Source organism: Amphiprion ocellaris, chromosome 1 (genome assembly GCF_022539595.1).
Source record: "Amphiprion ocellaris isolate individual 3 ecotype Okinawa chromosome 1, ASM2253959v1, whole genome shotgun sequence".
NCBI lineage: Eukaryota > Metazoa > Chordata > Actinopteri > Pomacentridae > Amphiprion > Amphiprion ocellaris.
This window is the reverse complement of record NC_072766.1, coordinates 43,243,175-43,315,263: the sequence shown is the minus strand read 5'-3', so window position 1 is coordinate 43,315,263 and position 72,089 is coordinate 43,243,175. Positions and strand designations below refer to the sequence as shown.

Genomic DNA, 72,089 nt, shown 5'->3' with positions numbered 1-72,089 from the left:
ATTAATCTTTAATTCCACCTTAAACTACACCTTAAATTAATCTTTAATTCCACCTTAAACTACATCTGAAATTAATCTTTAATTCCACCTTAAACTACACCTGAAATTAATCCTTTAATTCCACCTTAAACTACACCTGAAATTAATCTTTATTTCCACCTTAAACTACTGGGTCTTTAGACGGAGTTCTGTTTCTGATCTGGACCAGAAGGAGCTGATGGTTCTGGAACTTTAAACTGTGTTTGACTTGATTTCAGGTGTTTTACTGGTTAGTTTATGTCACTACAGGCTGGTTAGAGCTAGTTTAGGTTAGTTCCAGAAACACCGGTCCAAGTACAGAAAGTTACCGGGCCGGTGGGGCAGGGAACCCGGCGGTGACCCACCTTCAGAGGCGCCTCCAGCAGCTTGTGGATCCCGGCGACCTGCTCGCTGAGCGGCTGGTTCTCCTCCAGACTGACCGGAGGAGGTCTGCGGGGTTCGGGGAAGTTGGTGCAGATGAAGGGATCCGAGTCCTCCAGGTACTGGACCCGGCACACGATGGATGCCATGGCCGAGACACCGCGACCTGACGGCGGCTACAGGAGGCAGAGAAGTCGGTGCGGTCCGTCCGGAGGAGCCGTGAAATGCAGCTGCTGCATGCAGACCTGCACTACCGGCCCCGCCCTTCAAAATAACAGCCAGAGCTGCAGCATTTCACAATAAAGCAACAGGTCCGGGCCCGGGTCCGGGTCCAGGTCCTGGTCCGGGTCCAGGTCCAGGTCCTGGTCCTGGTCTAGGTCCAGGTCCGGGTCCGGGTCCAGGTCCGGGTCCGGGTCCGGGTCCAGGTCTCTGATCTGCCATGAGTCCATCAGAGGAAGAAGAACCTCAGAACAAAGACACCAACATGGACCTCCAGAGGAGACCAGAAACTAACAAGAAACCAACAGGTTCTAAGGGTGCTTTCACACCTACGTCTTTTAGTCCGCAACACCTGCAAGTACGGTTCGTTTGGGCTGATGTGAAAGCATACCAGATTTTTTTGGTTCGGACTAACGAACCGCACCGAGACCACTTCCGGGAGGTGGTCTCGGTCCGCTTCTGTGTGAACTCCAGTTCGGTTCGCTCCTGGTGAGAACACAAACCTGTCTCCATTCGGACCGGCTTGATGGCGCAGCAGACTTTTTGGTCTACGGGAGCTTCCGTAGCAACCTGCACAGGGAATTTTGGGAGGCGCAAAAAAACTCGCGCTAGCTAAACCACATTCTCCACACGAGTTTGATCGAGACTCTGCGTTTACGATGAACAGGGGACAAACTTAAACGCCTTGTTTTGTAAACAGCGCCGCCAAACGACTGGGGGGAGATATAACATTAATTGGAGTAGGTTCAACTGCGAAAACACTGGTGTGAATGCGAACCGAACCAGTTGAAAATAGCAACATTGTAACAACTTTTGGGTCCAAACGAACCACTCTAGCGGACTAACAGGTGTGAAAGCACCCTAAAGTTCTGACTGTTTCAGCTCATTTATTAGTCCTCAGGTCATTTTGCATCTTTATTATTATTATTATTATTATTATTATTATTATTATTATTATTATTATTATTTGATCATTTATGAACTGGTAGAAATATTCTGTTGCAAGATCACACATTTAAATGTTTCCTTATGTAAGTAAAAGTACACAAGTATTATGAAAATATATTCAAAAGTACCAGAGTAAAAATATTTCCCCTAGACATCAACAAAGGTTTATCCTCATTTATCCATGATCATAATATAAATAACTTTTTTTATATCTGAAAATTAGTACCAGCAGATGTACATAATATAATATAATATAATATAATATAATATAATATAATATAATATAATATAATATAATATAATATAATATAATATAATATAACACCTTTATTTTGAAGGAGTGTGATGACCGATATCCTGATTGGTGGGTGAGCTGGTGGTGTCACGTGAGTCCAGTGTGGACGTGTGACATCATGACCTGATGTTCGGAAACAAAGTGCTGCTCTCAGCTCAGATTACAGCCAACAACAACAACAAACTTCCTGTTGTCATGGTAACAGTCAGCTGTGCAGCCCGCTGTGGAGCAGCGCCACCTGGTGGCAGAAATACGGAAGTACAGAGATCCAATCACAGCCAGTCAGTCACAGCTTTTAGCTCCGATTGGATCCTCACACCTCTGGAGAACAAAATGATGATAGAAATCAATCAGTCTGATGATGTCACTGATCGATCAGTCTGATGATGTCACTGATCAATAACATCCATAATGAACACAGTTGTGTAACAGCCAGATGTTTGTGTTCACTGTGTGTCTTTGTCGTCTCGTTCCAGCTGGTTGTTGGTTGTGTTCATGTCTGCAGTTAGAAGCAGCTGCTGATCAGTCAGTGATCAGTCAGTGATCAGTCAGTGATCAATCAGTGATCAATCAGTGATCAGTCCTGATCAGTCAGTGATCAGTCAGTGATCAATCAGTGATCACTCCTGATCAATTGGTCATCAATCAGTGATCAATCAGTGATCAGTCAGTGATCAATCAGTGATCAGTCAGTGATCAATCAGTGATCAGTGATCAATCAGTGATCAGTCAGTGATCAATCAGTGATCAGTCAGTGATCAATCAGTGATCAATCAGTGATCAGTCAATGATCAGTCCTGATCAATCAGTGATCAGTCATTGATCAATCAGTGATCAGTCCTGATCAATCAGTGATCAGTCAGTGATCAATCAGTGATCAATCAGTGATCAGTCAATGATCAGTCCTGATCAATCAGTGATGTCAGTGATCAGTCCTGATCAATCAGTGATCAATCAGTGATCAGTCAGTGATCAGTTTTGATCAATCAGTGATCAATCAGTGATCAGTCAGTGATCAGTCCTAATCAATCAGTGATCAATCAGTGATCAGTCAGTGATCAGTCAGTGATCAGTCAGTGATCAGTCCTGATCAATCAGTGATCAGTCAGTGATCAGTCAGTGATCAGTCCTAATCAATCAGTGATCAGTCAGTGATCAGTCAGTGATCAGTCCTGATCAATCAATGATCAATCAGTAATCAGTCAGTGATCAGTCCTAATCAATCAGTGATCAGTCAGCGATCAGTCAGTGACCAATCAGTGATCAATCAGTGATCAGTCCTGATCAGTCAGTGATCAATCAGTGATCAGTCAGTGATCAGTCAGGGATCAATCAGTGATCAGTCGGTGATCAGTCAGTGATCAATCAGTGATCAGTCAGTGATCAATCAGTGATCAATCAGTGATCAGTCAGTGATCAATCAGTGATCAGTCAATGATCAGTCCTGATCAATCAGTGATCAGTCAGTGATCAGTCCTGATCAATCAATGATCAATCAGTAATCAGTCAGTGATCAGTCCTAATCAATCAGTGATCAGTCAGCGATCAGTCAGTGACCAATCAGTGATCAATCAGTGATCAGTCCTGATCAGTCAGTGATCAATCAGTGATCAGTCAGTGATCAGTCAGGGATCAATCAGTGATCAGTCGGTGATCAGTCAGTGATCAATCAGTGATCAGTCAGTGATCAATCAGTGATCAATCAGTGATCAGTCAGTGATCAATCAGTGATCAGTCAATGATCAGTCCTGATCAATCAGTGATCAGTCAGTGATCAGTCCTGATCAATCAGTGATCAATCAGTGATCAGTCAGTGATCAGTCAGTGATCAGTTCTGATCAATCAGTGATCAATCAGTGAGCAGTCAGTGATCAGTCCTAATCAATCAGTGATCAATCAGTGATCAATCAGTGATCAGTCAGTGATCAGTCCTGATCAGTCAGTGATCAGTCAGTGATCAGTCAGTGATCAGTCAGTGATCAGTCCTGATCAATCAGTGATCAGTCAGTGATCAGTCAGTGATCAGTCCTAATCAATCAGTGATCAGTCAGTGATCAGTCAGTGATCAGTCCTGATCAATCAATGATCAATCAGTAATCAGTCAGTGATCAGTCCTAATCAATCAGTGATCAGTCAGCGATCAGTCAGTGACCAATCAGTGATCAATCAGTGATCAGTCCTGATCAGTCAGTGATCAATCAGTGATCAGTCAGTGATCAGTCAGGGATCAATCAGTGATCAGTCGGTGATCAGTCAGTGATCAATCAGTGATCAGTCAGTGATCAATCAGTGATCAATCAGTGATCAGTCAGTGATCAATCAGTGATCAATCAGTGATCAGTCAGTGATCAATCAGTGATCAGCAGATCAGTGGTTTAATGATCAGATATAAAATAAATATAAACTACATTGGAAACTTGACAGCAGCAGATCACAGATCTCTGCAACAAGCTGAGGAGATCATCTCCAGGTCATCTACCAGGAACGCTGAGGACCACCTCCACCGTGAAGGACCTCCCACCTGTTTCCTTTTTGTCTCGTTCGTGTAGTTTTACTATTTTTTGTCATTGTGTTTCTTTTTTTTGCCATTTCTGTCTTGTTTGTGTCATTTGTGTAATTTCTTGTCTTGTTTTTGTTCATTTTTTTTGTCGCTTTGTAAGTTTTTACTGAAATCTGAATCTTACTGAATCTTTTTTGTTTTGTTTTGTGTCATTTGTCTCTTTTTGTCATTTTATTTTTCGATTTTGTTGTTTTGTGCCTTATATTTGTAATATTTTGTTTTGTTTTTGTTGTTTCATTTCTTTTTTTGTTATTTTTGTCTCGTTTGATGTCATTTATGTGTGTTTTTGTCCATTTTTTTTCTTTTTTGTTTCGTTTCTTGTCGCTTTGTTTCTATATTATGCTGTGGTTTTACTGGTTTTACTGGCTGCTCTGGATGTGGAACCTGGACTAAGATGAGTTGGACTCTCCTGGTCTAATAACTGATAACTGCAGTCACATTAATCTCCCTATTATCATCCCAGTAGTCAGTCTGACTGGGTCTGATGTCTGCTGGTGTTTTTAGTTTTTTCTCCTTTAATTTAACTCATATTTATTATTAATTTTATCATATCAACACTTTCATCTCTGCTCTGTGACTGGATGTGAGAAACATCATTACTGTGTTCTATACATCACTGAAGGACAGGAAAGATGGAGATGAAAATGTCATTGATCTGATCGATCTGATTGATTGATCTGATCTGATTGATCGATCTGACTGATCTGATCGATCTGACTGATCTGCTCGTGTGTTTAGTTCCACTAAATTAAATAAATGTGTGTGCAGTTAGTGTGATCCAGCAGGGGTCAGTGTTTCTCTACATTTAGATGATTGACTGAGGTTGCATAAGAAGAGTGATGAAACGGACTGAAACACACACACACACACACACACACACACACACACACACACACACCCACCCACACACACACACACCCACACACACACACACACACACACACACCCGCACGCACGCACGCACACACACACGGAAGGAAGGAAGAGAGGAAGGAAGGAAGGAAAGAAGGAAGGAAGGAAGGTGGAGCTCCGACACACAACCTTCTCCAGGTTCTGCTGAGAACCAGAGGAACCAGAACCAAGCAGCAGATCTGAGCTCTGTTCTGTGGTTCCAGTAGAACTGGAGGTAAAACCATAAAACAGACACTGGATCTGGTTCAGAAAACTGGAGGTTCTGGTTCTGATGGAACAGACTTAAATCAATAAATAAATGCATGAAAATAAATCATTAAAAGGTTTATTAAAATAACGTCTCTAGTCTCCTGAAGAAGTCTGGAATGGTTGGAGCGAAAACTGTCAAAGTTCTTCCATCTCTGCAGCTCCGTCATGTCTTTCAGTGGTTTTTAACTTTCAGCTCTTTGGTCACCCATTGGGCTGCTGTAAAGGACAATAGAAATAAACTCTGATTAACCCTCCTGTTGTCCTCATTTACAGGGACCAAAAAACATTGTTTCCTTGTCTGAAAAAAATCCAAAAATTCAGCAAAAAATTCCCCAAATTTCTGAAAAGTTGCAAAACCTTCAGGAAGAAAATTCCAATAATTCCTTAAAAGTTTCCCTTAAAAGTTTTATTTTTAAAAAATCCCCCAAATTTGGCAAGAAAATTCTTGTAAATATTTTCAAAAAATGAGTAAAAATCTTCCAAAAAATCCTAAAAATAAATAAAAGGGTTTCCAGATATATCAGTAAAACTTCTAATATTTTCTTTAAGAACATTCACATAAAAATCAACCAAAATCCAGCAAAATTTTGGATTTTGGTTGATTTTTTTGTGAATGTTCTTAAAGAAACATTTTTAACATTTCTTTTTTTCCACCAAAGTTTTCCCCAAAATTTTGAAAATGTGGACATCAGAAGTTTCACTGTGAAAATATTTTTTTTTCTCCACATTTTCAAACTTTAAAACGGGTTAATTTTGACCCACAGGACGACACAAGGGTTAAACGATCCTCAGACAGGAACAGGTTTCATGTTTCAGTCTGCAGGAGCTCCGTTTATTCTAGATCAGCTGGTGTTTATTGATCAGGACAATGTTGTTAAATGATCATAAAGGTTCTGACTGTGACCTTTGCTCTACTTATGACCTGATCCTCTACAGACTCACCTGGGCAGCCGTCCAGGTGAGTCAGAGTTCAAACCCATTAAAGACACAAAACATTAACAGACTAAAGCTGCAGAGTCCTGTTATTAGTGAGACGCTGCATCAAAAACCACCAAACTGTAAAATAACCCACAATATTAGAACAAAAACACGTCAAAAACCTGAATATTAACATCAAAACCTCAACATTTGGATATTTATGAACCAAAATGACAAATATTTGGTTAATTAGTTTCAAAAACCTCCATAATAGCAAAATAAATTGTGATATTAATGCACAAAAATGCAGAAAAACATCAACTATCTGACAAATAATGCATCACAAACCTGGATATTAACACAAGAAAACATCCAAATCCTGCATATTAATGAACCAAAATGATAAAATGTGGTTAATAACCCCCCAAAGTTTCAAAACCCTCCATAGTAATGGAAATAATTGTGAAAAATCTGGGTATTATTGCATAAAAGAGTAAAAAATCTGAATGTTAATGTATAAAAAAACAAATATCTGACAAATAACGCATCACAAATCTGGATATTAACACAACAAAATGTCTAAAACCTGCATATTAATGAACCAAAATATTAAAACCATTTATTTTAACGCATCAAAACATAAAAAATACAGATTTTATTGCACCAAAATATTTTAAAATATTGATTTTAATGAACAAAAGCTGGACAATAATGCATCAAAGAGCCACATGTTGAAGTAATTATTCTATCTTCTCATAAAACTGGTCTGAGAGTTTAAACACAACTTACTTCCTTCCTCTCTTCCTCTCTTCCTTCCTTCCTTCCTTCCTTCCTTCCTCTCTTCCTTCCTTCCTTCCTATCTTCTTTCCATCCTTCCTTCATTCTTCCTTCCTTCCTTCCTTCCTTCCTTCCTTCCATCCTATCTTCCTCTCTTCCTTTCTTCCTTCCTTCTCTCTTCTTTCCTTGTTTCCTCTCTTCCATCCTTCCTTCTTATCTTCCTTCTTATCTTCCTTCCTCTCTTGTTTCCTTCCTCTCTTGCTTCCTTCCTATCTTCTTTCCTTCCTTCTTTTCTACCTTCCTTCCTTCCATCATCCATTCTTCCTTCCTTCCTTCCTTCCATGATCCATCCTTCCTTCCTTCCATCATCCATCCTTCCTTCCTTCCATCCATCCTTCCTTCCTTCCGTCCTTCCTTGCTGGTCCTCGTCGTCATGGTAACGTCAGTCTGAGTGATGGTGGTGCTCCTCAGGGTTCATGTTGAAATGAAAGATAAAGTGAGATCTGCTCCTCCTGAAGGACTGAGATGTTCTCTGTGGCCTGCAGGAGGCGATGTTCTTTCACCAACAGAATGTTCATGACATCATCATCCTGAAGAACCGCATCGGTTCCTCTCTGACTCCATCTGAAAACACTTTCTGCTGCTTTCTGTTTGATTCTTTGCATTTAGAGCTTCAGTTTCTCCTGAACTAACCGTCTGTGGAAGCATTCATTTAGTCCGTCACCACTGAGGAGGTTCTGGAGGTCTTTCAGGAGCTTTCAGCGGTCAGTGATTGGTTATTTAGTCATCTTTAGGTGGTTCTAGCTGTCATTTTTGAGTTCCTGTAGTATGTCAGGAGGTTCTGGAGGTCTCTTAGCAGATTATGTTGGTAACTGAGTTATTTTTTTGACAGTCTATAGGTGTTCTAGTCTTCGTTTACAATGTTCCTGTAGTCACTGAGGTTCTGGAGGTCTTTTAGGATGCTACCGTGATCACTACTTGGGTTGTTGATGGTTCTAGATGGTTCCACTGTTTCTTTAGGTGGTTGCAGGGTCTTTGAGGAATCTGTAGAGGTCTTTAGGATGTTCTTCGAGACACTGGAGATGTTCTAGAGGTTCTAGTGAAGATGGAGACAGCTGTGGAGATCGTTGAGGGCATTGCAGGGAGATGAGGAGATTGTGGGGGGGCTTTAGGTCACTGGGGATGTTCTGAAAGTCCTTCTGGAGGTTCTACTGAGCAGTGAGCCAGTCTGAGGGAGAAGAAGACATTGGTGTCATTTAGAATGTTCTCGTGTAACTGAGGAAGCTGTGGAACTTCTATTGGTCCTTTGGGAGGTTCCTTAGATGATTGATGAAGCTGTGGAGAGCTTTATGTTGGTTGGTTCTGGAGGTTCTGTAACACGTTTCTTTTCGGTGGCTGTAGCGTTCCTTTAGGAGGCTCCTTTGGTCAGTGAAGAGGTTCTGGAGGTCTTCTACAGATTTGGTCCTCTGAGAAGACTACAGAGGTCTTATGGGTGGTTCTCGTGCTGCTGTCATTGAGGAGGTTCTGTGGTTCTGTGGTGGTTCCACTGGGATCTAAGGATCTCTAGATGACAGAGTGAAGGTCAGAGGTCACAGCATCTCCTGGTGGATGGATGGATGTTTGCAGAAGCTTCTCTAACCTCCTCCGTGGAGCTGAGGCAGCAGTTTCAGCTGAACCTCCCAGTGACTCTTCATCTGTTTCACAACCAGCAGCTGGTTTCTAGAGAGAAGACGAAAATACACAGCGAGCGATCAGATAACCGAAGCAGCAAGCCGAGAGGCCACTTATGCAAGACGGAGCTGAGGGAGGAGAGTGATGGACGGCCTGAAGCATGGACCAACCCCCCCACAGGAGGCCCAGAGGGGGCAGCATGGAGGTGGAGATGATCACTTACAGCCTCCAGCATCACAATCCTTCATTCTGGTTGGAGATGAGCTCAGCGTCACCATCCAGACACTTCATTAGATCTGATCTGTTATTAACAGAATTAAAACTAGTTCACTGCTTCTTCTCATCCAGAGTCCAGATCAGATCAGTGAACCGACGTTTTAACCCTCTATTATTCTACATTTAGCTTTTTTAGGTACAGATGTGCTGTAATTTAATTCCAGTTGTTTTATTTATTATCTCTGGTTATTATGGTCTACATCCTCCAGGTGATGTTGGTTAGTATGAACCTTACAGTTTACAAAGAATGACTTTTTAAGGTTTCTCTGGTGAAAAATCAGAAACCAGAAAAACATCCAGGGAACTAATGATTGTTTCTAGGACTCTAAACAGATCACACTAGGATACATCCCTTAATACTAATGATCACTAGGATACATCCCATAATACTGATGATCACTAGGATACATCCCATAATACTGATGATAGAGACAGACGAACAGACTGAGACACCTGGATGGATTTAAACTGATCTGGTGTCAGTTTTTTACCAGAACTCGGATGTGTTTAGTTGATTTTTTGGTGCTGAATTTGAGTTTTTGTTATAGTTTCACCCATTTTGTAGTAATTTTGGACCTTCAATGGGAAATTTGGTCATTTTTGTGGTGATCTTCCATTTTTATGCTGGCATATTTGAACATTTCAGGGTAATTGTGCTCTTTTTGGGCTCAATTTTGCAAGTGTTTTGTGCTGAAGTTGAGTTTTTTAGCAATTTCACCTGTTTAGTGGTCATTTTGGTCCTTTTTGTGGTGATTTTAGGGTGTTTTTGCCAGCATTTTTTAATTTTTCAAGGTGGTTCTGGCTCTTTTTGGTGATTTTCGGGTGATTTTGTGTTTTATTGTGGTAACTTTGGCCATTTTTGTGGTAATTTTCCAGCTTTTTTAGTTATTTTAGTGTCAGTTCCTCCTAAATGTCATGGTTCTGTCTGCTGGACTGATGAAGTTCTGAGGCTCAGAAATGATGGAAAAAGTCCATTAAAAAGTGATAAATCTGGACCCACCTCTATGGACTTCAAGGACCTGGAATGTTCTGAGTGAGACTAAACTTCAAGACTAGAAGCAGGAAAGGAGAACAACCGACAACTGTAGAAAGTTCTAGAGTAGACCTACCGACAACTGTAGAAAGTTCTACAGTAGACCTACCGCCAGCTGTAGAAAGTTCTAGAGTAGACCTACGGACAACTGGAGAAAGTTCTAGAGTAGACCTACCGACAACTGTAGAAAGTTCTACAGTAGACCTACCGCCAGCTGTAGAAAGTTCTAGAGTAGACCTACTGACAACTGGAGAAAGTTCTAGAGTAGACCTACCGACAACTGGAGAAAGTTCTAGAGTAGACCTACCGCCAGCTGTAGAAAGTTCTAGAGTAGACCTACTGACAACTGGAGAAAGTTCTAGAGTAGACCTACCGACAACTGGAGAAAGTTCTAGAGTAGACCTACCGACAACTGGAGAAAGTTCTAGAGTAGCTCTACTAACAACTGTCCAATTGTCAGTAGGTCTACTCTAGAACTTTCTCCAGGGGATGTTCTCCTCTATGGACTTGAAGGACCTGAAACTCTGGAAATATTCCCAGTATGAGGGTAGAACTCTGATCATTGATAAAGTTACTGGAGATGAAGAACCAGATGTTCTGAAGAGGTTCTGGGGGAGGAATTGATGGTTTTTTTATTGAGTGATCCAGTCAGTATTGACCCTGAAACTGTCCTAATGTGGATGAGTCTTTAAGTGACGATGCAGTTTTGACCTGTGTGTTGTACTTTCCATTCCCTCTGACAGCTCTGTCTGAATGAATGCTGCTGCTCTGGAGGTACTTTTCCGCCGTGACACTGCAGAACGTTCACACCTCCAGCAGTAATCGGATTTTTCCCACCTCGAGCCAAACAAAGAGGGAAAACAGGACGTCTGAGCGTGAAGCTGCAGGAATTCGCTGGCTGCAGGTCTGAAACAACACGGAGCTGTAAATCTGTCTGTCAACGCCAGGTTGTTGACAAAGCACCAGTACAGACTAGAAAGCCTCCCACAGGTGAGGTGATCATCCTGCAGGTGTGCTCTGTTGTTTTAGAGAGCGGCAGTAAATATCTGACACTAATAAATCATTACTGGTTCATTAGGAGCAGCCTGGCACTGACTCATCCTGAAGAACGTCTGCATGACTTCTACTGCTGGATGTCTCTAAGTCTCAGTCATTCAGGATCCAACCACAATGATAGATGATAAAATGATAAAAACTTCAATAAAATAAACACAGCAGAAACAGAACAGAGGAGCAGGTTGTAGGAGATCCATCCAGCGTGGAGGAACATCTACAGATGATGAGCAGAGTAGAGAGGAAACATGGAGACAGAAAGACATCTACAGGATGAAGAGATAAAACCACCACGAAGGGACAGCAAATGACACAAAACAAAAACAAGACACAAAACGACAAAAACAAGACACTAAACTACAAGAAAAAGACACAAAATGACAAAAACGAGACACAAAGTGACAAAAATGACACAAAATGATAAAAACGAGACACAAAACATAGAGATGGTAGGACCTTCAGGAGGAACCAACTTCTTGGAAACACTTGGTTTCTCCTGAAGCTCTATTTTTGCCATTTTGTGTTTTGCTTTGTTGTTTTGTGTAGTGTTTTTGTCTTTTTTTAGTTGCTTTGTAACTTTTTGTCTCTTTTTTGTTTTGTTTCGTGTCATTTGTCTCGTTTTTTATCTCTCTTTTGTAATATTTTGTCTTGTTTTTGTCATTTTTTGTCTTTTTTTGTGGTTTTGATCCTCCAGTAAATCCTCTCTGGTTCAGTTCCAGGTGACTAAATGTTGTGTTCCTTTGTCAACACTCTGTGATCTGGAAGTTGTAATGTGGAAATGATGAACTGAGGCTGAATGTTGATGAAACTGAATTTATTTTTCTTCATAAATTTCAGGTTGTTCATGATGTTTAGTAAAAAGATAATTCCTGAAATGTGAACATTTTTGCACTAAAACAAAGGAACCATTAGGAGTTGTGGTTATTTATAGGTTATTATGCTGTGGATTTACTGGTTTTACTGGTGGAGATCAGACTGGACTGAATGAGGAACCTGGACTAAGGTGATTCTCCTGGTTTAAAGGTTTGATCCAGACTGAAATCAGAGCTCAGAGAGAACAGCATTATGATTTTATTTCTTTCTGTCATTGTTTTCTTCTCCAATCAGGTCTTTATGTTGAGTTTAAAATGTTATTAATCAGATAGTTACTGAGCAGACGGTTCATTAAAGCCTCCACCTCATCCAGTCTGGAGCTACAGCTGCAGAATCACTGGGATGGATCTCAGCAACGGAAAATGAAAGAATTTTATCTGTAATTTTAAAACTACTTACTGTGATTTTTAAAGGTTTTCCCTGTTTAATTAAATGTTTTTAGGTAATTTAGTACAAATGTGAAGTTGTTTTGGATTGTTGTTCATTTTCAAACATCAGTATTTTTTAAATATTTGATTGTGAAATTATATTTTTACTGAATGTAAATTAGGTAAAAATCTAATTATTTACAGATATTTGTTGTCATCTTCAGTTTTTAAATGCTGCCAGTGCTGCCTCATGTTTCTATTAAACTGGATAATTAATTTATTTACATGTTTTTATTTACTTATTGATTTATGTTGGTCTTTTGGGACATATTAATCTCCTGTAATAATCTGCTGTACAGGTCGTGAAGCATCAGTGCGGTTGCCACGGTTACCTGAACTATGTCTGGCGTGTGTTTAACATGTATGATGTTAAACTGAACATGCACATGACAGATGGTTGTAACTCGATGAATACCTGCTCTGCCGACCAATCAGAGGAGGCGGTACACAACCTGAAGCTGGACAACACCTGAGGTTCTGCTGCCAGTTCACCTGAGGTTCTGCTGCCGGTTCACCTGAGGTTCTGCTGCCGGTTCACCTGAGGTTCTGCTGCCGGTTCACCTGAGGTTCTGCTGCCGGTTCACCTGAGAAGGACTCAGAGGTGTTTATTATCTGACTACAGGCTGCAGCACGTTTCCTCTGTTAGCATGTTAGCTGCTGCCAGGTGTTTGTTTCTACCTGTCTGCAGCTCAGGAGGGGCGGAGCTTAGAGAGCAAACAGAACACTACACCTGACTTCCTTAAGATTGATTTACTGGCTGGAACCTGGAGTTTACTGGTAGAACTGGAAGAACGACAAAGATGAGACACAAAACAAAACAAAAGAAAAAGACACTAAATGACAAGAAAAAAGACACAAAAGGACAAAACTGAGACACAAAATGACCAAAATAAGACACAAAATTACAAAAACAAGAAAAAACAAAACTTAGTCACAAAATGACCAAAATTACGCACAAAATGACAAAAATGAGACAATGACAAAACAGGAACTAAAACATCAAAAGCAAGACCTAAAATGGCCAAAATAAGACACAAAATGATGCAAACGAGACACAAAGTGACAAAAACGAGACACAAAATGACAAAACTGACAAAACTGAGACACAAAATGATGCAAACGAGCCACAAAGTGACAAACGAGACACAAAATGAAAAAACTGACAAAACTGAGGCACAAAACGTCAAAAACGAGACACAAAATGACCGAAATGGGACAAAACTGTCAAAGATGCATAAAATGGCCGACGTGGACACATAATACAGGAAAATGTGCAACAAAATGAGTAAAACTTGATATGAATGAATTAAGAGGAGACAAAGCCGTCCCTAAGAGACGCAGAAACAGAAAAGAAATGATGCAGAACATGAAAAATGAGAGAATGAGACACAAAATGAGACGGACTGTCCCTCAGAGGCCATAAACCTTTTAACAGTTAAACATGTGAGGAAACATGTTCTACACGTTAAGTTCTGGACAGGTGCGGGGCCTGCTGGACCACACCGCAGCAGATCAGAGGGTTAAACTTCCTCCAGAACCAGAACTTCCTCCATCCTCCTGCAGCAGCGTCCTCCAGTGGTCCCCGCTCCACGTGTTGATCCCCTGAGGACCTGAACCAGGCAGCACGTGTTAACCAGTCTGGAGCTCCGAGGAGGTCTGCAGCTCCGAGACCTTCAGCCCACATCCTGGGCCAGGAGGAGACACCAACTGGGTGAAGGAGCAGCAGCTGGAGTTACCCAACCAGCTGCTGCTCCTTCACCATCATCATCATCATCATCCTCCTCCTCCTCCTCCTCCTCCTCTCCAGGCACTCTGATGTGTTTCTGGTCTTCTGCCTCCTCGATCCCGGAGGAGGAGTTTCATAACGTGCTGATGCAAGGATCTTCAGCGGTTCTACAGCTGGAGAACCGGAGCTGCTGAGTGTGTGAGGGGGCAGCCGAGGCGACTCCTCGTTCCTCCAGACATTCCTGAGGCCAGAAGAACCACGCTTTCCCAACAACCACCACCATCAAAGAACATTAGAACCACAGCAGCAATCTGGAGGAAAACATGTTTGTCTGCAGGTCTGAGGTGCTTCTGCAGGTTCTGAGGTTCTAACTTCAGGTTCTGAGGTTGTACCTTCAGGTTCTGAGGAGCTTCTTCATGTTCTGAGGTTCTAATTTCAAGTTCTGAGATCAGCTTACCGATGGAGGTTCCATCCTGGAAGGTGAACGTTTTATCTTCTCTCACCTCATAGGACAACTTCTACAGCTGACCAATAGGAGCACAGAGATGGTAACCGTGGTGACGGTAAAGATGCTGTCAGTCAGGTATCAGAGAAACTCCAGGAGAACCAAAGAGACTGACAGGAGTTAGCAAGAGAGATCATATTTCTCCTATGCTGGTTTCTCTTCATTGGCTTCGTGTTAAATCTAGAATAGAATTCAAAATCCTTCTTCTGACATATAAAGCTCTTAACAACCAATCTCCATCATATCTTAAAGACCTGATAGTACCATATTATCCTAGCAGAACTCTTCGCTCTCAGACTGCAGGCTTACTTGGAGAAGTGACCTGTAACTTCTCTCTGAAAGTAGAATGGGAGGCAGAGCCTTCAGTTATCAGCTCCTCTCCTGTGGAACCAGCTCCCAGTTTGGGTTCTGGAGGTGGACACCCTCTCTAATTTTAAGACCAGGCTTAAAACCTTCCTTTTTGACAAATCTTATAGTTAGGACTGACTGGGGGACCCTGAGGGGGTCAGCTGGAGTCTTCCTGTACCTCCGCTACCTGTCAACTCTCCTTCCAGCAGCAGAAGGGTTCCCCCACATAAAGAACTGGGTTCTGCTCCAGGTTTCTTCCTGTTAAAGGGTGTTTTTCTGCCACTGTCTCCTTAGGGCTGCTCTGGGGGTTCTTATGGGTTCTGGAAAGCGTCTGGAGACAATCTGACTGTAATTGGTTCTATATAAATAAAATGGAATTGAAAAGGTTCTGTAGAACAGCTCAAGACTAAAGGTTCTGTAGAACAGTTCAGAGACTAAAGGTTCTGTGTAACAGTTCAGGATTAAAGGTTCTGTAGAACAGTTCAGAGACTAAAGGTTCTGTAGAACAGTTCAGGATTAAAGGTTCTGTAGAACAGTTCAGAGACTAAAGGTTCTGTAGAACAGTTCAGGAGTAAAGGTTTTGTAGAACAGTTCACAGACTAAAGGTTCTGTAGAACAGTTCAGGATTAAAGGTTCTGTAGAACAGTTCAGAGACTAAAGGTTCTGTAGAACAGCTCAGGATTAAAGGTTCTGTAGAACAGCTCAGGATTAAAGGTTCTGTAGAACATTTCAGAGACTAAAGGTTCTGTAGAACAGTTCAGGATTAAAGGTTCTGTAGAACAGTTCAGAGACTAAAGGTTCTGTAGAACAGTTCAGGATTAAAGGTTCTGTAGAACAGCTCAGAGACTAAAGGTTCTGTAGAACAACGCAGGATTAAAGGTTCTGTAGAACAGTTCAGAGACTAAATGTTCTGTAGAACAGTTCAGGATTAAAGGTTCTGTAGAACAGTTCAGAGACTAAAGGTTCTGTAGAACAGTTCAGGATTAAAGGTTCTGTAGAACAGCTCAGAGACTAAAGGTTCTGTAGAACAACGCAAGATTAAAGGTTCTGTAGAACAGTTCAGAGACTAAAGGTTCTGTAGAACAGTTCAGGATTAAAGGTTCTGTAGAACAGTTCAGAGACTAAAGGTTCTGTAGAACAGTTCAGGATTAAAGGTTCTGTAGAACAGCTCAGAGACTAAATGTTCTGTAGAACAGTTCAGGATTAAAGGTTCTGTAGAACAGCTCAGAGACTAAAGGTTCTGTAGAACAGTTCAGGATTAAAGGTTCTGTAGAACAGTTCAGAGACTAAATGTTCTGTAGAACAGTTCAGGATTAAAGGTTCTGTAGAACAGCTCAGAGACTAAAGGTTCTGTAGAACAACGCAGGATTAAAGGTTCTGTAGAACAGTTCAGAGACTAAATGTTCTGTAGAACAGTTCAGGATTAAAGGTTCTGTAGAACAGCTCAGAGACTAAAGGTTCTGTAGAACAACGCAGGATTAAAGGTTCTGTAGAACAGTTCAGAGACTAAAGGTTCTGTAGAACAGTTCAGGATTAAAGGTTCTGTAGAACAGTTCAGAGACTAAAGGTTCTGTAGAACAGTTCAGGATTAAAGGTTCTGTAAAACAGCTCAGAGACTAAAGGTTCTGTAGAACAACGCAGGATTAAAGGTTCTGTAGAACAGTTCAGAGACTAAAGGTTCTGTAGAACAGTTCAGGATTAAAGGTTCTGTAGAACAGTTCAGAGACTAAAGGTTCTGTAGAACAGTTCAGGATTAAAGTTTCTGTAGAACAGCTCAGAGACTAAAGGTTCTGTAGAACAACGCAGGATTAAAGGTTCTGTAGAACAGTTCAGAGACTAAATGTTCTGTAGAACAGTTCAGGATTAAAGGTTCTGTAGAACAGTTCAGAGACTAAAGGTTCTGTAGAACAGTTCAGGATTAAAGGTTCTGTAAAACAGCTCAGAGACTAAAGGTTCTGTAGAACAACGCAGGATTAAAGGTTCTGTAGAACAGTTCAGAGACTAAATGTTCTGTAGAACAGTTCAGGACTAAAGGTTCTGTAGAACAATTCAGACTAAAGGTTCTGTAGAACATCTCAGAGACTAAAGGTTCTGTAGAACAGCAATTCAGGACTAAAGGTTCTGTAGAACAGTTCAGGACTAAAGGTTCTGTAGAACAGCTCAGGGTGAAGCTGAGTCCTTCAGGTTCTCAGGTTCTAACTTCAGGTTCTGATACAGCAGCTGACATTAATGACATTATTGTGGGTCAGACTCTGGATGTGATCATCTGTTGATGGTTCTCTCTGGTAGAACTCAGGGTGAACAGCGGGGATCGGATGATTCATGAGTTTCCTCTCCAACCGCAGAACTCCCATGATGCTCTAAATTCTTCCTGACAGGCTTTCCCACCTCGTACACCAACAAACTCCTGCTCCCTGCCAATAAGAAAACGGTCCGGAGCTGAATTCCAGCACAAAACATGAACTTAATGATCACTGATGGTTTTAAAGTTTCTGTTTCCTAGAAGGACAAACGTTCAGCCACAAAGACCGGAGAAAGACCTGTTAAAATCTGGAATATTCTGAATGGAGTCTGGTGCTGTGGACGTCTGGGCAGAAACACAGGAATGAAATAAAATCAAGCCTAAAATCTGGAATATTGTGAAAAAGGTTTGGCGTTATAGACATCTGTCCTTCCATCCAATGACTAAATGAAGTCAAGACTAAAACTAGAAAACTTTTGAATGAAGTCTGGAACTATAGATGAGTTTAGCAACACAAGAACCAAATGAAAAAACATCTAAAAACTGGGAACATTCTGAATGAAGTCTGGTACTATAGATGCCTGTGAAGCTGTGCAGTTAAAGAATAAAATTAAAAATATTCTGAACAGAGTCTGGTTCTGTAGACGTGTGTTCAGAGTTCATGAATTTCTTCCAAAATAGGGAGCAGCAGAAAATTGATGACTGAATGTAAAATTATCCATTTCTGAATGAAGTCTGGATCAGTTTGATAAGAGATCATCATCCAGATGTTTGATGTTAACTGAAGATCTGAACCCTGATTGGCTGACTGGATGGTTTCAGGGTTAAACAGTATTCAGAGCCCCAGTCAGAACCTCCTGGTTCATCGTCTGAAGAACACTTCATAAAAACCAGGATGCAGAAGTGAAGCTTTAGTTCTGGGTTCCTTCAGTTCTCAGAGTCTCGTCCTTCCTCTACAGATGTCAGAATCATTCTAGTCCAGGTTCCACATTCAGTCCAGTCTGATCTCAACCAGTAAAACCAGTAAAACCAATAGAACCACATCATAATAACCTCTAAATAACCACAACTCCTCATGGTTCCTTTGTTGTAGTGCAAAATGTTCACATTTAAGGAATTATCTTTTTAGTCAAAAAAATAAATTCAGTTTCAACAACATTCAGCCTCAGTTTCTCATTTCCACATTACAACTTCCAGATCAGAGTGTTGACAAAGAAACACAACATTTAGTCACCTGGAACTGAACCAGAGAGGATTTACTGGAGGAGCAAAGCCACAAAAAAAGACAAAAAACAACAAAAACAAGACAAAATATTACAAAAATGAGACACAGAACGATAAAAAAAATGAGACAAATGACACAAAAGAGACAAAAAAGTTACAAAGCACAAAAAAAATGGACAAGCGACAAAAATGACACAAATGAGATAAAAAAACGACAAAAGCGAGAAACAAAGTCACAAAAAATGAGACAAAACACGAAATACAACAAAAAAGAGACAAAAAATTAGATAAAAAAGTTATAACGCAACAAAAAAGACAAAAAATCCAAAACAAGAAAAAAAAAGACACGAGACAAAAAACCCACCAAAAACATGAGACAAATGACAAAAGAACAATAAACAATCTAGTACTTCACTTCATGATCCAAACAACTTGTCATGGTCTAGAAATTATTTATAGTTTTACTAATTTACAATCGGCAGTTAATGTCTTCTCTGGAATTTTTACTCTTTGAGGGCCGGATCGGACCCTCTGCAGGACCGGATCGGACCCTCAGGAGGACCGGTTTTGGCCCGCGGGCCGCATGTTGGAAACCCCTGCTGCAGATGATTGATGGAGCTCCTGAGTCTCCTCATGGCTGTGATTTAATGAAGAGCTTCTAATTTACTGTTGCTCCAGAACCGGTTTAATTGGCTGCGTGTAATAATTCATGTTTAATTGATGTGAATGAAGCTCAGAATAAATCACAGCTTTTTATGGTTCCGCTGCTGAACTCTGAATGAAGACTGGAACTGATCAGAGATCTGCTGTAGCTCCTCAGGCTGGGAGATGGTTACAGCTGCTGTGTGATCCTGGAGTCTTTCTCTGGAGGTTTGATAAAAACACAGAAAAGATCCAGACACCTGCAGCTGAGAACATCACAGTCCCTTCCTCGGTTCACTGATTTATTAAACTAAGACTTCAGAGAATTCTGTGAACTGTCGAGCCAGCAGAGGACGCTTTTTAATGAGCTTCAGAGTCCATCCATTATCCATCCATTATCTATACACCGCTTAATCCTCACTAGGGTCGCGGGGGGGCTGGAGTCTATCCCAGCTGACTCAGGTGAAGGCAGGGGACACCCTAGACAGGTCACCAGTCTGTCACAGGGCTACATACAGAGACAAACAATCACTCTCACATTCACACCTACGGGCAATTTAGAATGATCAATTAACCTCAGCATATTTTTGGACTGTGGGAGGAAGCCGGAGTACCCGGAGAGAACCCACGCATGCACAGGGAGAACATGCAAACTCCATGCAGAAAGATCCCGGGAAAGCCGGGACGCGAACCAGGGACCTTCTTGCTGCAAGGCGAAAGTGCTAACCACTACGCCACTGTGCAGCCCCAGCTTCAGACTCAGTTTTAGTTATTTAGGGTCAGTTTTGAGTCATTTTGGACAAAAATAACTCATCTGGGCACATTTTATGTCATTTCAAGTGAGTCTCGTTTCATTATAAACTATTTTAGAGTCACTCCAGATAAATGCAGACTACTTTATGATCAAAACGACAAAAGTCAGACAAAAAAAGGCCAAAAACGACAAAAACAAGACAAAATATTACAAAAATGAGACACAAAATGACAAAAGAGAGTGACTCCAGACAAATGCAGAGTAATTTAATCATATTTTTTAAAATAATTTTGGACAATTTTAGTTCATTCTGCACAAAAAATGAGTCATTTAGGAAAACCAGCTGGTGGTTGAACAAATTTTGAGTCATTTTGAACCAATTTTAATGTTTGTAGACAAATCTGAGTCACTTTAGACACACTTTGAATCTGTTTGATCACATTTTAGTCATTTTGATCAATGTTTAAGTCATTTTTTGTTTTATATTGAATAATTTCTAAATAATTGCTGAACGAATGAATAAATCTATTGGTAGTAAAACAATAACAGAAAGCTGCAGCCAAACAGCTTCCAGACTTTTACAGGTGTAATAATAGAAACCACCTGGACAACTCTTCTTTTCTACTACAGCACTTCACCTTCCGCTCCACATTCCAGCGCTCTGATTGGTCGAGGCTCCCCTCCAGGTCACATGACGATGACTGAAGCGTCCCAGCAGGAAATGAAGGGAGTTTAATGGAGGTAAAGGTCAGACGGAGGAAGATCTGATGACAGATCAGTTCATCACCGAGAACCAGACTTAGACGGACTTTATTCATCCCCAGAGAAATTCTGTGACCTGCTGCCAGAACGTCCCAGAACCAGAATGTTCCAGAACCAGACAGAAAGAATCCTGCAGCTGAAACAGCCTCAGACTCACCTGGACTCACCTGAGGCTGCAGGTGTCTCTGGTGCATTCATCTGATCACTGGTTACATCTTTATGAATCAGTCAGACCTCTCTAGTCTCACCTGGTCCTTCAGCTCCACAGGTGTTATTACAGTAACGACCAATCACAGCTCAGGAGGGGCGGAGTCACAGGTGCAGCACACCTGAGTTCTAACAAACAAAATAATTCAAGAAAATGAAACAAATTATTAGTCGTGAAAAGAGTAAATCTGTGTTTAGTTTTTAAAAACTGCTTCAGTTTTGAAGAAAACTTTGTGGGGAAAAAGTTAGATGTTTTCAGATTTGCTGCTTTTCTGTTAGATTCACTTTAATTAGAACTAAACATTTAATCACACTGACAGATATTAAAATATGAGACAATAAGAGATGATGTGTTTGTATATATACATATATGTATATACATATATATATATAAATATATATGTGTGTGTGTATATATATATATATATATATACATATATACATATATTAATATGTAGATATACATATATAAACATATATATGTATATCTACATAATATATGTATATATGTATATATATATATATACACACACACACACACACACACATATATATATATATATATATATATATATATATATATATATATATATATATATATATATATAAAAAAAAAACTAGTAACGCTATTAATTGCACCCTCCTCAGTTCCCTCATTTCTGGCACACTGGTAACTCTGATGAACACTCCAGCCCAGTAGGTGGCGGTAATGAACCTAAAGTCTGTTTGTAGCCATGAAGAAGAAGCACAGGAAGCACTGAGTGAAGGAAGAAGAGATTGAGCTTGTTGGACAGAAGGTTTTCTTTTAAAAATCTTCCTGATGGCAGCTTGGATAAAAGCCTGGTTGTGTGCAAATTGTACAACAAAGAGTTTTCTGATCACTGCGTCACTTCAAGCCGACGGTATCACCTCAATGTAAAACATGTTGCTGTTAGCACCAGAGCTAACGTTAGCTACGAGTCATGCTAACGGCTAACGGTGGAGCCATCCCATAATAGACCACTTTTCTGGCCAGTGCTTTAGTTTACAGAAAGTCTTAAAATGTTGAATAAAATCGCTATAATTGCACTTAGATTTACAGTAATCTGTGAATGTAGCAGACAGATGAAAAATGCAGATAAATAGAAACATTTTTGTGGTTTAAGTTTTTACTCCGTCGAGGCTCTGCCTCCTTGGAGGAGGAATAACCTAAACAACAAAAATATCTCTTTTAATAACTTAATTATAAACTGTTTGTTTTTTAAAAAGATTACATAAATAAAAATTGATATTCCTATAAAAAGAACCATCAAAATTCCGCCATTTATCAGACCCAGAAAAGATGAAAACAGAATGAATCTCTGGATTTTCAACTTTCTGAAGCTCCTTGAACTACTTATGCTGATTTTATGTGCCATACAGTGGAAAAAACAACTAAATTCAGGCTTTAAGTCATCAAAATCACTTTTTTCTATATGTCCCATTTTCCTTTTTTAAAATAAATTTTAAATTATAAACACGTATATGTCTATTCATTGATTCAACTGTCAACCACAATTTTATTTGAATTGAAAAACTTCACTTATTGTGTCAAATATTGCTATTTGACAAAACTGCAATTATTGCGATTAATTACAAAGCCTGTAATTAATTAGATTAAATTTTTTAATCGCGTCCACCACTATTACATATACATGTATATATATACACACACACACATATATATATATATATATGTATATATATATATGTATGTGTATATATATACATGTATATATACATATATGTATATATGCATACATATATATACATATATACATATGTATATGTATATATATATATGATTTCAGCTCACTGCTTCATTAATGATATATTAAAACATATGACATATATATGATATAGTAAAATGTGAATAATGTGTGGACTAATTATTGTGTTTACCTGTAGCCTAAACATATTTGATGTTTGGAATGTACAGATGTATATATTATATATATTAAATATGGGCATTTCTTGGATAGTTAATTCAAATAATCATCAGATTCATTGATAACAAGAATAACTGTCGCTGTAGCAGAACGGAAACTAAAAATATTTTTAAAATAACCAAAGTTTTCTTCAAACACCTCGGCTCAGTGGTTCTGTGATAAACTGCAGATCAATACAGTTTATCAATCTGATAGGAGATCAATATGACATCATAAAAACACGATCAATGCTTCCTGGATTAGGTGTCCTATCAGTGATAGGGGTCAAAGGTCAGCAGGTGATGTACAGGTAGCGACCTGGCAGCCAATCAGAGGGCAGCAGCAGCTCCATCCTTCCTGTTTCTTTGGAAGTTGCTTCATCTGTCGGGTCGTCACCTCCTCCAGCCCAGCGCTCTGCCAGGACATCTGTCCTCCTCTTGTCCTCCTCATGTCCTCTTCATGTACTCCCTGTGTACTTCTTGTGTCCTCCTCGTGTACTCGAGTTCTCCTCGTGTTCTCCTCGTGTACTCGTGTTCTCCTCGTGTCCTCCTCGTGTCCTCCTCATGTACTCGTGTTCTCCTCGTGTTCTCCTCGTGTCCTCCTCATGTACTCGCCGTGTCCTCCCCGTGTCCTCGTGTACTCCTCATGTCCTCCCCGTGTCCTCCTTGTGTACTTGTGTTCTCCTCATGTTCTCCTCGTGTCCTCCCCGTGTCCTCCTCGTGTATTTGTGTCCTCCTTGTGTCCTCCCCGTGTCCTCCTTGTGTACTTGTGGTCTCCTCATGTTCGCCTCGTGTCCTCCCCGTGTCCTCCTCGTGTATTTGTGTCCTCCTTGTGTCCTCCTCGTGTCCTCCTCGTGTCCTCCTCGTGTACTTGTGTTCTCCTGTTCTCCTCATGTCCTCCCCGTGTCCTCCTTGTGTACTTGTGTTCTCCTCATGTTCTCCTCGTGTCCTCCTCGTGTCCTCCATGCTCCATCGTTGCTCAGGGTCCCAGGGCAGTAATTTACCCCCCAGATGTGTCCAGAGGTCAAACATCTCGTCTGGCTGCTCTTCAGCTCTGATCGTTTCTCCAGGAGCTGCTCTAAACCGTTACTCTGCTTTATTTATCTGGTTTCCATTAACACTGAACCCTGCAGCTTCACAAACTGACTTCTGTTCAGTCTGACTGGAATTAATCTCCTGGACGTTCTTCTAGAACCTTCTTCAGGAGTCACTGTTCCTGACTACAGGAAGAATTCTACTTTCTTCTGTTTTATTAAACAGCTCAGTTTTATCCAGGTTTTACTCTGACAGCAGCTGAGGTTCCTGCTAAAACCATCCATCATCTCCACACCTCTTCATCCTCTGTAGGGAGTCAGGGGGCGGAGCCTGTTCCTCCTGACTGAGGGTGAAGGTTCACCTGGACAGGTAACGCTCCATCAGACAACCAGACTCACATTCAGACCTACAGACAGTTTAGAACCACCAATTCAATTCAATTTTATTTATATAGCGCCAATTACATTCAAATTGTCTCAAGACGCTTTACAGAACCCATATGCCTGAACCCCAGAGCAGCCCTAAGGACACAGTGGCAGGAAAACACCCTTTTAACAGGGAACCTCAGCAGGTCTGTGGATTGTAGGAGGAACATGGCAACTCCACACAGAGACCAGAACCAGAACCTTCTAGCTGTGAGGCCACAGTTCTAACCACTGAACCACTGAACCACCGCCCGCTACAACCGAGCAGCTAGAACACGTTGATGAACATTCAGTTAGAGAGAAGTTGGAAATAAAACCGTTTGTCTGCAGATCACTGGACCTCCTGCTGAAAGACGTTCTGAATGTTTCTGAAAAACTAAATGACCCCAAAACACACAAAACGATGCTAAAAATTACCACAAAACATGCTAAATAACACATAATTATGCAAAATTACCTCAAATAAAGATGCAAAATCACCACAAAAAGATGCTAAATCAGCCCAGAAAATATTCAAAATGGCCACAAAAATGCTAAATCAACACAAAATTACAGTAAATTACCACAAAAGACCCACAATCACCACAAAACACACAAAACAATGACAACCATTGCCACAAAAAGACGCAAAATCAACATAAAAGTATCCCAAATCACCAACTATAACTGTAGTATAACTGCAATATAACTGTAGTCTAACTGTAGCATAACTATAGTCTAATTGTAGTATAACTGTAATATAACTGCAGAATAACTGCAGTCTAACTGTATTATAACTAATACAACAGTAGTATAACTGTAGTCTAACTGTAATATAACTGCACTGTAAGTGTAGTATAACTGTAGTCTAACTGTAGTATAACTAATATAACTATAGTATAACTGTAGCATAATATAACTGTAGTATAACTAATATAAGTGCAGTATAACTGTAGTCTAACTGTAGTATAACTAGTCTAACTAGTATAACTGTAATACAACTGTAGTATAACTGTAGTATAACTGTAGTCTAACTGTAGTATAACTGTAATATAACTGCAGTATAACTGTAGTCTAACTGTAGTCTAACGGTAATATAACTGCAGTATAACTGTAGTCTAACTGTAGTCTAACTGTATTATAACTAGCATAACTGTAGTATAACTGTAGTATAACTGTAATATAACTGCAGTATAACTGTAGCATAACTAGTATAACTGAAGTATAACTGTAATATAACTGCAGTAAAACTGTAATATAACTGCGGTATAACTGTAGTCTAACTGTAGTATAACTGTAGTATAACTAGTATAACTGTAGTATAACTGTAGTCTAACTTGAAAACAGACATGTTGGTGAGTCATAAATACTTTTCTACTTTTACAACTTTTAGCTGTTAATAAGGTTTGTTGTGTTGGACTTTAACTCGTACAACAGTGTTTATAAACTGCAGGATTTCTCCTTTTACTGCAGTAAAACACCTGAGTACCCGAGAGAAAACAGCATGGATGTACAGCTTTAACCCCCAGAACACAGAGGACACAAATTCCTTGTTTACCAAATATTCGTACACAACCTCCCAGCCGGCTTTCATTAGAGCGCTGGTGTTAGCGTGTCACTGCGGGGTTTCCTCCTCGGAATGAACCACAGAAATAAAGCAGCTCTGACAGTTTGAGCTCATCCTGCAGCCGTCAATCATGTGACCTCATCCGTAACGTGTCATGGATGATCTCTACCTGCCGCTAGCATTAGCTGCGGCGCTAACCTGCCGCTGCCAGGCCGCAACCGCTGAGTTACGGCTCGACTTAATGCGACGCAGAAGCAGCGCATTGAAGCAATTAGCTGCAGACTCATAACTCATGGGAGCAGCAGCACATTTCTGAGCAGAGTGGTGACACAGCAGAGCTCAACCTGACATCTCAACTACCGGACACGTTTCCACTGAGTCCTACTCCCCAGAGGACCCACCCTGAAGGACACGTTTCCACCGAGTCCTGCTCCCCAGAGGACCCACCCTGAAGAACAAGGTCCTGATCAGGGTTTAGGGCCCGAAATACACAATATCTGCTCTCGTGTGAAGTTTATATTTACTGAAAACTCAACTCAACCCATTTAAAAACCAGTCCCAAACCAATCTAAAACCATTTAAAACCAGTCCCAAACCGATCTAAAACCAGTCCCAAACCGATCTAAAACCATTTAAAACCAGTCCCAAACCGATCTAAAACCGTTTAAAACCAGTCCCAAACCGATCTAAAACTGTTTAAAACCAGTCCCAAACCGATCTGAAACCATTTAAAACCAGTCCCAAACTGATCTAAAACCGTTTAAAAACCAGTCCCAAACTGATCTAAAACCATTTAAAACCAGTCCCAAACTGATCTATTTAAAAACCAGTCCCAAACTGATCTAAAACCATTTAAAAACCATTCCCAAACTGATCTAAAAAAGTTTAAAAACCAGTCCTAAACTGATCTAAAACCATTTAAAAACCAGTCCCAAACTGATCTAAAACCATTTAAAACCAGTCCCAAACTGATCTATTTAAAAACCAGTCCCAAACTGATCTATAACCATTTAAAAACCAGTCCCAAACCAATCTAAAACCATTTAAAACCAGTCCCAAACCGATCTAAAACCAGTCCCAAACCGATCTAAAACCATTTAAAACAGGTCCCAAACCGATCTAAAACCGTTTAAAACCAGTCCCAAACCGATCTAAAACCGTTTAAAACCAGTCCCAAACCGATCTAAAACCGTTTAAAACCAGTCCCAAACCGATCTAAAACTGTTTAAAACCAGTCCCAAACTGATCTGAAACCATTTAAAACCAGTCCCAAACTGATCTAAAACCGTTTAAAAACCAGTCCCAAACTGATCTAAAACCGTTTAAAAACCAGTCCCAAACTGATCTAAAACCATTTAAAACCAGTCCCAAACTGATCTATTTAAAAACCAGTCCCAAACTGATCTAAAACCATTTAAAACCAGTCCCAAACTGATCTATTTAAAAACCAGTCCCAAACTGATCTAAAACCATTTAAAAACCATTCCCAAACTGATCTAAAACAGTTTAAAAACCAGTCCTAAACTGATCTAAAACCGTTTAAAAACCAGTCCCAAACTGATCTAAAACCATTTAAAACCAGTCCCAAACTGATCTATTTAAAAACCAGTCCCAAACTGATCTACAACCATTTAAAAACCAGTCCCAAACCAATCTAAAACCATTTAAAACCAGTCCCAAACCGATCTAAAACCAGTCCCAAACCGATCTAAAACCATTTAAAACCAGTCCCAAACCGATCTAAAACCGTTTAAAACCAGTCCCAAACTGATCTAAAACCATTTAAAACCAGTCCCAAACTGATCTAAAACCGTTTAAAACCAGTCCCAAACCGATCTAAAACCATTTAAAACCAGTCCCAAACTGATCTAAAACCGTTTAAAAACCAGTCCCAAACCGATCTAAAACCATTTAAAACCAGTTCCAAACTGATCTATTTAAAAACCAGTCCCAAACTGATCTACAACCATTTAAAAACCAGTCCCAAACCAATTTAAAACAATCCCAACCAGTCCATGGGCGATCTAAAACCTCGACAAAAATCTGCATCTTTTTGTTGTTGTTTTGTGTCTCTGTGTGGCTGCTTTGTGTGTATTTCTAGTTGTTTTGTGTGTCTGTCATCGTTGTTTGACTTTTTGTTTTTATCTTCATCAGGTTGTTGCGTATCTTTTGTGCCTACTTTTTGTTGTTCTGTTGGTTTTTTCCTGCTCATTTAGTGTGTTCGTCTTTTATTTGTGTTGTGGCTCTGTTGCTGTTTTGTGTCTTTTTTTGCTTTTTTTCTCTTTTTGTGTCTCTTTGTAGCCGTTTTCTCTTTTTTAGTAGTTTTGTTAGTCTTTGTAGTTGTTTTACACATTTTTTTGTGTGTTTCCTTGTCCAGATGCTCTACTCTCCTGTTTATCTGTCTTACATCTGCATACACGATCATGTTTAACATCCCATATTTATCCAGTATGGGACAGTAGAGATACTGTTGTTTTTAACCCTCGTGTCGTCCTGTGGGTCAAATTGACCCGTTTTAAAGTTTGAAAATGTGGAAAAAATAAGTATTTTCACAGTGAAACTTCTGATGTCCACGTTTTCAGCATTATTGGGAAATTTTTGAACATTTTTTGGTGGAAAAAAAGAAATCAACCAAAGTCCAGCGAATTTCACTGGATTTTGGTTGATTTTTATGTGAATGTTCTTAAAGAAAATATTAGAAGTTTTACTGATATATATGGAATCACTTTAGATATTTTTAGGATTTTTTTGGAAGATTTTTACTAATTTTTTGAAAATATTTACAAGAATTTTCTTGCCAAATTTGGGGGATTTTTTTAAAATAAAACTTTTAAGGGAAACATTAAAGGAATTGATGGAATTTTCTTCCTGAAGGTTTTGCAAATTTTCAGAAATTTGGGGAATTTCTGAATTTTTTTCAGACAAGGAAACAATATTTTTTGGTGCCCATAAATGAAGAAAGCAGGAGGGTTAAGGCTTCTATCAGGATTCTAGAGGTTTCGGAGTTGTTCTGTTAGTTTGTGACCAGCAGAAGATACAGTCTGTAAAATGTGACATAACTGAAGGATAGAAAATGTTTGTGCATCTTCAGAAGCGAGAGATAATTAGTGTTTCCTGTGAGCAGATTGTAGTTCTCTGACCCCGGTGAAGAAACTCTGGGTGAGATATCCAGACAGATACAGGGTTCTGAATATTTAATGTGATCAGACTCCCTGATTGGCTCCGACTGCAGGATCTCTGGGAGGATTTAACCCTGAATGTGTTGAAACTGTGGCTTTATTTCAACAGCAGCAGACAGGAAGCAGCTGCAGAGGCCCCCGATGGGCCCCTGGACCACAGTTTGAGAACCGGCGTCACGCGGGTCAAAGTCGTTGGCCCCAGAAGCAGCACCGGAGACGAATCGTCCCTCCGTGACCTCCCCATCGCCGCGGTAACAGCCCTCCTAGGTTAATCATTGCACAGGGTCTCAGCCGGAGGTCAAAGGTCGGCGGCGACACGTGACGTCTGCCGGGTCTGAGTGGCTTCACCTTCGGCCCACTGCACCAGGTCACCGAGTCCACGCAGGGTCTGCACGCGCTCAGTGCACGCCTTCAGGCCAGCCTCCAACACAGTAAACACAACACTGCTGCAGCGGACCGAGGGTCACCACGGCAACACGCAGACACACAACACGGCAACACACACATCATGGCAACACGCAGACACACAGCATGGCAACACGCACACACACAACATGGCAACACGCAGACACACAGCATGGCAACACGCAGACACACATCATGGCAACACGCAGACACACAGCATGGCAACACGCAGACACACATCATGGCAACACGTAGACACACAGCATGGAAACACGCAGACACACAACATGGAAACACGCAGACACACAACATGGCAACATGCAGACACACAACATGGAAACACGCAGACACACAACATGGCAACATGCAGACACACAACACGCAGACACACAACACGCAGACACACAACACGCAACATGCAGATACAACATGGCAACACACAGACACACATCATGGCAACACGCAGACACAGCATGGAAACACGCAGACACACAACACGGCAACACGCAGACACACAACATGGCAACACGCAGACACACAACACGCAGACACACAACATGGCAACACGCAGACACACAACACGCAGACACACAACACGCAGACACACAACACGGCAACACGCAGACACACAACAGGCAAAATGCAGACACACAACATGGCAACACGCAGACACACAACATGCAGACACACAAAACGCATACACACAACACGGCAACACGCAGACATGCAACACGCAGACACACAACATGCAGACACACAACATGCAGACACACAACACGAACTGGTCCTTCAAACTCCCACAGGAAACCCATCAGTGTTACCATTAAACCGAACCCAAAACTCTGTTTGAGAATTTTTCTCAGCCACAAGAAGAACCAGAGTCCTGCAGCAGTCAAACACCAGACCAGAAACCAGTCCAAAACCAGTTTAACAAAACAGTCCAAAACCAGTTAAAAAACCAGTTCAAAACCAGTTTAAAAAACAGTCCAAAACCAGTTAAAAAAAAACAGTTCAAAACCAGTTAAATAACAGTCAAAAACCAGTAACAAAAACAGTCCAAAGCCAATTAAAACCCAATCCCAAACCAGTCCAATATCAGTTCAAAATCATTGAAAAACCATTTAAAAACCATTTTAAAAAAACAGTCCAAAACCAGTCCCAAACCATTTAAAAATCAATCTAGAACCATTTAAAAACCATTCTAAAACAGTGTATAAACCGGCCCAATTAGGAGACCAGTCGTTTTAATCTGTTCTTCTGACTTTAAGTTTTATTTACCAGTAAACTGAGATCTTTAGTTTTGGTTCCATCAGATTTCCTCTCAGACTGAAGCTCTGCAGATAAATCCATGATGGAACAGAGTTTTGTTGTTTAATGTTTTAATTCCAGAAGGAGACAGATTCTTCTTAACACGCTGCTCACATTAACCACTTTATAACCTTTGGTCTCTTTCACATTATTACTGATAGAAACTTATTAAAGGTTTTTCTCATTGCTGCTGCTTTAAATATTAATAACCTGAACTGCAGCTGTCATATTCACTTTAATCTTTCACATGAAGTTTCTGTTTTAATCTCAACATTTAAACGTTTTATGCTCCTTTCATTGGTATGTTGGTGGTTTTATGCTGCTGCCGTTTTCTTTATTCTTCTTTTTCCTGTAAAACTCTGAGCTGGCAGTGATGTCACAGACCGGAGGAGCTGATTGGCCCATTCAGAGCATACCTGCTGCCAGGTAGAAGTAGGCCAGTGTCTGTTTACGGCTGTGTACAGACAGAGTGTCCTATCCGAGGCTTGGTGTGGATCTAGGTCAGGGCGGCATATCGCTGGATTAATATTTAGACTGAACGGAGCTGCACATTGTGTTTACTCTGATTAATTATTGTGTGAAGGAGGCGGCTGCTGCTGAATCCTGAGCTCTGGATGTTCACGTCACATTTACAGACGGGTTTCAGTCTGAAACAGATAAAGAGACCAGCATGTAGAGAGCAGTCCAGTTATACAAACAGCAACTGGAACTGCATGTTTGGTGAAGTACAAAGTTGTGTAAATCTAATTTTCTTAGTTTCATGGCCTCCTAACTTCTCCTGAGTGATTCCAGTCGACTACAGCTGCTGACTCCTCTGATCCACTTTAACCCTGGTGTCGTCCTGTGGGTCAAATTGACCCATTTTAAAGTTTGAAAATGTGGGGAAAAAATCTATTTTCACAGTGAAACTTCTGATGTCCACATTTTCAACATTTTTGGGAAATCTTTGAACATTTTTTGGTGGAAAAAAGAAATGTTAAAAATGTTTCTTTAAGAACATTCACATAAAAATCGATTTTTTTTGTGAATGTTCTTAAAGAAAATATTTTACTGATATATATGGAATCACTTTAGATATTTTTTGGATTTTTTGGAAGATTTTTACTAATTTTCTTGCCTAATTTGGGGGACATTTTAAAAAATTAAACTTTTAAGGAAAACTTTTAAGGAATTATTGGAATTTTCTTCCTGAAGGTTTTGCAAATTTTCAGAAATTTGGGGAATTTTTTTTGCTGAATTTTTGGATTTTTTTCAGACAAGGAATCAATATTTTTTGGTGCCCGTAAATGAGGTCAAGAGGAGGGTTAAATAGAACCCATCAGATCCACTCATTAGACTCAAACATTACATTCTTTAATAAGACAAAAAATAATTAGCACTGTTGCTGCGTTTTTAGATATTCTGGGGTCAAAACTAAACTGGTTGACCAAAAACCATCTGAAAATTTTGCATATGCATTCAACACATATTTTTGACCCCACAGTTTGAAAATGTTATTTTTTCCTCCAAATTTTCTATTTTATTTGACAGTCAAAGCACATTTTCTGTCAAAACTGTCACCTAAACCTCTGACATTCAAGTATTTCCAAGTTTTGTAAATACAATTTCCTTAGTTTCACGGTCTCTTAACTTCTCCTGAGTGATTCCCGTCGACTACAGCTGCTGACTCCTCTGATCCAGATTAAATAGAACCATTAAATCCACTCATTAGACTCAAACACTACATTCTATAATAAGACAAAAAATAATAATCACTTGTTGCATTTTTAGATATTCCGGGGTCAAAACCAAACTGTTTGACCAAAACCGTCTGAAAATCTTATTTTTTCCACATTTCTTGAATTGATTTTGCTTTCAAAACACATTTTTGACCCTCGTTTTTTGAAAGTGTTCTTTTTTCCACCAACATTTACTAATTTATTTGACAAAGCACATTTTCTGTCAAGACTGTCACCTAAACCTGTGAAATTCAAGTGTTTCCACTCAAATGTAGTGTAAATCTAATTTTCTTATTTTCTTAACTTCTAATGGGCAATTACACACGACTACAGCTGCTGACTCTGATCCAGTTTAAATAGAACCATTAGATCCACTCATTAGACTCAAACACTACAGTGTGAAAATCTGAGGAGCTCCACAAAGATCTGAAGAAGAAAATCATTGACTTGAACTCAATAGTTGCCTAAGTTGATACAAAAATTGCCCAAAACTGTCAAAATTGACTCAAAAACAACCCAAACTGACTGAAGAGATTTCTACATGGACATAAATTCACTCAACAGTTGTCCAGTGACTCAACCTTTGATGGGCGGTCGTTACCCCTCCCAGCCCTCTAGGAGGGTGGTTGGGGGTCACCTGACTGCAGGTGGGACAGATGGCTGCACCTCCTTGGGAGGGCTCTAAGAACGGCGTTGTAAGTGGGAGACAAGTGGTGTCTGAGGCCCCCTCCTCTGTTCAAAGATGGCCGTTCTAGTTTAGAGAGAGGGGTAAAAGAAGCCATTCATGTCAAACTAGAACGGCCATCTTTGAACAGAGGAGGGGGCCTCAGACACCACTTGTCTCCCACTTACAACGCCGTTCTTAGAGCCCTCCCAAGGAGGTGCAGCCATCTGTCCCACCTGCAGTCAGGTGACCCCCAACCACCCTCCTAGAGGGCTGGGAGGGGTAACGACCGCCCATCAAAGGCTAACGACTCACATTAACACCAACGAGTCTATTGGTTTCGGGTCTTTGTCCACTTGTTTTTGCCACCACCCTCCTGGTGGATAAATATCTGGTACTCCCCACCAGGCTTTCAGAACTGAAGAAGCCTCTTGGATGAGAGGTGAAACGTTTTCGACTCACACGAGGTTAGTCCAGTTGCCATAACTTATGCTTGCTTGAGACTATTCCAAAGTGACTGAAAATGTCTAGAATGACTGAAAAACTGAACAAACTGATGCTAAAAGTGTCCAGATTGACTCCAGAATCATCCAAGGTGACTGGAAATACACTATATTGCCAAAAGTATTCGCTCACCCATCCAAGTAATCAGAATCAGGTGTTCCAATCACTTCCATGTCCACAGGTGTATAAAATCCAGCACCTAGGCTGCAGACTGCTTTTACAAACATTTGTGAAAGAATGGCTCGCTCTCAGGAGTTCAGTGAATTCCAGCATGGAACTGTGATAGGATGCCACCTGTGCAACAAATCCAGTCGTGACATTTCCTGGCTCCTAAATATTCCACAGTCAACTGTCAGCTGTATTATAAGAAAGTGGAAGTGTGTAGGAATGACAGCAACTCTGCCACCAAGTGGTAGGACACGTAAACTGACGGAGCGGGGTCAGTGGATGCTGAGGAGCATAGTGCCAAGAGGTGGCCAACTTTCTGCAGAGTCAATCGCTACAGACCTTCAAACTTCATGTGGCCTTCAGATTAGCTCCAGAACAGTGCTTCAGCAGAGAGCTTCATGGAATGGGTTTCCATGGCTGAGCAGCTGCATCCAAACCATACATCACCAAGTGCAATGCAAAGCGTGGGATGCAGTGGTGTAAAGCAGCCACCACTGGACTCTAGAGCAGTGGAGACACCTTCTCTGGAGTGACCAATCACACTCCATCTGGCAATCTGATGGACCAGTCTGGGTTTGGCGATTGCCAGGAGAACCATACTTGTGGGACTACATTGTGCCAAGTGTAAAGTTTGGTGGAGGGAGGATTATGGTGTGGGCTTGTTTTTCAGGAGCTGGGCTTGGACCCTTAGTTCCAGTGAAAGGAACTCTGAATGCTTCAGCATACCAAGACATTTTGGACAATTCCATGCTCCCAACTTTGTGGGAACAGCTTGGAGCTGGTCCTTCCTCTTCCAACATGACTGTGCACCAGTACACAAATCAAGGTCCATAAAGACATGGATGACAGAGTCTGGTGTGGATGAACTTGACTGGCCTGCACAGAGTCCTGACCTCAACCCCACAGAACACCTTTGGGATGAATTAGAGTGGAGACTGAGAGCCAGACCTTCTGGTCCAACATCAGTGTGTGACCTCACAAATGTGCTTCTGGAAGAATGGTCAAAAATTCCCATAAACACACTCCTAAACCTTGTGGACAGCCTTCCCAGAAGAGTTGAAGCTGTTCTAGCTGCAAAGGGTGGACCCACGTCATATTGAACCCTATGGATTAAGAATGGGATGTCACTTACATTCATATGCCAGTCAAGGCAGGTGAGCAAATACTTTTGGCAATATAGTGTATGTCTGAAATTATTCCAGTCAGAAAGTGACTTGGAGCCATTTGAAAGCAGCTTCAGATCCAGAATCATCTGTCTGTCAGGATAGAGTTCATGGTCCAGGTGTGTTACTGCCACCATCAGGAAGAAAACACAAACCACCACCTGCTGCTGAGAGACGATTGGTCAGGATGGTCAAGAGTCAACCAGGAACCATCAGAAAGCAGGTCTGGATGAAGGAGAAGCTGCTGGAACACAGCTGTCAGTGTCCACAGGGTTCTAGAGGATCCATGAAGAAGGAAGTTCTTCCTCTAGAAGCAGAACCTTAAAGCTCCACTCATCACATGAACAAAGAAAAGGTTCTGGAGGAAAGTTCTGTGGTCAGATGGAACAAAAACTGAAGGTGAGGCCTTTAACCCCAAGAATACCAAACCTACCATCAGGCATGGAGGTAGCAGTATCATGCTCTGGGGCTTTCTAGAAGAGCTTCTGGACTGGTTCTGGACTTTTTGGGACTGGTTTATGTTTGGTTCCAGTCTTGGTTCTCCTGGTTTAGGATTTTGTGTCTCATTTTTGTCGTTTTGTCTTGTTTTTGTCATTTTGTGTCTCATTTTTGTCATTTTGTGTCTCATTTTTGTCATTTTCTGTCTTGTTTTTGCCGTTTTGTGTTTCATTTTTCTAGTTTTGTCTCATTCTTGTCATTTTGTGTCTCATTTTTGTCTATTTGTGTCTCGTTTCTGTCATTTTGTCTTGTTTTTTGTCTGTTTATGTCTTGTTTTTGTCATTTTGCATTGGAATAAAAATGCTACCATTCATGTGGAAGCTGAGCCGATCAATACCTATTATTGATCACTATGGAGCAGAACGCTGGAACAGAGAAGGTTGATTTTTAACATTTAGAAGCCCAAATATCCTCCAGATCTGGAAGGACTCTTGTAAAGTTGCTATCAGCAGAGAGAGGCCTTCGTCCTCAGGGAGCTGCTGGGACACGTGGCTCGCCCAGGATTAACTCATCTCCATAGCTCTCGATGGAAGCCAAACGCTGGCCACTGATTGGTCAACGTGTGTTTGATGAGCTAAGGATCCCGGAGGACGGAGGAAGGAAGCGGAGCTGCACTCGGACCCCGTCAGCTTATCAACGTAATAAATTAGATTTACAGAGAGATTAGGCTCCGGCCGCTGGGACTCCCAGTGAAGGGAGATATTAATGCGTCCTTTCAAAAGCAAACATGGCTGATTTGATTTGGTCTGGCTTGAACTCACAGCGCCGATGATGTCGACTCTAAAAATATGAAGTCACAAAGATTGTTCAGTTGAATATTGGACTCGGGGGTCGAATCTGATGTTTCACTTCACAGATCTGATCAAACTGACACACATTATACCTCTGTGAGGACCAACAACTAACCTGAACTAAACCTGGATGTAAACCTGAACCTAGATCTAAACCTGGATCTAAACCTGAACCTCAACCTGAACCTAAACCCGATCTAAACCTGACCGAAACCTGGATCTCAACCTGGATCTAAACCTGAACCTCAACCTGAACCTAAACCTCAACCTCAACCTGAACCTAAACCTGATCTAAACCTGAACCTAAATCTGGATCTAAAACTGAACCTAAACCTGAACCTCAACCTGAACCTAAACCTGATCTAAACCTGAACCTAAATCTGGATCTAAACCTGATCTAAACCTGAACCTAAACCTGATCTAAACCTGAACCTAAACGTGGATCTAAACCTGAACCTAAACCTGGATCTAAACCTGAACCTAAATCTGAACCTAAACCTGATCTAAACCTGAACCTAAATCTGGATCTAAACCTGATCTAAACCTGAACCTAAACCTGGATCTAAACCTGAACCTAAACCTGAACCTAAACCTGATCTAAACCTGATGTAAACCTGAACCTAAACCTGGATCTAAACCTGATCTAAATCTGAACCTAAACCTGATCTAAACCTGAACCTAAACCTGATCTAAACCTGAACCTAAACCTGAACCTAAACCTGATTTAAACCTGATCTATCTTGAACCTAAACCTGGTCTAACCTAAACCTAAACCTGGGTCACACAGACACTCACTGCAGCAGGTTTTCAGGGTCCAGCTCTGATGGTCGGTTGCCAGTTCATGTTTTTCATGTTTGGTTCTGAGTGGAAGCTGTGTTGAGAAACAGGATTCTTTTCGGGTTCCAGTTCCTGCAGGATACAACACAAACACACAGCAGTCGCACAATGATCACACAATGTAGCACAATGATCACACAGCAATCACAACGATCACACCATGATCACACAGCAATCACACAACGATCACACAATGATCGCACACTTTACTGTTTACTGTAAGAGCAGAGTCCAGCAGGTAGAACTCCAACAGTCACTCTGCTGCAGGAATCTAAACCTGCTGGACCAAAGCTCAGATAGAAACTCTAACACACTGAGTCTGACAGCATCACAACACACCTGTAGGGGACCAACACCTGAGACATAAAACTACCATGAAGAGACACAAAACTACCATGAAGAGACACAAAACAACTACAAAGAGATGCAAAACAATCACAAAAAGACACAAAAGGACCACAAAGACTCACAAAATGAGCACAAAGACTCACAAAATGACCAGAAAGACACACAAAATGAGCACAAAGACTCACAAAATGAGCACAAAGACACACAAAATGAGCACAAAGAGACTCAAAACGGCAAGATGTAAAACAGTCACTGTCTTTCTAAGGTTTTGTGGGGACTCTGTCTCTCTAAGAGGTTTTGTGGGGACATTGTCTCTCTAAGAGGCTTTGTGGGGACTCTGTCTCTCTAAGAGGTTTTGTGGGGACATTGTCTCTCTCTGAGGTTTTAAGGGGACTCTTTCTGACTCTGAGTCTTGGTGGGACTTCCAGTTGTCCCTCCACCAGGACCTGGAGGACGTGGACTGGTTGTCTCCAGCTTGTCCTCGGCAGAACATTCCCGTAGCTGCAGCTCAGTGCCGTGCAGCTCAGCCCTCACCAAGCCTTTATCTTGTTTATGAGTTGTGAAACCTGGAATAAATCAGCGGCGTGGAGAGCAGCGCTGCCAAGCTCCCGCTGACGTTATCAGCCTCCGCCATGAATCAGGAACCTTGGAGGCGTCGCTGCTGCTCCGCTCCGCTCGCCTAATTCATCCTGACAAGCAAAGCCTGAACCTGTCAATCACGCTGACCCTGATTGCTAACAGACATCTGGAGGTCTGACAGCTCTCTGCGAACGCCGGATTCAGCATCGATTGGCGGAATAAACGGCTTCACCTTCGGCCTCCTGCTCCTCACAAACACGTCTTCTGACCCTCAGGAGGCTCGCTCTCTTTGCGAGCGGACGCTGGACGCCGTCCATGCGTCAGTCTCAGCTCATCGTCCAAACACACCCACTCAGCGAAGCCTCAGGAGGATGTCCTGCTGCAGATTCTCAGGCTGCATTCACACACATCAACGCTGCAGAGGCAGGTGGTTTAATGTCACCTGATGGTCAGAGCCAGGTCACCCTCTGTACTGCAGAATTATCGACTGGCTCCTGTCTGCACAAAGACACACAAAACTACCACAAAGAGACACAAAACTACCACACAAATACGCAGAGACGCAAAAACTAGCAAAAAAACACTCAAAGATGTATAGACAGAAAACTAATGCAAAGAGATGCAATATAAGCACAGACACATAAATGTCAAACAAATACAGAGAGAGACACAAAGTGACACAGCAAGAATACAGACACAAAACTACCACAAAGTGACACAAAACAACTACAAAGACACACAAAACAAGCACAAAGAGACACAAAACAACCACATAGACACAAAACTATCACAGAGACACAAAACTATGATGAAAAGACACAAAACTCCCACAAAGAGGCACAAAACTACCACAGAGACACAAAACTATCACAAAGACACACAAAGCTATCACAAAGTGACACAAAACTATCACAAAGAGACGCAAAACAACCACAGGCAGAGCACTGGGTCCAGGTGGCTGAGTAGTGAAGCTCTGGGCTACTGGTCGGTGGTTCAAACCTCAGCATCACTGGGCTGTTTAGCCTTTGAGCAGAACATTTAACCCTGTCACCTCCAGTGTGTCGGATTCTTCCTGACCAGCTGGGATATGAAGACTGAGTTTTGTTGTACTCCGTTCAACGACAGTAAAGTAGAATCATATCTTATCTGATGCATATTACTCACTATTACTGAAGCATAATCATGGATGTGTTCATCACTTCCACACAGCAGCCACTAATAAAGGTGATGTCACTACTTTATATAAACGAGGAAAGTCATGATCAATAAAGTTTTATCTTAATTTACAGCATCACAGTCTAATTAATTTGTTGATTATGTTTTATGTCATCAAGTTAAATCTGCAAATCAACTAAAGATAAAAGTACAGTATTTCCTGTGAAATGTACTGGAGTGGTAGTACAACATGGATGTATTCAAGTACAAGTACCTGCAGTTTTCACAAAAATACAGAGCTTGAGTAAATGTACTTAGTTACTTTCTATCACTGCTATAATATGAATTATTATCATTTAATATTTCGGACTCCACAGCTGGCGACTAAAACATTAATTAATGTGATTACAGCTGCAATATAAAAACAATATAATAAAACAATAAATTAATTAATCTATTTTTCTTGGAAGAACAGATCCTGATTTCACAACTTTGAACTGGTTCAACCTGATGGAGGCTGTTGGGTTTGATTTATTTCAGTGGACGAAAAAAATTAAAGAAGCAAAATCAACATAAACATTAACAACATTATCATTAAAACACAAAATGAACACAAAAAGATGTAAAATCACCACCAAAAGATGTGACATCACCACCAGAAGAAGCAAAATCACCACCAAACGATGCAAAATCTCCACCAAAAGATGCAAAATCACCACTAAAAGAAGCAAAATCACCACCAAAAGATGCAAAATCACCAACAAAAGATGTAAAATCACCAACAAAAGATGCTAAATCACCACTAAACAATACAAATCACCACCAAAACATGTGAAATCACCATAAAAACTCACAAGACCATTATTAAAACACAAAGTCATCACAAAAAGAAGCATGATCAGTATTTGTTCTGGACGTATTTTCAGAATCCTCTGAATGTGAGCAGCTGTTCTGTTGTCATCGTTTCAGTGGACAATAAGCAGCTACAGTGATCTAATCTGGTACCAGCTGGTTCTGTTGATCCATCAACTGGCTCTAGAGTCGGTACCAGGACCAGCTGAGTGGTTCAGTAACAGTAGTGGGTAGTTTACGGTCCAGGTCTGGACCTTCAGAGGACCAGGATGACTGGAGGTCCTCACTAGTGGAGTCATGCTCATGTTGTTGAGCAGCTTCACGATGTACATGGAAAAAAGGAAACAACTGGAGAACATGTTTTCCAGATGTTTCTGTGTGAAGGCGCTGCCAGATTCTCGGAGGAGGTGGATTTTAAACAAACGTAGCTTGGCGATGGAGGACGAGGCCATTGCTCATTTTTATGTTTGAAGTGTAAAATGTTTTCATGCCTCCCCATCTGGAGAGGAAGGAGAGCAGAGCATCGTGGGAAGAGACATCGAGTTCATCCTCCCAGATCTGCACGTTAAAACACAGAAAGATCCGCATTCAGCCAGCCAACATGAACACTGTGAACACGCATTTATCTGCAGCAGGACGAGCTGAACCAGGATCAGCTGAGAGTGTCTGGTTCAGCTGGCGGCCAACAGAAACTCTTATCTGGACCAGCTCTGTGTTTGTGAAGGGAGGAGCCCTCAGTGATATCACTGGTCTGGAAGCAACACAACATGAACACAACCTGCAGGAGACTCACAGCATCAAACACGTCCCATTGACAACACGCCAACACAGAAACACGCTAAGGTCAACTACCATGAAGACACACGAAACTACCGCTAACAGATGTAAAAACTACAGTAAAGACACACCAAATAACCACAGATAAAAAAGATTACCACAAGGAGACACAAAATCACCATGAAGACACAAAAAACTACCAAGAACGTCTAACATAACCGGTCTGAAGGACTCACTCCACCTTAATGAAGTTCTTTGAAAGGATGAGAGCAGATATCAGGTCCACACTAGATCCTATCTTCAGAACAGGTCCACAGACGATGCAGTCCTTCACACACTTGTTTGGCCACAGGACTCTGATCTGATGGAGATCTGGTGGAGCTTCTGGTGGAGCTTCTGATGGATCTGGTGGAGCTTCTGATGGATCTGGTGGAGCTTCTGATGGATCTGGTGGAGCTTTCTGATGGAGATGTGGTGGAGCTTTCTGATGGATCTGGTGGAGCTTCTGATGGATCTGGTGGAGCTTTCTGATGGAGATGTGGTGGAGCTTTCTGATGGATCTGGTGGAGCTTTCTGATGGATCTGGTGGAGCTTTCTGATGGATCTGGTGGAGCTTCTGATGGATCTGGTGGAGCTTTCTGATGGAGATGTGGTGGAGCTTTCTGATGGAACTGGTGGAGCTTTCTGATGGATCTGGTGGAGCTTCTGATGGATCTGGTGGAGCTTTCTGATGGAGGTGTGGTGGAGCTTTCTGATGGAGATGTGGTGGAGCTTTCTGATGGAGATGTGGTGGAGCTTTCTGATGGATCTGGTGGAGCTTTCTGATGGATCTGGTGGAGCTTTCTGATGGAGATGTGGTGGAGCTTTCTGGTGGATCTGGTGGAGCTTTCTGGTGGATCTGGTGGAGCTTTCTGATGGAGGTGTGGTGGAGCTTTCTGATGGATCTGGTGGAGCTTTCTGATGGATCTGGTGGAGCTTTCTGATGGATCTGGTGGAGCTTTCTGATGGAGATGTGGTGGAGCTTTCTGATGGAGATGTGGTGGAGCTTTCTGATGGAGATGTGGTGGAGCTTTCTGATGGAGATGTGGTGGAGCTTTCTGATGGAGATGTGGTGGAGCTTTCTGATGGAGATGTGGTGGAGCTTTCTGATGGAGGTGGAGCTTTCTGATGGATCTGGTGGAGCTTTCTGATGGATCTGGTGGAGCTTTCTGATGAATCTGGTGGAGCTTTCTGTCAGTGCTGCAGGAACAGTGAGACCAGTGAGGAGGGGATGACCTCTCAGCAGAGAGTGAGTGTAATAATGAATGACTGAACCATCAGGGTAGCTGAGCAAACATCATCATGTGACTTCTTGGTCTCCAGAGGCTGGAGACTCAGCAGAAGAACCCGCCTGGCTGCTGAACGTCTCCCAGAGTCTTGTTGTTAGTAATAACTGGTGTGGAGAAATGAAACCACAGAAGAAGAAACACAAACATCCATGAGGCTGACTGATGATCCTGATAACTCCTCAGCGCTCGGCTCGCTCTCCTGGCCAGAAACAGCCTCGCACGCCCTCAGGTTGACCTCACCTCCCACAGGTACCACAGGGCAGCCAATCAGAGCGCACGATGGGAGGTGGTATGTGGAGGCCGACACAAAGCCTCTGCAGCTTTTCAGCCTCTTTTAGATCCTAGTTTTGGTTTCTGTCTCCTGTTTCAGAATAAAAGTTCTCATATATGAACAAACTGAACTTGTTTTAACGAGTAACAGCATCAGGCCTGGACTCCAGTTACAAACATGAGAGAACGATAAATAAAAAAATATTTAGATTAATTCATCTCCAAGTAACACATCATCAATCATCTGATAGATGCAAAAAACAAGACACAAAAGTACCACAAAGAGACACAAAATCACCACAAAGAGACACAAAATCACCACAAAGAGACACGAAACAACCACAAAGAGACACAAAACAACCACAAAGAGACACAAAACGATAACAAAGAAACACGAAAACGATCACAAAGAAACACGAAAACAAATCCTAAAAATACCTAAAGTGATTCCATATATATCAGTAAAACTTCAAATATTTTCTTTAAGAACATTCACATGAAAATCAACCAAAATCCAGCGAAATTCGCTGGATTTTGGTTGATTTTTTTTGTGAATTTTCTTAAGAAACATTTTTTTAACATTTCTTTTTTTTCCACCAAAAAATGTTCAAAAATTTCCCCAAAATGTTGAAAATGTGGACATCAGAAGTTTCACTGTGAAAATAGATTTTTTTTCCCACATTTTCAAACTCTAAATTTGACGGGCAGGATGACACCAGGGTGAAGGGACACGTATGTTTAAAGCAACACATCTGACAGGCAGCGTGAGGCTTCAGAAGTGTTGAGGATAAAAGCTGATGTTCCAGTTTCTCAGCAGACGGATGATTGGTCGTCCACACACCCACGGGTCTATTTTTAGACGCTGACAGTAATTATGGGAACAATGGGAGGAGGAGGTGGGAGGACTGGTTCTGTATCAGCCGGAGACGCTCCACTGCTCGCCAGTAAATCTTTACAACCTGCTGACATGATCGCTGCGACCTTTGGATGGCACAGAAACAAAAAAAACCTGCCACGGTTAGTTCAGCCGGCTCAGGCCATCATGATGTCACTGCGTCAATCATTCACCCGGCTGATAACCGCTTATCAATCAGCGTCTTATCAGTCAGCGTCTTATCTGTCCACACACCGATCCGACACATGGCTGCCGCTGAGTCACGTCTGACTGACAGACCATAAAACCCTCAGCACCTCCACACCTCTGCATATGTCTGCTGAGGAGTTTAAATAAAACAGAAACACAACAGAGGAACAGGAGGTGAAAGCAGAGACTCACAGACCAGACAGACCTCATCTCACCTGTTCCTGTCACACCGCAGCCAATCAGGACCCTGCAGTCACCTGCATCCAGCCAATCAGAGAGGTTCACCTGAGGGAGATCCACAGCGGGTTAAACACACCTGACATCTTAAAAATGGTTCAAGAAATCGTCCAAATTATGCAAAATGTATAAAAAAAAATTAAAAAATTAAAAAATCACTCAATATGTTTCCAAAGTGAATCAAAAACAAAAACTTTCCCAAAATAACCCAATTAATCTTCATAATGGTTTTAAAAAAATGGACAAAAACGTGTCAAAAAGGAATTAAAATAGTCCAAATATTCCAAAGTGACCCAAAACAATCTTCAAAATGGTTAAATAATTCTCCAAAATGACTTGAAATCGGACACAATTCTCAAAAATTACTCAAAATTTTTCCTAAATGACTCATTCTTTTCCCAAAATGGTTAAATTATTCTCAAAAATGACCTAAAATCTGACAAAAAAAATGACACAGAATGTTTTCAAAGTGACTGAAAATTCTCAAAAATTATTAAAAAATTTCCAGTGACTCAAAAAATCTTCAAACTGGTTCAAGAAATCATCCAAAATTCATCCAAAAGCGACTCAATTTTTTTACTTCTCCAAAATGACCTAAAATCTGCCAAAAAATTACTCAGAATGTTTCCAAAGTGATGATGATTAAAAACTTTTTCAAAATGACTCAAAAAATATTTTTAAATGGTTAAAGAAATTGTCCAAAATAACATCAAATTTGACAAAAATAACCCAAAATTCATCAAATTCTGTAAAACAGAAACTCTAAATGAAAAACGTTAATTTTTGTTCTCTTTTTCCCTCAAAACGTTACTCAATTAGTCTTAAAAATGGTAAAAAAAAAATTGGCACATGAGGGTGGAACCAGTCTAATGAAGAAGAATATGTGAAACAACACGGGGAAGTTATTCACAGTGACACCAGCTACTGGACCTGAAACACACTTCTGGGAATCTCCAACACCTTTATCTGCTCTGAGCATAATATTACAGGAAAGTTAAAGGAAATAAACCGAACCCAGGCTGAAAATAATCTCCTGTACCTCGTGTGAGTGACAGTAAAGTTTAGAAGGAAAGAAAACATTTTATCTCCCAGATTCCAGGCGTTTAACTTGAAATATCAGTGAATTCTACGGTTTACACCCGAAAACATGCGTGTGTTTCCTGAGTCCAAAGCAAACAAATGTGTCGTTGATTAAATGTCCAGCAGGGTCTCGTAATTGTCCCTGGAATAGAAAAGTGTAATAGTTGGCCAGCAAAAACATATTGAGAGCTCCATATGAGAATATGAGCTGCTGGTTAAAATAAAAACAAGCTGCTGTTAGCTGCTTAAATATGGAGTACAAACTATAACTTACCATAAATTAACCTTAAAACACACATTATTCACCAAATCAGGATGTAAAGTTTCTATGAACAGATTCTACATAACTGTATAAACCACACAAGTTCATATTTTGAACACTGATGCACAGGTTAGCATGATGACTAACTTGGGGCTAATTAGCTTACTCACGATTGGCAGTTAGCATGCTAAAACCCGATATTAACACAACAAAACAACAAAAAACTGGATATTAACAAACCAAAACAACAACAACCTGGATATTAACACAATAAAACAACAACAACAACCTGGATATTATCACACCAAAACAACAACAACCTGGATATTAACACAACAACAACCAAAAAAAACATGGATATTAACACAATAAAACAACAAAAACTTGGATATTAAAACACCAAAACAACAAAACATGGATATTAACACAATAAAACAACAAAAACTTGAATAATTACACAACAAAACAACAAAAACCTGGATATTAACACAATAAAACAACAAAAACATGGATATTAGCACAATAAAACAACAAAAACTTGGATATTAACACAATAAAACAACAAAAACATGGATATTAACACAATAAAACAACAAAAACTTGGATATTAACACACCAAAACAACGAAAACTTGGATATTAACACATCAAAACAACAAAAAACTGGATATTAACACACCAAAACAACAAAAACATGGATATTAACACACCAAAACAACAAAAAAATTGGATATTAACACAATAAAACAACAAAAACATGGATATTAACACAATAAAACAACAAAAACTTGGATATTAACAGACCAAAACAACACAATCATGGATATTAACACACCAAAACAACAAAAACATGGATATTAACACACCAAAACAACAAAAACTTGGATATTAACACACCAAAACAACAAAAACATGGATTTTAACACACCAAAACAACAAAAACTTGGATATTAACACACCAAAACAACAATAAAGCTGGATATGAACGCTGAAAATTGTCACCACATAGCTATAAATCACACTAGTTTATCTTCTGAACGCAGATTAGCATGATGGCTAACGGGCGGCTAATTAGCTTACTCGCGATTAGCAGTTAGAATGCTAATAGCATTAATTCGGTAGTTATATTTTCGTTGTGATCACCTGTCATCGTGAGGAAGGCAGTGCTAACATGTTATATGAGTTCTCACCGAGCAGGACGGCCACGCCAGCAGGTGAGCGGATGCTAACAGCTGTAGCGAAGAGACTAACTGCTCTGTTAAAACAGTGGAGCTTCATATGCCCCGCCTCTTCCTCCCAACAACCAATCGTATGCTTTGTAACAGCCGGAGCGGGAAACATCCAGCCAATCACGATGTAGCACTGGCTCCAGCAGTGTAGTGAGACTACATGGTAGGACTATAACAGGGAAAACACTCGTCTTTAAGTGTATTTTTAGGTAAAATCACTAAACTTTAAAAGTAGTTGAAATCAGATTTGACTCTTAATTTTCTACATGCAGTTTTTACATCCAGGTGACCAATAAATGACAGTCTCAGCTCTCTAATTATTAGTTTAAAAGGAGTCTGGTCTGTTAACTACTAGAACTGATGGCTGCCGAGGGGACAGAGTGTTATTTCAGCGGACCAACCTCAGAAAAATACTTCATTTACTGGTCCTGTTTAAGTTGTGCCTAAATTAGATGTACGATGTTTATCAGTATTAAAGATTATTTTACACCAAGAAAGTTGCAGTTTGTCTCCAAAACGTTGTAGTGTAAGACTGTAAAAATCAAAAACCTGGATATTAATGCACCAAAACAGCAAAAACCTGCGAATTAACACATCAGAATGTCAAACAATTGGATATTATTGCACCAAAACAGCAAAAACCTGAATATTAACAATAAAATGTCGAACACTTGGATATTAATGCACTTAAACAGCAAAAACCTGCAAATTAACACAACAAAATGTCAAACAATTGGATATTAATGCAACTAAACAGCAAAAATCTGAATATTAGCATGACAATATGACAAAAACTTGGATATTAATGCACCACAACAGCAAAAACCTTCAAATTAACAGAACAAAATGTCAAATACTTCAATATTCATGCTCCAAAACAACCAAAACATGAATATTAATGCATAAACAGCGACTTTTGGACTCAAACAATAACTAGATACTTTATTCATCCCCTTGGAGAAATTGAAATGATCTTAACAGACATTATATCTAGAACTGATGGCAGAATTCAAACAGGACTACTAAATGATTTGTCTCTGTTGACTCCTGGACAGATGTTTTGGTCCGGTGGTCCATCAGAAGGGCAGAACTAAATCAGAGAAGTGTTCAGTCACTGAATGTGTTAAATGTTGTGACCCTGCAGGTTTCAGTTCCAGATGAACTCTTGTCAGTTCAGTCTTCCGACCCAAACCATCCAGAACCTGACGATTTCTGTACGATGGAGGGAGGCGGGTCGTGGTACCGGCTGCCTCCCCTCTAAGGGCTGATAAACTGGGGGAGGACACACTTTTGGCTCACCCTGAACCGAAACATGATCTTGGTTCTGCTCATCCTGTGATAGTCACTAAAAACTGCAGCACCAGCAGTCGGTCCGGTCAGTAGCTGCAAGTACGAAGCAGCGACTCACCTGAAGGTTCTGTTCAGTGTTCATTAAGACAAACCAAAAAGACTGAGGAAAAAACTGTTTATTAAGGATAAATCCGGTTTATTTCAACAGGAATTATCCTTAAACCTGCTTCCTCAGAGCATTAATCTGCAGGTTTATGTGAGGTTCATCAGAATAATAAACAGCAACGCCCTCACAGGTGCAGCTGAAGGTGTTTCTGCTCTGATTCTACTCCGTTTGGGTACCAGGTGACGTCTCCAGGATCCGTCACCTAATCAGCCTTTTCAGTCTTTTCATCGTTGGATTCAACAGTTTCAACCACAGCGTGAACTCCCAGAGCACCAAAACAAATAGCACTTAGTGGGAAAGGTACCATTTTTGAGTCATTTTGGACAAGTTGAGTCAAGTTTCAGTGTTTAAGGTTCAGCTTCTACTTTACTGTCATTGCACCAAGCACCATGAAAGTCAGTCTGGTGGTTCATATTCCAGCTTGTTAGAGTTCAGAGTGCTGGTTCAGGCCCTACAGAGGCTTGGACAGACAGCTGACTGGTTTCCATCCTAGGATCCAGCAGCTCCAACATCAGGGCACCAAGATCACTGGGGTGTAAAATCCAACAGGATATAAGGTGACATGTTAACTCTGACTACTACTACATATAGTCATTTATGGAGAAGTTACAATTTATAGTCCTTTTGGACAAGTTGACTTTAGTGTCAGCTTCTCTGTTTCTGTTTTAGGATCCAACAGCTTCGACCAGGATGTTAACTCTGAGTTCACCAGAACAAATAGCACATACTGGAATAGTCATAGTTTTTGAGTGGTTGCAGACAACTCTTGGGTCTTTCTGGTCGACTGTTAAGTAGCACTTTGAGTTTGTGTTTCTATTGCAGTAAATAATCCAACAGCTTCAATGTGATGTTAAAGCAAAGTGACTTTTTTATCCTTTTGGCCAATTATTGAATCATTTTGGAGAATTTGAGTAATTTTCACAGGTTTCAGCCTTCATGTTTTGTTTATTGCTCTAAGGAACCCAACAGCATCAACACATCTAATACTAGACAATAGAGCAGTTACTCTTTTATAAACCTTTTGGACGTTTGAGTTTTTTTAGATATTTGTTCATCATGCTGGACAGGTTCTGAATCATTTTAATAAATTTGTGATTCTATGTGGACGATCTCGTGTCCTCTTGGTCAGGTTTCATCCTTTCTGTTTCTGTTGTGTTGTAGATTCCAACCTTAATTCCACATCCACCAGAACATCACAAACACTTAGGTACTCCTCTAGTGCTATGTAGGCCCTACTGGTAGAACGATCAGCATTGTTCTGTTATAAATAAATGGAAATATAAGCAGTTGATGGTGATGCTAAGAGGAGAAACTTGGAGCTTTCAGTCATTGTCCTTTCAGACAAACCAATCACAGCAGTGTTCTACAGGAACCTACCCTGGAGTAGGAACCTTGTTCTCCCTGAAAGAGGTTCGTACAGGGACGGTTCCTGGAGTCGGAACAAAGGTTCAGGCTTCTGTAAAACAATCTAAAGGTTCCTGCAGTGAAGAAACTGTTGTATCGATCAGTCAGCCATCTGTGAACACAAAGTCAAACAGAAAAACTTTTAAACTCAACCAGAAACTTGAACTTTCTTCAGAAATGGATGGATGGATGGATGCTTTATTAATCCTGAGTGAAACCAACTGATGTTTTCTTCTGAGGAACTGTTTGGTTTGAGCGTTAATGGAACAAACGTCCTGAATGATGGTCAGAATGAAGCAGAGATAGAAACATGAATCACAGTCAAACCTCAGATTAACTTTTATACTCAATTTTAATTTAGAATGCACATGAGCCCCGGTTCTGATATAAAAAAGCTGAGTGACACAGAAATGCTGCCCAGCAACATTCAGACCAAAGCAAACATCACGACAATCACATCCGGATCCACTGAAGACCAGAAGGTTGGGTTTCCTCTGAGTGCAGGAACGTTTCAGACCCTCATGCAAACCTCCCTAGAAACATGATAACATGCTGCAAGAAAAGTAGAAAACCAACGATAGAAAAGAGAAACAGATGCAGCCGACAGACGGACGGACGTTCCCACAACATCCGCTCTGGAACATCTCTGGAGCTGTAGCTGTTCATTAACCTGAAGCTATTCTGGTAACTGATTCGTCATTTTTTATTTTAAATAATATTCTCTGGTTTCTTTCCTCTGACAGTAAACTGAAGATCTTTGGACAAAACGAGATATTTGAGGAAACTCTGATCCACGTTTTGGACACAAACAGCTGATTGATTGATCCAGAAGATGATCAATGATGAGGAAGTGATCATCAGCTGCAGCTCGTTGGGTTTTATCTGGAGAACGTTTAAAACCTCAGTAACAAACATCCAGTTCTGACTGATGAATGGCAGGTTTGTTTTGATTTTTGGTTAAAAAAATCCTGAGAGAAGATTTGAAGGAACGCTGTGGGGACGTTGTGGGAACGTTGGGCTGCTGTAGCTCAGACTCAGTCGACACCTTTCCTGCAGGAGGTGAAGCTCCTGACAGACAAACACTGTGGAGAAATGCTCCACGCCCACACAAAGCTCCTGTAATTACAGAGTCTGACATGGAGGTGGGCGTGGCCTGCGGTGGGCGGGGTCGCCACGGATACCTGTCCCGATCTGCTCTGACCTCGTTAGCAGACGGCTAACGAGCCGGCCGGGTTAAAGTGGATTTAATTAAAGCTGCGGCATGCCAGCAGAGTCTGTGGTGTCTGGACCCGCCCACCGAACACAGACACACCTGTCTGGAGCCCTACAGGTGAGGCTGGGGGTTCAACCTGTGTAGCTTCCTGGGGCTTAAACCTGGAGCTGCCATCAGATCAGAGGCTGCAGGGAAACAGGATTTTCCTGCTTCAGAGTTAAATTTAACTTGAAACATTAAAGTGATTAAAGCAGCAGTGACTAGAATTCTGTTATTTTCTAAACATTGTTCTGCAGAATCTGAACTTTTAAGACAATTTTCTTTCTATTCCAACATTTTGTGTGAAACTTGGACCCTGCAGATGGTTCTGGAGGTAAATGTGGAATTATTTCAGTATTTTTCTCTGATTTCAGATGATTCCAGTACTTTTCTCTCTTCCAGCCTCTGATCCGACAGCAGATGAAGGTGTAACTCGACTCGGCAGGAAAGACTCGACTGTTCAAACATTAACGTGTGAAACTCAAACACTTTGTGAATAAAACACAGTAAAGGACGGTTCTGTCTCTAAGTGACTCGGATCTGTTGGTCTCTAACGTGTTGAAGACAGAACCCTCCTTTAGACATCAACATGTAGTGAAATACTTAAAAACTCTGGAACAGGAAATACACATCTTCGAAAAGGGAATCTGAACATTTACATGTCGGTCCTGCAGTAGCCGGTCGGGTCGAACCACAAACCGAGTCCAGATGTCCCAGACCCAGTCTGTCAGAGTCCAGGTGGTCCTGATCGATCGATCAGAGGATCAATAACTGCTGTCAGACCGACTGCTGCTCACTTAAAAAGTCTTCAGGTAACATTTGACTGAATCAATGTGAAAAAGTCACAGACTGAGTTTAGTAGCTGTTTCCTCCGCAGATAAAAGTTTTCCAGGAGGATTCTGGGAGGTTCTGGCAGGTTTTGGAGGCGGGGTTAAAGGTAACTGATGATTAATTAATGATCAATAAACCAATCAGAAGCACTGAAGACGAGGCTCCACCTCACTGCCCGTTGGTGGAGGAGCTGTTGGGGGCGGGGCTGGAGCCCTCGGCGCCGGCGGGCGGCTGCACGTTGTCAGCCAGGTTGTGAGCGTGCTCCAGGAACAGGTCTTTGAGCACGCTCAGCTCCTTGCTCAGCAGTTTGATCTTGGCCTCCAGCCGCTCGTTCTCCTCCTTCAGCTCGTTGACGCGCTGCTGCGTGTCCATGGCCTTCTGCTTGCTGCGCATGCGGCTCTTCTTCACCGCCAGGTTGTTGCGCTCGCGGCGCTGGCGGTACTCCTCGCTGTCTTTGTCTGCGGGGGGCTTCTTCATCTTGCTGGGGGGCAGGGCTTTTCCGCCTGCGGAGGACGGGTCGGCAGGGACGAGCTGAGGGACCTGCTGCAGCCCGGCGATGGCGGCCGGCAGGGACGAGGACGAGGAGGCGTGGGCCTGGCTCTGGATGACGCTCACGCCGTTGTGGTCAGCTGTTAGTTTCGGCTGGGACGGCCGGCTCATTTGGATGTGATGCCTGCAGGAAGCGATCTCTGACCGGAGTCTCCTCAGCTGTAGAGAATCCGAGACACCAAGTGGAGAAGAAACGCGGACGACCTGAAGGACACACACAGACATTCATGTTCACCTTTAGAACGCTGCAGCATCGACTCTATAACAGGTTCAACATCTGAAGAAATAAAACTGAAACATGGTGAAGATACAGAAGAACTTCATCAGATCAGAGATCATCTCAGGATCTGCTGAGAACATTCAGGAAAACCAGCCTCAACTGTTAAATATCAACATGAAGCAGCTCTAACTCTGAAAATCTGCATCCAACATCTAGACCTCTATGAACATCTAGACCTCTATGAACAACAACATCTAGACCTCTATGAACATCTAGACCTCTATGAACACCTAGACCTCTGTGAACACCTAGACCTCTATGAACACCTAGACCTCTGTGAACACCTAGACCTCTGTGAACACCTAGACCTCTGTGAACATCTAGACCTCTATGAACACCTAGACCTCTATGAACACCAACATCTAGACCTCTATGAACACCTAGACCTCTGTGAACACCTAGACCTCTGTGAACACCTAGACCTCTATGAACACCTAGACCTCTATGAACACCAACATCTAGACCTCTATGAACATCTAGACCTCTATGAACATCTAGACCTCTATGAACATCTAGACCTCTATGAACACCTAGACCTCTATGAACACCTAGACCTCTATGAACATCTAGACCTCTATGAACATCTAGACCTCTATGAACACCAACATCTAGACCTCTATGAACACCAACATCTAGACCTCTGTGAACATCTAGACCTCTATGAACATCTAGACCTCTATGAACACCAACATCTAGACCTCTATGAACACCAACATCTAGACCTCTGTGAACATCTAGACCTCTATGAACACCAACATCTAGACCTCTATGAACACCAGCATCTAGACCAGGTTCTGGTTCCTACCAATGGGTCCATGTCAACATTTAGTTCAGTTCTGGTGATTCTTTCTATTATTCAATCATCTTCATATTCCATTTAATTTTTCTGTTTAACAACTATTGATCGATTAATATTATTAATAATCGATTGATTAATCGCTGCAGCTATCTAACAAAGTCTAACGCTGTCCTCTTTCTGATCAATACTTCACATCACTTCCTTTCTGAATGTGACCAGTTCTCAGTCGTTTGATTGATCGACACCTAAAAACATCAATAATCAATAATCAGAAGCTGTTTCGTCGTCAACAGAACTGTATTCAGATTAACAGAAGAGTCTGTTAATCAGTTATTCTCTGTTCAGGCTGAAACTGAGTTATTTTTATTATTAATTACTAATAAATTAATAACATGAAGTCAAACATCTTAACAGTTTTACCTTTTTACTAAAAATTCACATCTGTGTTTTTGTTTTTAAAACCCATGATTAATCAATAAATGGATTATTCAGACTAGAACTGGATAAAACCAGAAATCTGATCTGGCGTCAGTTTCTCTAGACTTCCTGTTAACATCTGATCGACCTGACAATCAATAAACCCATCGATCAGCTGCTAACCGGTAGAGAACTACAGACACTGATGGTTTTCTGGACGTTTCATCAGTGGAGCAGCAATTCTGCATCACGTCGTCATCTGTTTAAACCTGATCAAACGTCCACAAGGTTCCTCATGGTCGGTTCTTCTGAACATTCTGAGAAAATCAGCTGATAGTTTCATCTGATCAGAGAACATCTGGAAAAAACTGAGCACAAACAGGACAAGATCTAGATCAGGGGTGTCCAACATGCGGCCCGTGGGCCAAAAGTGGTCCTCCAGAGGGTCCGATCCGGCCCTCCAGAGGGTCCGATCCGGTCCCCCAGAGGTCCAATCCAGTCCCCCAGAGGGTCAGATCTGGCCCTCAGAGTGTAAAAATTCCAGAGAAGACATTAACTGCAGATTGTAAATTAGTAAAACTATAAATTTAAAATCATTTCTAGACCATGATAAGTTGTTTGGATCAGAAAGTAAAATACTAGATTGCTCATTGTCTCATGATTTTGTTGCTTTGTTTCTGATGTTTTTTGTCTCATTTGAGTCATTTTTTGTCTTCTTTTGTTGCTTTGTAACTTGTTTTGTCTAATTTTTTGTCTGTTTTTTGTTTTGCTCCATGTCGTTTGCCTCATTTTTTGTCATTTACCTTCGCGTTTTTGTTTCATTTTTGTTGTCTCATTTTTGTAATATTTTGTCTCAAATTTTTGTCATTTTTGTCCATTTTATGTCTCGTTTTTGAAATATTTTCTCTTGCTTTTGTTGTTTTTTATCTTTTTTGTCTGACTTTTGTCTCATGTTTTTGTTTTGCTTTGTTTATTGTTTTCTCTGTTTTTTTGGTCTTGTTTGTGTTATTTGTGTAATTTTTTGTCTCATTTTTGTTTTGTTTCAGGTCATTTGTCTCATTTTTGTCATTTTGTGTCTCATTTTTGTCTTTTTTTGTGGTTCTGATCCTCCAGTAAATCCTCTCTGGTTCAGTTCCAGATGACTAAATGTTGTGTTCCTTTGTCGACACTCTGTGATCTGGAAGTTGTAATGTGGAAATGATAAACTGAGGCTTAATGTTGATGAAGCTGAATTTATTTTTCTTCATAAACTTCAGGTTGTTCATGATGTTTAGTGAAAATAGAATTATTTAACTGTGAACATCTATAACTAGAATCAGAAAAACAAGAAAAGCTGTGATTAGTTATTTACATAATGAGCCGATAGGAACTGGATGTTTTATTGCTGCACATGATATTCATATTTAATGAGCTACAAACTCATTTACATTTCACTGCTGTCGTTTATTCTTCCTTTTCTGGAGGTTTTAGGATTTCTCTGACGCATCGTTTCAGGATCTTCACATTATCACAACATTAAACTCAAATATCACAAATATCACAAATAAAAATCCACCACCATCTCTGAAGGGTTCTGGTTCCATCAGATCTGAGGTTCTCCACCTCCAGAACCAAGAAAACGTTCTGAGCTGCTTCTCTGGTGACCTCAATCCATCAGTCAGGATTCACCTGCTGCTCAAACATCCTCCTCCTCCTCCATTACCTCCTCAAACATCACCTCCTCTAACATCCTCCTCCTCCATCACCTCCTCTAACATCCTCATCCTCCATCACATCCTCAAACGTCCTCCTCCTCAAAAATCCTCAAACGTCCTCCTTCTCCTCCATCACCTCCTCCTCAAACATCCTCCTTCACCTCCTCAAACATCCTCAAACAGGAGGAAGTGATAAAGGAGGACAGAGAAGATAGTGGATGATTATGGAGGAGGAGGTGGTGATGGTCGAGGAAGGCTCCTCCACCATCACCACCTCCTCTATCTCCTCGTCCTTCACCTCCTCCTCAAACATCCTCAAACAAGAGGTAATAGAGGAGGATGGAGAAGCAGGTGGATGATGATGCAGGTGAAGCAGGAGGAGATATAGGAGGTGATGGAGGAGCCTTCCTCTACCACTTCCTCCTCAAACCTCCTCCATCATCATCCACCTTCTTCTCCTCCACCACAACCTCCTCTTGTTTGAGGATGTTTGAGGAGGAGGTGGTGATGGCTCCTCCACCATCACCACTTCCTATATCTCCTCCTGCTTCACCTCCTTCATCATCATCCTTCTCCTCCCCCTCCTCCAGCGGCCCTGCGGCTCTCTGATTGGCCAGATTATTCCCTCTACGGTTAATTAGCAGCTCGGCTGTGATTGGCCGAGGCGTTGCTATGCAGCCAGTCAGCTGTGCGCAGGGAAAAGCGCTCCGGGTGCAAACAGCGGAGATGTTGCCCGCTATTGCATCATCACGAGCGGCTCTTTGTGCCGTCGGAGGGGAACTCCGGAGTCACGCGGGGCTCAGCGCTAACCTGGGCGGCCAGGTGACCCCCAGAAACACCCGAAGCCCTCCGAACCGGAGGATTTAGACCGGAACCGGAGCTCCGACTCCGTGAAGTCTGAATTTAGAGCCACTTTGACAACTTTTAGCCCCGCAGAATCAGATCCCCGTCCTACTGACCGAACACCGAGTCCCCGTTAAAGCTTCACATGAGTCCCGGTCACACCTCAACACCACCGGAGACCCATTTCTACCGGAGACCCGTTTCTACCGGAGACTCGTTTCTACCGGAGGCACTTTCCCCGAACCGCCGTCGTTTACCGGGCAGGTAGCCAGCTAGCCGTTAGCTCCCGCTGCTAACCCGCCGTCAGCTCACTGCTGACGCCGATTTTAGACGCTGAAACTCGGCTTACCTTCAGTGGGCGGCGGGGGAAACGACCATCCGTCAAAGTGGAGAAAGTTCCCGCAGAAAGTTGGAGTTTATTCCGTGTGTCGGAGCTCGGAGTGTTTTTGTTTGGAACATGGAGAGCAGCGGATTGCGAAATCTCTTTTACCATGTACGGCAATGTCCGCGCTCAGCCAATCCTGGGCGAGGAGGCGGCAGCCAAAGTGGCGCTCAGCCAATCACAAAGGAGAGCCCGGCAGAGTGATGCAATGCCCCCTGTGATTGACGTGTCAGTGGGCCAATGGGACGCGGCTGTTTGCTGTGGGTTTGTTTATGTAATGTGAGGTTGGTCAGATGAGTTTAAACATGAATGACTTCATCCGAGGCACAAAACCACCAAAAAAAGAGACAAAACGACCAAATAAATACACAAAATTAATGGAAAAAATACCAAAAATGTCTCAAAATAGACACAAAACGACCAATAAATGAACAGTAACAGACAGAAAATCACCCGAAAACACATGCATGACTTCGCCTGAGACACAAAACCACAAAAAAAAGACAAAACCATCAAATAAATGCACAAAATTAATGGAAAAAATACCAAAAATGTCTCAAAATAGACACAAAATCACCAGAAAAAGACACAACGACCAAATACAGACATAAAATTTATGAAAAAATACCAAAAAATTACCCAAAATAGACACAAAACGACCAATAAATGACCGGTAACAGATGGAAATTCACCTGGAAGACCATTGCAAGACAAAAACACATGCATGACTTCATCTGGGTTTCAGTCAGAACTGAATAATGACAGTTTGTTTGTGTTAGCTGCTGCTTCCATCACTGATAGAATAATACCTGAGGCAGCCTGTCAGACGAGGAAGTCCCCTTAAATACCTAAAAACAGGTTTTAAACGGCCCAGCAGAGTTACATCACACTATCAGTCTCCACTAAAACACATCACAAACACTAAATATATCATTAATGTCTGGAGGGAATAATTAAACAAGCTGCAAATAAAGATTATTATTAATAATCTGTTGGTTATTTCTGACAGAATCTATCAGCTGCTTGGTCTAAAATGGTGAAAAATACGGATCAGTTTCGTCAAAGATCTTCAGCTTACTGTCCCAGAGGAAAGAAACCAGGAAATATTCACACTAAAGAAGCTGCAACTGAAGGATTTACACAGTTCTTACAATATTTTTATGATATTTATGATTTCCAGTAATGTTGCTACGAGGTTAAAAGTGAAACTAAGACGAAATTTTGACGTCAATGTTCAGAGGATGTCTGGGTGTTGTCAGGAATACAGATGATGTTCTACTAAAATAAAGTAAGAACATTCCCAAAGCAACGTTCAGAAAATGTTTTCCAGATGTTTTTGTTATTTTTAAAAGAACGTTCCTCTGATGTAATCTTTAACAACAGTGGAACATTCTGTCTGTGATGTTGTGAAGAATCTGTTTCACAGTGTTCCACAACGTTACACGATGACGAAGGTTCTCAATGCAACATTCAGAAAATGTTTTAGGAACAAAGAGACGCAAATAGAATAAAGTGGAGATGCATGACAACCACAGAAATACACAACAGGCCCACACAAAGACACAAAATGACCAGAATAGCACACAAAATGACTGCAAGGAGACATACAATGACCACAAAAATACATTAAACATGTACGAAAAAAGTCAAAATGATCCCAAAAAGAGACTAAATGACCAAAATAACACACAAAATGACTGCAGAGAGACATAAAATGACAACAAAAATATGCAAAATATGTACAAAAGAAGCAAAATTATCCCCAAAATACACTAAACATGCACAAAAACAGCAAAATGATCCCCAAAGTATACAAAAAATGCACAAAAGAAGCAAAATGACAACAAAAATATACTAAATGTTTACAAACAAGACAAAATGACCATAAAAATACACTAAGTGGCCATAAGGAGACATAAAATGAACAGAACAATACACAAAACATTTACAAAAAATGACCACAAATAGACACTAAGTGGCCACAAGGAGACACATAATGACCACACAAATACACATAACCATTTAACCCACAAAATCACCACAAAAAGGTTAAAAGAGACACAGAAAAGAGACAAAATCACCACAAAGAGACACAAAACAACTAAAAAGACAAAAAAATGATCACAAACACACAATGACAGAGGTGGGTAGAGTATCCAAAAATTGTACTCAAGTAAGAGTAATGTTACTTCAAAATAATCACTCAAGTAGAAGTAAAAAGTAGTCATCCAAAAAATTACTCAAGTAAAAATAAAAAAAAGTATTTGGTGAAAAGACTACTCAAGTACTGAGTAGCTGTTTGATTGTAATGTCTGATTTATTTTTTAGAAATGATGATCAGACAGACAAAAATGTAAAATAATGTGCAAATTCTGGTATTTCCAAATAATATAATAAAAAATAGCAAAAATAAATAACATCTTTACAAAATGACAAGTTAAGGCACAAGAAACACAAATTTCCAAATCTCAGTTTTTCACAACATCAAGCTTCTGAAACAAATACCTGTAGTAAGGTAACGTTTGTATGTTTGAACAGTGCAAACTACTTCCAGTGACTGGATCTACTGCATGCTGTATTAAACCCCGCCCCCACCGCTGTATCACGCTGGGCTACCAGCCTGACGTCACGCTTCACTTCGCTCGTGTAAACAGAAGACAAAAAACGGAGATATCCATGCTAATGCTATGCTAACGCTGTGCTAATGTTGTCGGACTCCGAAGCAAGATCAAACTTCTAGAAAATGCCCCCGTTTTTTTCATTTCCTGTCTGCTACGTGTGTAGAGTTTGTGCCGCCACAGTTCATATGAGGTCATGTGACCACAGGGCGACGTCTGGTGAAACGGAGTCACGTGATTGTTGTTGCTTCGTCTGATTGGTGAAACACAGTCATGTGATTATTGTTGCTTCGTCTGATTGGTGAAACACAGTCATGTGGTAGATCCACTGGGGGCATCTCTCTGGCAAAATAAAGCAGCTCTAATGTGGTAAATAAAGAAGTAACGAGTCGAGTGTAGCCCAGTGGAACGGAGTAAGAGCAGCGTTTCTGCTTCACAGGTCTACTCAAGTAAAAGTAAAAGTATGGCAGAGTAAAACTACTCTCAGAAGTACATTTTTTTCAAAAAATTACTCAAGTAAATGTAACGGAATAAATGTAACTCGTTACTACCCACCTCTGCGTAATGACCTCAAAATATTGAAAAAAAAAGACACAAAATGACCACAAAAGGACTGGAAAGACTCACAAAAATAGAAAAAAACGACACAAAGAGACACAAAAAGACCTTTGAAGCATGTCTCATGTGAACTCTTTGATTTATTTAATCTGATGTCATCCGTTCAACTCCAAACATTCACATTAGAAACTCACTGTAAGGGTTAACTGTACTACAGCTCCCAGTGTTCCCAGTGTTCCCAGTGCTCCCAGTGTTCCCGTTCCCAGTGTTCCCAGTGTTCCCATCATTCCCAATGTTCCCAGTGTTTCCAGTATTCCCAATGTTCCCAGTGTTCCCAGTGCTCCCGTTCCCAGTGCTCCCAGTGTTCCCGTTCCCAGTGTTTCCAGTATTCCCAATGTTCCCAGTGTTCTCAGTGCTCTCAGTGTTCCCGTTCCCAGTGTTTCCAGTATTCCCAATGTTCCCAGTGTTCCCATCATTCCCAATGTTCCCAATGTTTCCAGCATTCCCAATGTTCCCAGTGGTTCCAGTGCTTCCAGTGTTCCCAGTGCTCCAAGTGTTCCCAATGTTCCCAGTGCTCCCAGTGGTCCCATCATTCCCAATGTTCCCAGGATTCCCAATGTTCCCAGTGTTTCCAGTGTTCCCAATGTTCCCAGTGTTTCCAATGTCCCCAGTATCCCCAATGTTCCCAGTGCTCCCAGTATTCCCAGTGTTCCCAATATTCTCAATGTTCCCAGTGTTTCCAGTGTCCCCAGTGCTCCCATCATTCCCAGTGTTCCCAGTGCTCCCATCATTCTCAGTGCTCCCAGTGCTCCCAGAGCTCCCATCATTCCCAGTGTCCCCAGTGCTCCCATCATTCCCAGTGCTCCCATCATTCTCAGTGTTCCCAGAACTCCCATCATTCCCAGTGTTCCCAGTGTCCCCAATGCTCCCATCATTCCCAGTGTTCCCAGTGCTCCCATCATTCCCAGTGTTCCCAGTGCTCCCATCATTCCCAGTGCTCCCAGAGCTCCCATCATTCCCAGTGTCCCCAGTGCTCCCATCATTCCCAGTGTTCCCAGTGCTCCCATCATTCTCAGTGTTCCCAGTGCTCCCATCATTCCCAGTGTTCCCAGTGCTCCCATCATTGCCAGTATTCCCAGTGTTCCCAACAGTGTGACTCCTGTTATTTTACTCCAGTGAACAGATGAATGTTTCTTCATCTCTGATCCTGATTTTGATTCATCGCTTCAATAAAAACAGACAGAATGTTTGAAATATGAAGGCTAAATGTGAGCTGATGCTGTAGAACCAACAAAGGAGTAAAGTTCCTCCTCTAAGGAGCAAAGTTCCTCCTCTGAGGAGCAAAGATTCTCCTCTGTGGAGCTCCGCCAGCTTCTGTTCATCTGTTTTTATCCTCTTATTAAAAGGCCACTTCTTCTTCTTCTTCTTCTTCTTCTTTAGTCTCTGAGTTTGTTCTCCACACTGGGATGTCTGAGGTCACCCTGATGATGTCACAGTGATGTCATTACAATAAACTTTAGCAGATCAGAGGTCAAAGGTCAACATGAAGAACACGACCTCCAGATCAGATGTTTTATTTCCTAGAAGCTAAAATCAAAATTTACACTCTAGTTTCACCACCGTCAGAGTTTAGAGGCGACTTTCTCTGAGTTTTCTCAAGTTGTTTCCTCAGAATCTCCTCAGGTTTCCTCCAGGACCATGAGAATCTCCTCAGGTTTCCTCCAGGACCATCAGAATCTCCTCAGGTTTCCTCTAGGACCATCAGAATCTCCTCAGGTTTCCTCCAAGACCATCAGAATCTCCTCAGGTTTCCTCCAGGACCATCATAATCTCATCAGGTTTCCTCCAGGACCATCATAATCTCATCAGGTTTCCTCCAGGACCATCAGAATCTCCTCAGGTTTCCTCCAGGACCATCAGAATCTCCTCAGATATCACTGTAACATTCTGAGACACAAAACAATTAAAACTATACACAAGATGACCAATACATTTATGATGGCCTCAGAACCTGCTGCATCTCCTCCTGACACCTGAAACCCTCAAGGACCTGAAAAATAACTTTATTGTTTATTTAACATGTCTGACCTCTGATGGACCAGAGAACATCTTCAAGAACCTCCTAAGGACCAGTGGACCAGAACACTAGAACCTCCAAGGACCAGAAGACTAGAACCTCCTACAGGTCCTTAACATGAATCTTTAAACCTGTAAAATATCTGAACCTCCTTAGAGACTTGAAAAGCTTCTTGAAGGACCCTTGGAAACCTCTAGAGACTACTGAATTCTTCATGGACACAGAACCCTCTTTAGGACCTCCTTATTGCTCCCCAGACCCTTTTCATGGACCCCAAGAACCTCTTCAATGATGCAAAGGACCACCCTAAAGACCAGTAGATGTTATTCAAAGAGCTTTAACATTTCTTAAGGACTAAAAGAACACTTTGAAGGACCTGGACCTGGTCCAATGACTCCTTGAACCTCCTCAAGGACCTGTTTGTATCTTTAACACCAATCATGTCAAATGTCATAACCTCCTTTTGGGTTTCTAAAACCTTTTCAAGGACCTGCATAACCTCATTAAACACTACTCAGTCCTCTTTGAAGACCTTTGAAACATCTTAATGGTCATTGGGACCTCCTGGAGAACCCCTTGAACTGCTTCAATGACCACTAGAACTTCCTCCTAAACTCTGATCTATATTTCCATGACCTGTAGAGTATCATTACCTTTTTGTGGACCCTTAAAGCCACTTCAGGACACCTTGAAACCTCCAAAGGACCCCTTGAACTTCAGAACCTACTTAAGAAGAAGATCAAAGATCCACAAAAACCTCCTCAAGGATCCTTTAGAACCACCTTTTTGTCCTCCAGACCCGCATCAAGGACTCCAAGAACCTCTCTGAAGACCCCTTGGGTCTCCTCAAAGACCAATGTATCCTCTTCCATGATCCTTGAAAACCTTCTAAGGACCACTGGAACCTCCTCAGAGAGTCTCTGAACTGTTCCTTGAACGTCCTCAAGAACCTCTACATATATCTTTAATTTCCACAAAACATTCTAACTTCCTTATAGACTTCTAAAAACCTCTTCAAGGACTCCTGGAGCCTCTTCAAGGACTCCTGGAGCCTTTTCAAGGACCTCTGGACTTGGTTCCGGGACCCCTTAAAACTCTTCAAGGACCTTGATGGACTTCCTCCAGGTGGAAATGTCTCATCTGCTGCTGAAACTGTGAAACTTAAGTCCACCAGGACCAAACTCCAGGTTCACAAATGTTCTCAAGGAAACCTTGAAGATCCTGAGATAAAACCTGGATGATCCTGGAGGATCCTGGAGGAACCTGGACGATCCTCTGTGTTCTCAACTCCTTTGAAAACGAGCTGCAGCAGCAAACATCAGCTGGAATAAAGTCATGGATGATGAGGAACCAGCTGCAGGTTCTCTGGTTTCCGCCGACAGATGGCGCTGCAGGCTCAGCTCCTGCTGCTGACAGGCGAAGCTCCAGGTAAGAAAAGAATAATTTAACGAAATAAAATTAATAATCAGAACTGATCTGACAGCAGTTTAATATTTAATCATCGGACTGAAATAGTTTCACAGGTTCTGATTTTAACCATAAACTCACTGAGCTGCAGACAGAACCGAATCTCAGACAGCTGGAAGGTTATTAATAATAACAATAACAATATTAATAATAATAATAATAATAATAATAATAATAATAATAATAATAATAATAATAATAATAATAATAATAATAATAATAATAATAAATTGAATACCAGTTTAAACTCTTCAATCTGGATCAGAACCGCAGCGCGTCTCATGGAGGAAGTTAAAGACGCAGCAGGTCTGGACTGATCCGGGTCTCTGAAGGACTCTGGGTCCCTCCAGAACCAGAACCGAGTTCTGAGGAGCTCAGATCCAAGTTCTGCTCTGAAGAAACGATCCTGATCAGGAACGGAGGGTTGAAGTCAGGACTCTGTGTGTGTGTGTGTGTGTGTGTGTGTGTGTGTGTGTGTGTGTGTGTGTGTGTGTGTGTGTGTGTGTGTGTGTGTGTGTGTGTGTGCGCGCGCGCGTTCCCGCCCCTCTCCTCCTGCTATATAACGCCTCTTTGACAGCTCTCCGTGTCCTGATCAGGAGAACCAGCCGTCGCTCCGCAGCCTCCTCCTCTCCGGTAAACCTCCGCTTCTTACCGAGCTGCGGCTCCGGAGCTCCGCCACCTGAGACTCTCCAAACTGGATTCCCGGAGCTCCTCGCCATGTATGCCCGGCTTTAGATTCTCCATGGAGCTCTCTAACCTGTACGAGGTCGCGCCCCGGCCCCTGATGAGCAGCCTGACCCACAGCCAGCAGCCCTCCTCCGGCTACAGAGACCCGGCAGAGCTCGGCGGTGAGATCGGAGACAGCGAGACGTCCATCGACCTGAGCGCCTACATCGACCCGTCGGCGTTCAACGACGACTTCCTGGCCGACCTGTTCCACCACAGCTCCCGGCAGGACAAGCTGAAAATGATGAACGGGGAGTACGACCCGGTCCCGTGCGGCCCGGGGCCCCAGCAGCTCTATATGTCCAACTACATGGAGTCCAAGCTGGAGCCGCTCTACGAGCACAACCCGCCGCGCCTGCGCCCGGTGGCCATCAAGCAGGAGCCGCGGGACGACGAGGACCTGAACCCCGGTCTGCCCCCCACCTACCACCACCCGCACCCGCACTCCCAGCAGTACCAGCACCCCCCGCCGCAGCCGCAGATGCCGCACCTCCAGTACCAGATCGCGCACTGCGCCCAGACCACCATGCACCTCCAGCCGGGCCACCCGACGCCCCCGCCGACCCCAGTGCCCAGCCCGCACCAGCACCACCACCAGCACCCGCACCAGCACCCGCAGCAAGGCGGCCTGAAGCTGCTGGACCCGCAGCGGGGCGGCGGGAAGCCCAAGAAGCACGTGGACAAGAGCAGCCCGGAGTACCGGCTGCGGCGGGAGCGCAACAACGTGGCCGTGCGCAAGAGCAGGGACAAGGCCAAGATGCGCAACATGGAGACGCAGCAGAAGGTGGTGGAGTTGACCACCGACAACGACAGACTGAGGCGGAGGGTGGAGCACCTGACCCGGGAGCTGGACACGTTACGGGGCATCTTCAGGCAGCTGCCCGACGGATCCTTCAAACCTCTGGGCAGCTGAGAGACTCCGACCTGCAGCTGGACGCAGCTGGATTTACGCACCGAGGAGCTGCTGTTCACTGCAAACACACGAGGCTGAGCGCGTCCACAGCCGGACTTCAGGTGGATTGTGATGAGGACTGATCTCAGACCCGCTCAGGGCTTCTGTTGTTGCAGTGATCATGTGCCTTTGGACTGTGCATAATAAGCTGGTTCCACAGCGGACTCATATTTGTGCCTTTTTCCCAACAGACATATCAGAGCAGCTAAGGTAGGGCACGGGGAGCGCGCACGGTGAGCGCGCCCGAGCCTGTCGTGCATGTTTCTTCATTATTGTGTTTTATACAGTTAGAGTCTCTTCTTACCTTCATCTGTGTTTGTTTCAGTCTCAGAATCATTCCAGCTCACATCTCAACAGTTTGGTGTTTTTAAAGCTCAACTTCGGTGCTGGAGCTCAGATCTCACTCTGATCATCTCAAAATTTTAAATGTGGACTCAGTCATGATGAGAGTTGCAGCTAAATGTGGACTTTCTGAAGAGTTTTCTGTAGAACATGAAGGTGGTGCTCCTCATCAGCACTTGTTCCCTAAAGAGACTCCAAGAATCTCATGTGTAGAAAATCAGCTCTGAGAGAAACTCTTCCTCCTCTGGAGCTGAAAACATGCTGGAGTTTTTCATGCCAAAGTAAAAGATAAAACCTGAATGAGTTCAAACTGGAATGAAGCTGTGGAACCTCTGTGTGGTTCTGCAGCGGCTCCTGGAGGCACTAGAGACGGTTCTGGTGTTGTGAATGTGAACAGGGTTCTATGCAACGTGACTCTTCCTCTCTGGACTCGTGGTGCCTTCTGATCCACCTTTGACCTCCTGATTTAACAGATTCCACAGATCGGAGTCAGCGAGGGAGAAGGAAGCACTTTGCTGTTGTTGTTTTTTATTTTTACAAACTGATGTTGTTTCAAACTTTACTTCTCAGTTGTAAAATAAGCTTATATATAAATATATATGAATAAATATATATATATAAAATACCAAAAAATCTGAAGCATTATAATAAAAGAAACTTGTTTTAACAGAATCTTCTGGTGGTTTTGGATTTATTCTCCTGTTGATCTTTCTTCAGCTCATCTCTGATCCAACATTAAGTTTTATTCTCACACAGGATGAGAAAGTTCCAGATAAATAATCAGTTCAGATGTTTATCTGACAGGTTTGGTTCAGATCTGATGACAGCAGTTTATAAAGAGTCAAACCTCAGATCAGTTTTTATTGTTTCTGCTCATGTTTGGTGAGTTTTCTTCCCTGAGTTTGTCCTTAAAGGCTCCTGTAGATGAAATCACACAAATAAAATCAGCCTCCTGATTTCTTCTGGTGAGTTTCAGAGAAGCTGAATCTCTTTAAATTCCACAGTTTGGATCTAAACTTTATTCCTAAATCAGTCGAGTCACAGAAATAATCTCAGGTTTAGTCGTCAGGTTGAACATGTGGAACTGTTCTCCTCAGAATATTAAAGCTGTAAAGACAAAGTCTCTGGGTTCAGGATTAAAACCTGGAAGGAAGCAGAAAAAGTTAAACCCGATGAAGCTGCAGAATGTTTTCATTCATGATACCGTTCAAAAAGACTAGAAGACTGTAGATTCTTAATAAAGTTCAGGATAGTAGACTGTAGATTCTTAGTAAAGTTCAGGATAGTAGACTGTAGATTCTTAATAAAGATCAGGATAGTAGAATGTAGATTCTTGGTAAAGTTCAGGGCTGCAAAACAGTCATTCGAGTGTTTTGCAGCCCTGAACTTTACTAAGAATCTACAGTCTACATATCTACACCACCGTTCAGAGGTTTAGGGTCATGCAGATAAACTCCCACTTTTACCCATGTGTTAACATAACTGCACAAGGGTTTTCTAGTCATCAATGAGCCTTTCAACACCATTAGCTAACACAATATAGCATTAGAACACAGGAGTGATGGTTGCTGGAAATGTTCCTCTGTACCTCTATGGAGATATTCCATTAAAAATCAGCTGTTTCCAGCTACAATAGTCATTTACCACATTAACAATGTCTACACTGGATTTATCATTCATTTCATGTTATCTTCACTGAATAAAAAGTGCTTTTCTTTCAACAGTAAGGACATTTCTAAGTGACCCCAAACCTGCATCTCCGTCTCCAAGCAGTTATTAAAACACTGAGACTCTCCACAGGGTCTCAGAACATCAGGACCTTCTTCATCTGTTTTTTGACCCACAATCCTCAGCAGCAGGACGACACCTGAGGCTGCTCAGACAGGTGAGTTCAGACATCTGAGCAGCTTCAGGTCCGACTGGATGGAGCATGTTTAGGAAGAGATGGAAGGAAGCAGAACTAATATGAGATTCAGGACTGCAGGACGCTGATGTTACCTGAGAGGTTAAACTCAGGGACTAAAAGCTCCAAACCGACCTCAGATCTACTGCAGTTCTCAACAAACACACTGTAAAAAATAGTTATGGTGAAAAACCATGATGGTAAAAACAGTTTGATGACGTTTATTTAACACTGAATCACTGTAAATAAGTTCATCAGGAGAAAAAAATGTGTTTTTTACATTTATTCTCTTGAAATAATACCTTTCTATGCTCTTGTAGAGTTATTAGATTGAAAAATGCCACAATATGTAAACTATCACTACTGTGATTATTGCATTTATTTCTCAAAAAGAACACAGTAATCCACAGTTAAATGTACGAACTGATAACAGAAACATGCCATAATATTAATAACATGTAACATGAAAGTTACTGCTTTTATTTCATGTAAAACTACAGTTGGTATCAGTGTTGGTAACGGACATGTGGTTGAATATTTATGACAGCTATAACCACTCAAAATACATTTTAGACTGGTTTAGAACTGGTTTAGGACCCATTTTAGACTGGTTTAGGATTGGTTTAGAACTGGTTTCAGACTGTCTTGGGAAGATTTTAGACTTTTGTTTAACTCCAGAAAAACCAAACCTAACACCAAGCATGGTGGTGGCAGTATCATGCTGTGGAACCACAGCTTCACACAAAGAAAATGGAATAATGAAGAAGGAGGATCACCTCCATGTTCTGTGAATGTTTTGTTTTGTACCACATTATTTTGTGTCTCTTTGTGTCTCTTTGTGGTTGTTTAATGTGTCTTTGTGTCTCTTTGCAACTCTTTGCTTCTCTTTGCGTCTCTTTGAGGTTGTTTTGTGTCTCTTTGTATCTCTTTGCGTCTCTTGGTGTGCGTATTGTGTCTCTTGGCGTCTCTTGGTGTGCGTTTTGTGTCTCTTTGCATCTCTTGGTGTGCGTTTTGTGTCTCTTTGCATCTCTTGGTGTGCCTTTTGCGTCTCTTGGCGTCTCTTGGTGTGCGTTTTGCGTCTCTTTGCGTCTCTTGGTGTGCGTTTTGCGTCTCTTTGCGTCTCTTGGTGTGCGTATTGCGTCTCTTGGTGTGCGTTTTGCGTCTCTTTGCGTCTCTTGGTGTGCGTATTGCGTCTCTTGGTGTGCGTTTTGCGTCTCTGCGTCTCTTTGCGTCTCTTGGTGTGCGTTTTGCGTCTCTTGGCGTCTCTTGGTGTGTGTTTTGCGTCTCTTTGCGTCTCTTGGTGTGCGTTTTGCATCTCTTGGCGTCTCTTGGTGTGCGTTTTGCATCTCTTGGCGTCTCTTGGTGTGCGTTTTGCGTCGCTTTGCGTCTCTTGGTGTGCGTTTTGCGTCTCTTTGCGTCTCTTGGTGTGCGTATTGCATCTCTTTGCGTCTCTTGGTGTGCGTTTTGCGTCTCTTGGCGTCTCTTGGTGTGCGTTTTGCGTCGCTTTGCGTCTCTTGGTGTGCGTTTTGCGTCTCTTTGCGTCTCTTGGTGTGCGTTTTGCGTCTCTTTGCGTCTCTTGGTGTGCGTTTTGCGTCTCTTTGCGTCTCTTGGTGTGCGTTTTGCGTCTCTTTGCGTCTCTTGGTGTGCGTTTTGCGTCTCTTTGCGTCTCTTGGTGTGCGTATTGCGTCTCTTTGCGTCTCTTGGCGTCTCGTGGTGTGTGTTTTGCGTCTCTTTGCGTCTCTTGGTGTGCGTTTTGCGTCTCTTTGCGTCTCTTGGTGTGCGTTTTGCGTCTCTTTGCGTCTCTTGGTGTGCGTTTTGCGTCTCTTTGCGTCTCTTGGTGTGCGTATTGCGTCTCTTTGCGTCTCTTGGCGTCTCTTGGTGTGTGTTTTGCGTCTCTTTGCGTCTCTTGGTGTGCATTTTGCATCTCTTGGCGTCTCTTGGTGTGCGTTTTGCGTCGCTTTGCGTCTCTTGGTGTGCGTATTGCGTCTCTTTGCGTCTCTTGGTGTGCGTTTTGCGTCTCTTTGCGTCCCTTGGTGTGCGTATTGCCTCTCTTTGCGTCTCTTGGTGTGCGTTTTGCGTCTCTTGGCGTCTCTTGGTGTGCGTTTTGCGTCGCTTTGCGTCTCTTGGTGTGCGTTTTGCATCTCTTTGCGTCTCTTGGTGTGCGTTTTGCATCTCTTTGCGTCTCTTGGTGTGCGTTTTGCGTCTCTTTGCGTCTCTTGGTGTGCGTTTTGCGTCTCTTTGCGTCTCTTGGTGTGCGTATTGCGTCTCTTTGCGTCTCTTGGCGTCTCGTGGTGTGTGTTTTGCGTCTCTTGGCGTCTCTTGGTGTGCGTTTTGCGTCTCTTTGCGTCTCTTGGTGTGTGTTTTGCGTCTCTTGGCGTCTCTTGGTGTGCGTTTTGCGTCTCTTTGCGTCTCTTGGTGTGCGTTTTGTGTCTCTTTGCGTCTCTTGGTGTGCGTTTTGCGTCTCTTTGCGTCTCTTGGTGTGCGTTTTGCGTCTCTTTGCGTCTCTTGGTGTGCGTCTGCAGACACAGAGCGGATCTCGGCTCTGATAACAGCAGAAAACAGAACATTCATTATGAACTTTTGCACTGTTCAGTAATCAGATTTAAAAGCAGATATGAAGCATGAAAGTTTCTCCAGAGAAGCTGTGACTGATGATGAACTTCTGCTGATACCGACAGAACCGGGCTGGGACGCCTCTAATTAAAATGAATTAACGGACTGGGATATTTTACTGCTGTAATGATCTGAAACAAAGTGGAACCTGAAACCCAGCTGGAGCCAGAACAGAACCGGTAAGTGTTTGTGTGTTTTAGAGCTGAGGAACCAGCAGGAGGAATAAACTCCATGCAGGGCTGCAGCGCTATTAGAACCAGGTGAACTGGACCCGACCGCCGTGCTGAGCCTGGGAACAGAACCATGTGAGAGCAGGTTGATAGAAACATGCAGCTGGCAGAGCAGCTGATGGCTTCCACATGTTCTGACTGAAATACGACTGATCCAACATGAAATATGTTCCTGAAAACATGCATCATCCTGACATCAGAACCGCCTGCAGGAATGTTCTGGGTGGATCCGTGTCCTGAACAGGGTCGCCGACACGCTGAAACGTTCACTTTATGAAAGGTTTTATGATTTTAACAGTGAAGTTTCTGCTGGTGTCTAAAGTTTCCCTTTAATCCTGGTCCTGTGAGCATAGCTTAGCTTCAACAGCAGCAGCAGTAACCTTCATACAACCATAACAGATTTTAAACGTTAGCTGGTGAACTTTAGAACTGGTTTAGGACTGGTTTAGGACTGTCTTTGGAAGGTTTTAGACTTTTTTAAACTCCAGAAACACCAAACCTACCGTTAGGCATATTGGTGGCAGTATCACATTATTCTCTTTGCGTCTCTTTGAGGTTGTTTTGTGTCTCTATGCTTCTCTTTGTGCCTCTTCGCATCTCGTTGCTTCTCTTGGTGTCTCTTTGTGTCTCTTTGCTTCTCTTGGTGTCTCTTTGTGTCTCGTTGCTTCTCTTGGTGTCTCTTTGCGTTTCTTTGTGTCTTTTTGTGTCTCTGTGTCTCTTGGTGTGTGTTTAGTATGTCTTTGCATCTCTTTGCGTCTCTTTGTGTCTCTTTGTGTCTCTTTGTGCCTCTTCGCATCTCTTTGCTTCTCTTGGTGTCTCTTTGTGTCTCTTTGCTTCTCTTGGTGTCTCTTTGCTTCTCTTGGTGTCTCTTTGTGTCTCTTTGCTTCTCTTGGTGTCTCTTTGTGTCTCTTTGTGCCTCTTCGCATCTCTTTGCTTCTCTTTGTGTCTCTTTGTGTCTCTTTGCTTCTCTTGGTGTCTCTTTGCTTCTCTTGGTGTCTCTTTGTGTCTCTTTGCTTCTCTTGGTGTCTCTTTGCTTCTCTTGGTGTCTCTTTGTGTCTCTTTGCTTCTCTTGGTGTCTCTTTGTGTCTCTTTGCGTCTCTTTGTGCCTCTTTGCATCTCTTTGCTTCGCTTGGTGTCTCTTTGCTTCTCTTGGTGTCTCTTTGTGTCTCTTTGTGCCTCTTCGCATCTCTTTGCTTCTCTTGGTGTCTCTTTGTGTCTCTTTGCTTCTCTTGGTGTCTCTTTGCTTCTCTTGGTGTCTCTTTGTGTCTCTTTGCTTCTCTTGGTTTCTCTTTGTGTCTCTTTGTGCCTCTTCGCATCTCTTTGCTTCTCTTGGTGTCTCTTTGTGTCTCTTTGTGTCTCTTTGCTTCTCTTGGTGTCTCTTTGCTTCTCTTGGTGTCTCTTTGTGTCTCTTTGCTTCTCTTGGTGTCTCTTTGCTTCTCTTGGTGTCTCTTTGTGTCTCTTTGCTTCTCTTGGTGTCTCTTTGTGTCTCTTTGTGTCTCTTTGTGCCTCTTTGCATCTCTTTGCTTTGCTTGGTGTCTCTTTGCTTCTCTTTGTGTCTCTTTGTGTTTCTTTGTGCCTCTTCGCATCTCTTTGCTTCTCTTGGTGTCTCTTTGTGTCTCTGTCTAATCCTCAAGGCAGGAGTCAGGACCTGCAGTAAATGACAGCAAAAATGACTCAGCAGCTTAGAGTAATCAGATTACTTGTAGATACATAGATCTATCTATATATAGATGTGCACAGATCTATAACACACAAACAAGCAGACAGTTCACAGAGTTCATGGACTAAATGACCTCTATGGGTAAAATATCAGCAGAACGTGAAGAAGGAACGTGTCTACATGAACATGAAGAACTGCTGAGGAATAATTGGAACAAGAGGAGAGCTTTCACTCTGATTAGAAACTGTCTAGATTTGTAGGCATTTTGTGTTATTTTGTGGTTGTTTTGTGTTTTGGTTTATCCTCAGATATTCATGCTGCATCTAGAAATGTCCTCTGTCAACTGTCAGGACTATGCATCCACTGTGGTAGTCCTGGTCAGGTTCTCACCAAACATCTGGACTCCATCTGAGCCCAACTCATTGATCTTCATCTGACCAAAGAATGTTCTCCAACATCCATCAGGCTTCTTCTCATGTTCTTCAGCAAACTTTCATCTGGAAGTTTAGCTCTGAGCAGCAACCAGGTTTAGTTCTGGTCCTCCGTCCATAGAGGTTGATGTTCTGAAGGTTCCTTCACACTGTCTGAGCTTCACACTAACTCTGGTTTCCATGGAGAACCCCTGAACC

At 41.9% G+C, this 72,089-nt stretch overlaps 4 protein-coding genes and 2 long non-coding RNA genes across 19 annotated transcripts in view; 3 read left to right on the top strand and 3 right to left on the bottom strand.

Moving 5' to 3' along the window:
- The window catches only part of fhod1 (formin homology 2 domain containing 1), a 63,205-nt gene extending 61,945 nt beyond the window's left edge, over positions 1-1,260 (bottom strand). For 11 of the 14 annotated variants that reach the window (XM_055013481.1, XM_055013485.1, XM_055013489.1 and 8 more), the window contains exon 1: positions 384-1,258. In XM_055013481.1, the coding sequence (XP_054869456.1) occupies positions 384-548 (165 nt within the window). In that variant the 5' untranslated portion in view covers positions 549-1,258. Of the gene's footprint in view, positions 1-383 lie in introns of all 14 variants that reach the window. The other 3 variants (XM_055013483.1, XM_055013484.1, XM_055013486.1) reach the window with 2 other exon arrangements.
- Positions 1,261-5,644: 4,384 nt separating this feature from the next.
- Positions 5,645-11,027, bottom strand: LOC129349647 (uncharacterized). The gene is made up of 2 exons (XR_008602724.1): positions 7,290-11,027; positions 5,645-5,798 (listed from the first exon to the last, which is right to left on the bottom strand). It is a non-coding gene; the product is annotated as an uncharacterized LOC129349647 (long non-coding RNA).
- LOC118471544 (uncharacterized) lies at positions 7,950-12,820 on the top strand. The gene is made up of 3 exons (XR_004848868.2): positions 7,950-8,041; positions 11,001-11,247; positions 11,336-12,820. It is a non-coding gene; the product is annotated as an uncharacterized LOC118471544 (long non-coding RNA).
- Positions 12,821-49,600: 36,780 nt separating this feature from the next.
- On the bottom strand, positions 49,601-56,441 carry cebpg (CCAAT enhancer binding protein gamma). The gene is made up of 2 exons (XM_023289072.3): positions 56,282-56,441; positions 49,601-52,103 (listed from the first exon to the last, which is right to left on the bottom strand). The coding sequence occupies exons 1-2, from the start codon at positions 56,423-56,425 to the stop codon at positions 51,519-51,521; spliced, it is 729 nt and encodes a 242-aa protein (XP_023144840.1). The 5' UTR covers positions 56,426-56,441; the 3' UTR covers positions 49,601-51,518.
- On the top strand, positions 56,424-60,669 carry LOC111581074 (uncharacterized). Its single transcript, XM_035956715.2, has 2 exons — positions 56,424-56,542; positions 59,757-60,669. Exons 1-2 carry the CDS (start codon positions 56,424-56,426, stop codon positions 60,667-60,669), a joined length of 1,032 nt encoding a protein of 343 aa, XP_035812608.2.
- Positions 60,670-63,611: 2,942 nt separating this feature from the next.
- cebpa (CCAAT enhancer binding protein alpha) lies at positions 63,612-65,726 on the top strand. Its single transcript, XM_023289071.3, has one exon. It carries the CDS (start codon positions 63,756-63,758, stop codon positions 64,671-64,673), a length of 918 nt encoding a protein of 305 aa, XP_023144839.1. The 5' UTR covers positions 63,612-63,755; the 3' UTR covers positions 64,674-65,726.
- The last annotated feature ends 6,363 nt before the right edge of the window (positions 65,727-72,089 follow it).

Coding starts and splice junctions, on each gene's coding strand:
- LOC111581074 (XM_035956715.2), top strand. CDS start 56,424: ATGTACGGCAATGTCCGCGCTCAGCCAATCCTGGGCGAGGAGGCGGCA. Junction 56,543..59,756: donor ATGCCCCCTGTGATTGACGT/GTCAGTGGGCCA, acceptor TCCCGTTCCCAG/TGTTCCCAGTGTTCCCATCA.
- cebpg (XM_023289072.3), bottom strand. CDS start 56,425: ATGGTAAAAGAGATTTCGCAATCCGCTGCTCTCCATGTTCCAAACAAA. Junction 52,104..56,281: donor TCCCCCGCCGCCCACTGAAG/GTAAGCCGAGTT, acceptor TGTGTCCTTCAG/GTCGTCCGCGTTTCTTCTCC.
- cebpa (XM_023289071.3), top strand. CDS start 63,756: ATGCCCGGCTTTAGATTCTCCATGGAGCTCTCTAACCTGTACGAGGTC.